This window comes from Miniopterus schreibersii (genome assembly GCF_964146895.1).
Source record: "Miniopterus schreibersii genome assembly, chromosome: 1".
In the NCBI taxonomy this organism is placed as follows: Eukaryota; Metazoa; Chordata; class Mammalia; order Chiroptera; family Miniopteridae; genus Miniopterus; species Miniopterus schreibersii.
This window is the reverse complement of record NC_138101.1, coordinates 5,939,728-6,009,878: the sequence shown is the minus strand read 5'-3', so window position 1 is coordinate 6,009,878 and position 70,151 is coordinate 5,939,728. Positions and strand designations below refer to the sequence as shown.

General features: G+C 49.8%; 1 protein-coding gene and 2 long non-coding RNA genes across 4 annotated transcripts in view; 1 reads left to right on the top strand and 2 right to left on the bottom strand.

Moving 5' to 3' along the window:
* LOC308555224 overlaps window positions 1-10,092 on the bottom strand; it is an 18,372-nt gene extending 8,280 nt beyond the window's left edge. Inside the window, exons 1-2 of the long non-coding RNA XR_013998524.1 lie at window positions 10,020-10,092; window positions 9,775-9,876 (exon numbers count right to left, since the gene is read on the bottom strand). This is a non-coding gene — a long non-coding RNA (uncharacterized lncRNA). The remainder of the gene's footprint in view (window positions 1-9,774; window positions 9,877-10,019) is intronic.
* An 11,118-nt stretch (window positions 10,093-21,210) lies between these two features.
* LOC308555216 lies at window positions 21,211-26,377 on the bottom strand. 2 transcript variants are annotated; one of them, XR_013998522.1, is made up of 5 exons: window positions 25,972-26,363; window positions 25,678-25,851; window positions 24,833-24,933; window positions 21,940-22,013; window positions 21,211-21,819 (listed from the first exon to the last, which is right to left on the bottom strand). It is a non-coding gene; the product is annotated as an uncharacterized lncRNA (long non-coding RNA). The 2 variants fall into 2 exon arrangements; XR_013998521.1 differs by lacking the exon at window positions 25,678-25,851 and having other exon boundaries at window positions 26,046-26,377.
* Window positions 26,378-26,577: 200 nt separating this feature from the next.
* On the top strand, window positions 26,578-69,159 carry BOD1L1 (biorientation of chromosomes in cell division 1 like 1). The gene is made up of 24 exons (XM_081139483.1): window positions 26,578-26,893; window positions 32,965-33,089; window positions 37,172-37,362; window positions 38,384-39,001; window positions 39,762-39,911; window positions 41,725-41,891; window positions 42,965-43,076; window positions 43,820-43,958; window positions 44,972-45,044; window positions 46,998-52,911; window positions 55,173-55,237; window positions 56,324-56,405; window positions 58,110-58,180; window positions 58,997-59,069; window positions 60,462-60,541; window positions 62,039-62,123; window positions 62,502-62,572; window positions 63,537-63,612; window positions 63,695-63,729; window positions 64,710-64,755; window positions 66,446-66,495; window positions 66,579-66,657; window positions 67,157-67,301; window positions 67,837-69,159. Exons 1-24 carry the CDS (start codon window positions 26,645-26,647, stop codon window positions 67,952-67,954), a joined length of 8,814 nt encoding a protein of 2,937 aa, XP_080995609.1. The 5' UTR covers window positions 26,578-26,644; the 3' UTR covers window positions 67,955-69,159.
* Window positions 69,160-70,151: the final 992 nt, after the last annotated feature.

Below are 70,151 nucleotides of genomic sequence, written 5' to 3'. Positions count from 1 at the left end.
AGAAATATCACCTCCGGCTGTTCCCAAGGTTGGTTCCTCCCACAGGCTCTGAAGGACAGCCTGTCCCCGGCCTCTCTCCGGCTCCTGGGGGTCGCCGGCAGTCCTCGGTGTCCCTTGGGCCGTGAAGGCAGCTCGCCGGCCTCTGCCTCCCACTTCACGTGGCCACCACTTCCCTCTGTGTCTTCTTGTCGCCTTCTTATAAGGACACCAGTCATTGGATTTAGGGCTACCCCAAATCAGTATGGCCTCATCTTCACTAATACATCCACAAAGATCCAGTTTCCAAATAAAGTCACATTCACAGGCACCGGAGTTGACGGCAACATACGTCTCTGAGGAGGCTCAACTCAACCCACAGTCCCGTTCGCATTCAGTTTGGATCCCTGCATTCCGGTCAGCGGGGCTGCGGGACAAATCGCCTGTTCTGTCTTCGGGATGGAGCCAGCCCAAGACGCCATCGTCATCTCCTCCCTAGCCCGGGACGCCAATCCCACCATCCAGCCCCGTCTGTACAGCCTGCCTTGCCCTTCTCATTGTGACACCCCATCCTAAGATCCACGTTTGTATCTGAGGAAATGATGAAACCCGCCTGTGCTCTCGTGTTCCCTTCTGGAGACCTTTCCCTGACTGTGCTTTTCTTCTACACCTGAGTATAACAGGTGCAGCAGGCCCTTGGTCACATCCCAAGTACAACCATCAGGAGGACAGACATGTTCCACGGGGCCAGGTAGACAGGCCTGGCTAGAGACGAATCCTGGCTCTGCCATTCACCACTGTGAGACCGTAAACAAGATACTGAACAAAAGGTTATGAATAGCACTAGTCATAGGATTATCATAAGCATTAAAATAATTACATAAGATGTTTAGCTTGATATCTGTTATGGACTGAATTGTCTCCCTCCAAAATTCATGTTTTGAAGTCCTAACCCCCAATACCTCAGAATGTGACTGTATTTGAAGATGGGGCCTTTAAAGGGGTGATTAAGTTAAAACAAGGCTGTTAGGGTGGGTCCCAATCCAATCTGACGGGTGTTCTTCCTTATACAGGGAATTTGGAGGCACAGAGGGACCCCAAGGACACATGAACACACTGAACAGGACACATGGGGACACAGCGAGAAGACGGGCATCTGCAAACCAGGACCAAACCTGTCTGCACCAGGCTCCAGAACAGTAAGAAAATAAATGTCTGTTGTTTAAACCACTAAGACTATGATATTTTAGATTTTTTTCCTTCCAGCTTTATTGAGGTAAGACTAGCAAATAAAAATCATGTGTATATGAAGTGTGCAATGCAATATTTTGATGTATGTATACATTGTGAAAGGATCCTCACAATCAAGTTAATTAACATATGCATCACCCCACAGAGTTACCATTTTTTGTGGGTGTGGTGAGAATATTCAAGATCCACTCTCTTAGCAAGTTTCATGTATACAATACAGTATTATTAACTATAGTCCCTGGACTATACATTAAACGTCTCTAGAATCCTCTCATTCTGCGTAACTGAAACTTTGCATCCTTTGATCAGCACCTCCCGTCTCCCCTGCCTCCCAGCCCCTGGCTGCCACCATTCCACTCCCCACTTCTATAATTTGACTTATTTAGATTCCACAAGTCAGTGAGATCATGCAGGATTTGTCTTTCTGTGTCTGGCTTATTTCGCTCGGCATAATGTCCTCCAGGTTCATCCGTACTGTCACTAGTGGTGAGATTGTCTTCTTTTTCAGGGCTGAATAATATTCCATTTCTCTTTGCCCATTCATCCTTCAACAGACTGATTGTTTCCATGTCTTGGCTATTGCAAATAATGCTGCGATGAATATGGAGCTGCAGATATCTCCTCAGTATGCTGATTTCATTTCCTTTGGATATGCACAATTAGAAGGGACATTATATGGTTTTTAATTTCTTGACAAACCCCCATACTGTCCTGCATAGTGGTGGCACCAATTTTCATTCCCACCAGCAGTGTACAAGGATCCAGTTTCTCCACATCTTCGCCAGCATTTATTATCTTCTCTTTGATAATGGCCATTGGAACGAGTGTGAGGTGAGATCTCATGGTGGTTGTCATTTGCATTTCCTTGATGAGTAGTGATGTTGGCCACCTTTTCATATACATGGTGGCCATTCCTATGTTTTCTTTGGAGAAACAGCTATTCAGATCCTTCTTCCATTATGTGTTTATTTTTTTCTTCTTGCATTTTTTAATCAGATTATGAGGGGTGGTGTATTTTTTGCTATTGAGGTTTTTTTTAAATTAAGCCCTTATCAGATGTGCTTGCCTTCCTCCCCCATTATCAAAATCCAGATGTATTTCAAAGCTTGGCTGAAATTCTACCTTGTGGGCGACAGCTTCCACTGGGAGTCATCTGCCCCTTCTCCACCGCATCCCAGAGACCTGAGACAGAGTCTGGATCCCCCTCAATTTGCCTTCTCCGTGTTGCTGAGCACAGGGCCCCCCGAGACCCATACTTCCCAGAATGAAGCCAAGTAAACTTAAGCTGCAGCCTGGAGTAGAGCTGAGGAAATGCTAAGACACTGTCCACTTATTTGAAACTTTGGCAAAACGCAAAGCAAGAAGCCCTTCCAACTTGCATTCCAAATCCCACTGCGTTGATAGGAATAGAACTCCCCCAAGAAACGCGCATCCCTCAGGCACAGTGAGGAAAAACCCTCCGCCGGCAGCACCTCGGATCCTCAGCCTCTCCTGAGTGAAGAGAAACGAAGGGGTTCCAGAAGGGAACAGAGAGGGGGCCGCAGCCCCAATCATCTCTGTAGGGCTGAAGACGCAAGGTTGAAATGGCTTTGAGCAGTAATTCAAAGGAAAAACTGAAGAAACTCTAAGTGCCCAGCCAGCGTGGCTCAGCGGCTGAGCGTCACCCTATGAACCTGGAGGTCACAGTTCAAATCCCGGTCAGGGCACATGCCCGAGTTGCAGGCTCCATCCCCAGCAGGGGCCGTGCAGGAAGCAGCCGATCAGTGACTTTCTCACTGATGTTTCTCTCTCTCTCCCTTCCTCTCTCTGAAATCAATAAAAACATATTTTTAAAAGAATGAAACTCTAAGTGTTCCCAGAGACAAGCTGCAAAAGTCTAAAGTTCAGTGTGCCCTGCCCACCACAAACAGAGGCACCGGGGACCCAACCGTGAGGCAGGGGCATGTGTCACGGACAAGAGACAAACCCCATAACCACGTGGCCTGCACTCAGCCCCATTGTGACTTCACCTTTCTGGGCCTCAATTTCCCCTTATCTAAAAGCAGAGTCATATAAATGAGCATTAACCGAGTTCTCACCGCGGGCTGGGCACTGTGCCCTGCACCATGCACCAGGATTCCACGGGTTAACATGCACAAAGCTCTCAGTTCAGATTCCAGCATTTACAGGGGAAGCATTTACAGCACTGAATGGCCGTGGTGGTTAAGAAAGACGTCATCCCTGTAGCCTATGGTCAGATGGATTAACAGATTTGCTCTTTATTGGAAAGTTCAAGCTCCAGCTTTCTTCCCCACCAGCTGCGTGACCTTGGCTCAGCTTCTGAAGCATCCCGGCCTTCGCCGCTCTGATCTTCCAAACATGCGTAACAATCTCTATCCCCCAAGGTCACTGGGAGCCCCAAGTGGCATCTTGGAGGTGAAAGGCCGTGAGTCTCGTGGCACTACGTGCGTGGATGAGATTATTCTGATTGCTGCCCCCACCGCTGGGTTATTTTCTGCCTCCCCCCTTCCCACAGTCATGTGTAAGGGGAGGGAAGACATACACCCAGCCTCCCCAGGGTAAGCCGTTGTTCCACGCTTTGTAATCCCAGGGCTCTAAGTCTTGTAAACTGCAAATTCAGAGGACACCAATACGTCACACACTAGAAAGCTCAACAGAGCAGTAGGTGGGCCCAGTTCCTTGTCTGTCTGCCCCTTCCAGTCATTGTCACACCATTTTGGCTGCAAGGAGGGCCAGCCTAGTTAGAAGGCAGTTGCAGTGACAATGAGTGACATGGTAGGCTTTTCCAAACAATGGTGGGGCAGGGGTGGGGTGAGTAGAGAGAGAACTGTTGGTTTTGGAGACACACAGAAATGCACACTCTGGCCCCTGCATCACTGTCACCTCCCATGAAAACATTCTTGACCATGCTGTTTAAAATATCCCATGTCTTGCCCATCAGGCATGGCTCCGCGGTTGAGCCTTGAACTATGATCCAGGAGATTACGGGTTCGATTCCCCGTCAGAGCACATGCCCAGGTTTCGGGCTCGATCCCCAGTGGGGGGTGTGCAGGAGGCAGCCGATCAATGACTCTCTCATCATTGATGTTTCTATCTCTCCTTCTCCCTTCTTCCCTCTAAAATAAAAACACATTTTTTAAATGTTTTTTTTAGTTAAAAATAAAAAATATCCCATCTTTTCCCATTACTCTCTGTCTCTTTATTAAATGAAATATAATGATTGTGCCTCTTTTAGGATGACCATGAGAATTCAATGCATCCTACACGTAATTGTTTATACAAGTGCGGCTCACAGGAGGTACCTAATAAATGCTGGCTTTCATCGATTTCATTACTATTACTATTTTTATCTAATCGCTATTTCATTGTAGGGTGTGCGATATTCTGAAGGCATTATCTTGGTGAGCTGCTTATTTACAAAACTGACAATGCTGGTATCAGCGTCGTCAAGGAGAGGCCTGCGCCGTCCCCCACTGAGGGCTCAGCAAACATCCGCTGGTCGGCCGAATGAATGCCTTCAGCATGGATGAGTGGAAAGGCATCCGCCACACTCAGACTCATCTCATATCCCAGCCCCACCTCAGGACCGAGTTTCTTATGTAAATACGAGGCAGGAAGAAATAGCGACACAGGAAGGTGGGTGATGTGTCCACACGGGAACGTGGGTGAGCAGTGGGCTGGCTCTATGCCAAGCCCACCGATGGGCTGGTTCCCTCCCGGCTCATCCCACAAACGTCTGCTCAGCTCCTGCTCTGGACCGTGCACTGGGCCCCCCAGCCCCACCCATAGGGGGGCTGCCTTCAATCCTGGACTGCATCCCACTTCATAACATCAGCATGCCCATAAAAGAGCAAGGCTCACAGCGAGGGGCAGGCGGGGGACCAGCATCCCCCCACCCCACCCCCAGAGCAGATCTGGAGCACGGACGCGTCCTGTGACACCTGATTTCCTCACAGATGACCGTCAGAGCCAGAATGAAGTCGCCCCCAGGACAAGGCCATCTGGGTTCAGTCTCGCCGGCCTGCAAGCCCAGCCTTGGCTTTGTTCCGGCAGCGGGGGGGGGGGGGGGGGCCCTGAGAAGCATCCCCGCGACCAGGACTCGCCGTCCAGGACTTACGGGCGTTTCCTGATCAGTCATCGCGCTTCGCCCAAGCCTCACGCTGCCCCGGCGTGTTTCACGCTGCATTCCCCGCAGGCAGCCGCTGTGGTGTGTAGCGGGGGGACCCAGTGGGCTCCTGTCCCCACTGCGGCAGCGAGCAAAACAAACTTAGATTTGAAGGATTTTTTCCCTTTGCTATCCAAGAGTTTTCATTTTGTTCAAAAACTGTCTCCCCCGCTTTTCTCTCTTTCCCTGCATGGCTCCAAGACAACCGAGGCACCTAAAGCAACTCTATCCAGCTCTGTCTCTAGGTTACTACCCTGCTCAGCCCGCCCCACCCAGCAGCAGACACACACACACACACACAATTAGCCAAGAGAACACTGTGACCTTGGGCCGGTCTCACCCCTCTCAGCCCCCTCTCATCACCTATGAATGAGCGGGATGGACGAGCGCACCCCTTTCTGTAGTGAAATTCCACAGCTCTCATTTCCCATGACTCTGGGGTAAACATCATAAATTGAGACGGAAGAAGACATGTCTAGAAATGATTCACTACAACATTCACGCATTTCAGTGCCCCTGCACTTTTGCCACAGCTCCAGAGCACGTATCCCGTTATCGACTCGACTCTCTTTCTCTAAGTTGACTTTTTTACTTAAATGCCTGCATGTCAAAGGGGCACCTCATCACAACCATAGACAGAAAACCATCATCATTTGCCACAAATAGAATTATAACAAAAGGAAAGTAAAATCAGCTAAGAAAATTCCAGCTTGCAACCAAGGAGGCTCTCTCCTTGCCCTACTCAGCCTCGAAAGGGCCACAACTCTCTCCCAAGGAGTGTTGATGTTATTTAATACAGAGGGTGGCCTGGCCGGTGTGGCTCAGTGGTTGGGAGTTGACCCTTGAATCTGGAGGTCAAGGTTTGATTGCCGGTCAGGGCACATGCCCCGGCTGCAGGATCAATCCCCAGTAGGGGGCGTGCAGGAGGCGGCCGATCTGTGATTCTCTCTCACTGTTGATGTTTCTCTCTCTCCCTCTCCCTTCCTCTCTCTGAAATCAATAAAACCCTATTTAAAATAATAATAGTAATACAGAGGTTAGATGCCACCCAAGACCACTGCCCAGAACTTCACTTTGGTAAAGAGTCTTCACTGCTGTGCCCTGTGCACTATCGCAGCTAGTCATCCGGAGCTCCGAAGTGTTCGTTTCTGCATCTCCCCGTCACCTCCACCCGCAGGCACTGCCAGAAAGCTGGGGAGAGGAAAGCAGACACACACGTCCATGGGCCGCGCCCAGAGGCTCCAAAGGAGCTCTGCACACGGCGCAGGGCCTTCCGGGCGCTTACCCAAGGCCACGGCTCCAGGAACCTTCGGCCTCGGGCATGTTCAGTATCGCTGCCTCCTCTAAAGGGATCGCTGCCCGCGAGCAGCAAAGACCAGCTTCCACTGAGCACTTAGGGGGTTCCTAAGGTGGCTTCCCTTTCTCTCTCTCCTGTCTTCACGGGCACCGGGGCTGGGGCAGGTGGTGTACACGTGAGCCACAGCAGGCCCTGGGGGATGGGGGGGGGGGGGCACGGACATGCCTTCCATGTATTTACCATGCTGTAGAGAGAATATTGAAAGGTTTCAGCTTTGGATGCAGCCTGGCTTCCGATTCCAGTTCTGTCCTTTTGCAGCAACATAAACTTGGCCGAGCCGCTCATCCCTATGACCTTTCCTCTCCTTGGCCCAAGGGCTCAAATGTGTTGTGAAGATGTAAAAGTGACGGCAGGTACAGCGCCAGCCAGGCTCACAGGATAGCCCCCAACACCCATTCTAGTCCCCATTTAGCTTCTTTTTTTTTTACTTTGGCACCATTCGTAGAGTTCCAGAGTCCGCCCTCTTTTTATTTGTTTGTCCGATTGTTTGCTTTGCCTTACCAAACCCGAGTCTCCTCTGCAAAGCGAGAGAGGGAGAGAGGGCTGTGAATTTTCATCATTTAAGGGCTTTTTCTATGACTCGATTATGGAAAGTGGTTCGTGGGAGTGAGTGGAATGACAAGAAGGGGGCAGAGAGGAGACGGGAAAAAGACTTCACAACATCAAGCCCAATGACCAGCCCTTTTGGAATAATCATTAAGCAGCCTGCTGGAAGCTTCGAGTCCCCCCCCCCCGAAATTTGGGGGATGAAAGAGGAACGGCATGAATCTAGAAAATGCGGTGCGTTTTGTGCATAGACTCGAATTAGAGAATTCTCGGACGGTTTTGCAGATTCGGTTGGGGAGGTGGGGGGAAGACACAAAGAAAAGCGGGGAAACACTGCCCCCTGCTGCCTGGATGACAAGTAGCAGCGAAGATGTGAAAAATATCCATGGTCAAAACACACCCGCTCAAACCCCGAAGGACTCACTATGTGTATAAGCTTTAATTTGGTGAAATGCATTTTCCACCTGAAGTTACTGTCGCAGGTTGTAAAAACGATCAGAGAACAGAGGCTTGCTCTCCAGTGATTATTTTTCACTGGGCAATGTGTTATCTATTTGAGCAGGAAATACATGAACATAAGCTTAAAATCAAAATGATGTAAAAGATGTAAATTGAAAAATATATCATCCCTTCTTTCTGCCTTTCTTACCCAGACACTGTTATCAGATTTTTATGGAAATACAGCGAATATGACTATGTAACACCCCCCCCCCCCTTCTTTTTCATACGATAGTTAGCTACTCAACCCTGCTAGGCACACTGCGTCACTTAGCACCATGTCCCAGAGATCTTTCCAGTTCGGGACACAGTAAGCTTTCTTGGTCTTTCTTCACGAAATATTTTAGTTGCGGAGAGAGTGCATCACCAGTTGGGGAACCATATACGCTGATTAAATCATTTCAAGATGTGAACGACTTAAAATGTTTAATGTAGACATAACCTTCTTTGGCCCGCATTGCCCACAAACACTGTCCCTGTCTGCTTGCAGTAAGCGTGTCTCCTGCCTGCATTTCCATCCTGGTGCTCTCGCTGATGAAAATCTCTCGTCTAGACAGCCGCTGTGTTCCCGGCCAGAACAGAGCTCTGTCGTCACTGAACTTTAGAAGCCGGTGCTCAGAATTAAAAGGGCTTAATGCCACCCAGATTTCCATTAAAACAGCCAGGGCGATGGAAAAAGCCTTTTGCCGCAGCTGAAATGTTCTTGTAAAGGGCAGATTGGGAAATACAAACTCCGCTGCCTTTTGTTTTTCTGGTTGGATACCCCAGCCACTGGCACTGCCTGAAAATGGCAGGGCTGCCAGCTCTCGATGGAAGTCAGGTTTGGCTTATGTTATTTAAAAGAGTTTGAAAAAAGGCATCTTCCAGTGTGGACAGCAAGCCAGCCAGTGAGACTGCCAAGGTCAAAGAAAAATCCAATTATCCATACTGAACGCTGACTGTACAATTAAATTATGCCATTTAGGAAAACATTTGATCTGCAACTGACTTTTCCAGAAAATTCGCCCTCGAGTTCAGCCATTCGTTAGCATCCAGCTGACTGATGTCCTTCTGTCATTCAGCACCTGCAATATGTCTGTAATGAACACATCAGTGCCCGCCCACATCCCCTTGGCTCACCCTAGAGTGACCCACAGTTTCATAGGAGTTCCCACGCATGCAGATACCTTACCATCAGGAACCTGCTTCTCCCCACCTGAGGACTTTTTCTGGCTCCAAAAGTATGCCCTGGACAGCTCAGGCGCTCAGAGCAGGACAGAAGTGTCAAAAAGTTAAGGTCCCCAAGAGCAACCCTTAACCAATGAGAGAAGGGAATTGGTAGATCAATATCCATCCCTGTTGCCTCTTGCTGGGGCAACGCTGAAGTGTGTGGCACCCAGACTCTCAGAAGGACACCAGTGCGACTGAGCCCCAGGTGCTTCCAGTAGCAGCCCACTCGTTCCCCCATTCCTGGTTGGCTTTTTTCCATTCTCTCCTCTCTTGGCTTCTCCCAGGATCACCGTCTCTGACAGTCTGGGCCCATTTCAGGGACAGAAATCACACAGTAATTTAAACAAAAGAAATCGGATGCAGAGAATCATTAACTATGATAAAGATAACTGTGAGATACAAGGAGACTCTGTAAGGCACCCTGTGACTCGGGGTGAGTACCCAAGCAAGGACACACTTGGGAGGGATCCGGATCTCTGGAGGAGACGTGGCTCTACCCACTGAATATCAGAGAAGTCTGCTGCTCTGGCCAGGCTGGAGCTGGCCTGCAGGTGCTGCAAATGCAAGACCACCCTCCTCCAGGGTGCTTGGGAGACAGCAACCCGCAACTTGTCCCCCCAGCGCCCTCTCCTGGGAAAGCTGAGCACTGCGCTCCCATTGAAGGGGAAAGGCTTTGAGGAATCCCTTCATCACAGAGCCCAGAATGAAGGGAGCGTCAGAGCAGAGAGGCAGTAAATCGAAAAGAAATACTCCTCCCATGTAAAGTACGTACCCCCAAATCCTGGTCTCGGGGTCCACTTCTGAAGAACCCAAATCAAGCGAGTGTCTCTCAGACCTGATTTCCATCTTGGCTCTGGGTGACTGTATCTCTCATCTATAAAATAGAGGTAATAATAAACAGTACCCGCCGCCTCTCAGGGTGTTGAGAGAAAGGAAAAATAGACCATTTGCAAAGCGTCTGGTATAAAATAAGTACTCAAATATGTCATTATCTGTCTTCTTCCCTTTCAAACCAACCTGCAGCCTCAAGGTTCTTTTTCAGTGTCAGCGTGCTCTGAGCTGCTCAGCCCGACACAGTCTGTTCTTGAACGTGGCTTAGGGCAGCGTTGGTGGGGAAAGGGGTGTGGAGAGTTAGAAAGATAAAGCTGAAGAAGTGTCTCTCTGCAGAGAAATGTTCAAGTGGAGGGTTTCTCCGGCAACATGATACGCCAAATTTTGTTGGCACTTAAATAAATGAGCTTTAAAGGGCTGTAATAATAGCTACCGTGTATTGAGATCCCACCATATGCCAGGAGTTTAGAGTCAAAATCTTGCTTAACTCTCACAAGTCTTTAACAAAAATGCCATTTTTAATCTCAGTTTTGGAAATAATAAAACAGAGATTCAGAAAGATGAAGTAATTCACCTAAAGTTAGAGCCAGGCTTTGGTTATTTTTATTTTTATTTTTTTCTTATTTTAAAGAGAGAAGAAGAGAGACGGATAGAGAGATAGAAACATCAATCAGATGTCTCCTACATACCCCCTACTGGGGATCAAGCCCATGACCTGGGCATGTGCCCTGACAGGGAATTGAACAGGTGGCCTCTTGGTTCATGAGTCACACTGGCCGGGCTAGCGTCAGGATTTGAACCTGAGTCTATTTGACTATTACGGTGGATGGAACCCTGATTCAGAGCAAGGAGTCAGGAGATTGTGGTCTGTGCTTAATCCCTAAATCCCTGTGTAATCTAGGAGGTAGTTCTTCCTTTCCCAAGGGAATGATTCCTTCCCCTGTAAAATGAGAGAACTGAGTTAGAACCGTAGTTCTCATGGGGATAGAACCACCCCCAAGGATATTTTGGAAATTTGTGGGAATAATTGGCACTGTGATAGAAGGACACTCCCTGGTCATTCATGGTTGAGGTCCAAGAACAACTGACAACCTTTGGGATGCTTAGGGCAGCCTTGTCCAATGAGGAGTGTGATTCAGGCCACATATATCCCACAGAACATTCTGTAGTTGAAACATCTGTCTGAACCTAGACCCCAACTCCATTCTACACATAAAAATAGATCATTCTGCCCAGCTGGGCATGGCTCAGCAGTTGAGCATTGACCTAGGATCCAGAGATCATGGTTCGATTCCCAGGCAGGGCACATGCTTGGGTTGCGGCTCCATCCCCAGTTGGGGGTGTGCAGGAGGCAGCCAATCAATAATGACTCTCTCATCATTGATGTTTCTCTCTCTCTCTCTCCCTTTGTCTCTCTCTGAAATCAATAAAGATATATTTTTTAAAAAAAATAGATCATTCTTGCACAGTTTTAATATACAATGAGTTTTCCAAAGCCAATTCAGGGAAGATTGTACTTTTATTAGAAATGTTATCAAGAGTTGGTCATCTTTTGGAAAATCATATCCCAACAACTATGCAACTCATGATAGGAGTTAGCAGATCATCAAACCTCCTCTCCACTATGCATTTGTACTGATCAAATGTATAGTTACAAGTATGTGTATTTCATTGAGCCTTCTAATGGAGTAGTCCCCAAACACTTGAAGAACTCATTTTCTTACTATGAATTACTTTCTTTTTATTTTTCCTCTGTAGAATAGTTAGGGTACCATATTGATTAAAAAGAAAATAAATGGCGAGTCAGTGTGGCTCAGTGGTTGAGCGTCAACCTATGAACCAGGAAATCACAGTTCTATTCCAGGTCAGGGCACATGCCCGGGTTTCGGGCTCAATCCCCAGTAGGGGGCGTGCTGGAGGCAGCCAGCCCATCAATGACTCTCTCTCATCATTGATGTTTCTATCTATCTCTCCCTCCCTTCCTCTCTGTGACATCAATAAAAACATATTTTCAAAAAAGAAGAAGAAAATACATGTGTAGACAGGTTTATTATCTGTGAACTTCAAGATATTTAAAGAGGCATTGCAAAATACTTGTTTTCAAAGGGATGCTGGGCATAGGGAGAGAAGTACCATTCTTGCTGTTCACTGAAAGATGACAGCCCTATCCCAAGCCAAGAACCAAGATGTACAATATGCAAACATTTTCACCTACTCAAAAGTGACTTATTAGTTACTGATCCTAATTCAGGTACTGCTGTGGGCTCTGGGTACACCAGATATTGAGAAGGCCTGAGCCCCTGACTTCATGGAGCTTTCATTGGAAAAACAAAGGCCCTGGTCTACTGAAGTTAAATATTCATCTAACCTTGACCCAGTAATTCCACTACTGGGTGTGTTCATATGTCCACCCAAAGACATTACAAGAATGTTGATAGCAGCTTTCTTTATTTATAGTATACAAAAACCGCTAACAATCCAAAAGTCTGCAAAGAGGAGAGGGGATAAATAAATTGCAGTGTATTCAAAAAATGGCTTAAAAAAAGTACAAACAAATACAGCAACAGGGATGAATTTCACAGATACTATGTTGAACAAAGAAACAGGACACAAAAGTGAAATTACTATATGATGCCATTTACATGAAGCTAAAGAACAAAGTTAATCAGCAATGATATGTACCAGAACAGTAGTTGTCTCTTGGTGTGGAGGTTATTGACTATGAAAGCACACCAAGGAAGCTTCCAGAAAGGTGAGAAAATTCCGTATCTTAATCTCACTGATGGCTATACCGGTGTATTTAAATTACCCAAATGTAATTAAGAGTTCATCAAGAGGAACACAATATTAGGGCACTTTGGCAAACCTTAAAGTACTTAATTATACCTCGGTTGTTGGTATTTTTTTTTTTTTTAAAGAACTCTATTTGAACACCCCAGTTTAAAAAATTAGTAATTGCAAACCACAGACTTCTGGAATCAGACAAGTCTGGGTTCAAAACTCAATTCTACCACTTCCTACTTTGCAAGACCTTGAGAAATTTACTGAGCCTGTCTGAGCCTCCATTTCCTCATTTATAAAATGAGAATGATTGGAGAATTCTAAGATGGCAGTGGATTGAGTGGAAGCTACACTGATACTCTCCCAGGTCCAAACTGGAATTGCAACTAAAATATAGAAAAAACATCCTGAATAATACACTGAAGGCTGGCTGGAGAGCACCCTCAGAAACAAGGATGTAAAGTGGAGGCCCCATAGAGACAGGTAGGAAGTGCAGAGGCACGAGAGGGCTGGCTGGGCTCCCACAGGCAGCAGCTGAAGGTCTGGAGGGATATCCCAGCTGTGGGGGGTTCCCAGTGAGAACTGTGGGGCCTAAACCCCAAGCTGGCTCCCCAGCCCAGAGCACCAGAACTGAGAAAGGTGCCCACATAACATCTGGCTGTGAAAAGCAGGGGGATTTCTGTCTGCAAAGGAGAGTCGGCAGCTGGAAATGCAGGCATCCTCTTAAAAAGCCAACACACAAAGTTTTATGTGCAGCCACTCACCTTGGGCTCTGAAGGAGGAAGGGCAGAGTGGACTAAAGCTGTGTAGAGAGAATCCAAGGATGCTGGCTCTGGGGATAGAGCTCAGAGGGCAGCCATCCCGATCCCTGTGCTGAGTCATTTCCCCATAAGGCAGAGGACATCTTTCTCAGGCAGACGGTTACCATTCAAGCAGCTTTTGTGGAGGGTGGGGGGAGGAAGCAATTGAGCCTATGGCTCATTAAAAGACTGAATAACAATCAGCTGCCCCACTCAGTGGAGTTTCTACAGCCTGGGGCTCATTAAGAGACTGAATAACAATCAGCCTCTGGGTGGTTTGAGCATTTACTTGATTTGCCTCTGGACCCAGGGCTTGGAAAAGCAGACCTTGGTGCACTTCTTGGTCCTGTCCAAACACACCCAGCCCCAGCAGAGGGAACCAAAGCTGTAGAGTGTGAAAAACTTCAAACAAGGTACTCAAGGCCAGTCACAAACAGCTTCTGACCTTGGTCTGCACCAGAGACCATCCAAAAGACTGGGAGTCCTAGTCGATCTACCTAATATATAAAAACAAATCCAAACAGGCAACCAAAGTGGGAGGGGGAAAAAAGCCCCAAATGAAAGTACAAGAAAATTCTCCATAAGAAAGGCTAAATGAAATGGAGATAAGCAATCTATCAGACATAGAGTTCAGAATACTGATCATAAGGATGCTCAACAGCATGAGAAAAGAAATGGAAACTATTAAGGAAATTAAGAATGACATAGAAATAAAAAATACATTGGAAGGAATGAACAGCAGATTAGGGGAAGCTGAGGATCGGATCAGCAAATTAGAAGACAGGGTAGAAAAAAATCACTCAATCAGAGAATCAAAAAGAAAAAACAACTGAAAAACAGGAGGACAGTCTAAGGGAGCTGTGGGATGTGAAACATGACAATAATCACATCATAGGAGTGCCAGAAGGTGTAGATAGTAAGCAAGGGTTAGAGAACCTGTTTGAAGAAATAATGGCAGAAACCTTCCCTAACCTGGTCAAGAAAAAAGTCACACAAGTTCAGGAGGCACAGAGAGTCCCAAGCAAGAAGAATCCAAAGAGGCCCACCCCCAGACACATCATAATTAAAATGCCCAAAATTCAAGATAAAGAGAGAATTTTAAAGGCTTCAAGAGAAAAGCAATCTGTTGCCTACAAAGGAGCTTCCATAAGGCTGTCAGCTGATTTCTCATCAGAAACTACAGGCCAGAAGGGAATGGCATGAAGTATTCAAGGAAATGAAAAGCAAGGATCTGAAACCAAGACTACTCCATCCAACAGGGTTATCATTCAAAATCGGTGGTGAAATAAAGAGCTTCCCAGACCAAAAAAAAAAGGCTAAAGAAGTTTATCACCACCAAACCAGCACTGCAGGAAATGTTAAAGGGACTGCTGTAATTAGAAGTTTAAATAGAAAGAGGAACATAAGCATAAAGAGATAAAATGGCAATAGATAACTACCTATCAATAATAACCTTAAATATAAATGGAGTAAAAAGACATAGGGTAGCTGAATGGATAAGAAAACAAGACCCAAATATACGCTGTCTACAAGAGACCCACCTCAGGACAAAAGATTCCCACAGGCTGAAAAACCAAAAAAACTTCTGGAAGACTTTAAAGGAGAGATCGACACCAATACAGTCACAGTAGGGGACTTTAACACCCCACTGACTCCACTGGGCAGATCTTCCAGACAAAAAATCAACAAAGAAACAGTGACTCTAAATGACTCACTATATCAGATGGATTTAATTGACATTTACAGAACATTTCACCCCAAAACTGCAGAATATACATTCTCCTCAAGTGCACATGGGACATTCTCAAAGACAGACCACATCTGAGGACACAAAACAAGTGTGTACAAGTTCAAAAAGATTGAAATCACATCAAGCATCTTCTCAGACATTTACACACGTGGAATACTATGCAGCTGTGAAAAGGGGCCCCTTACCCTGTGAGACAGCATGGTGGGACCTGGAGAATATTATGCTAAGCGAAATAAGCCAGGCAGAGAAAGTCAAGTGTCACATGATCTCACTCAAATGTGCTATCTAATGAACAAAATAAACTGATGAACAAAATAGATCCAGAGACATAGAAGCATGGAATAGACTGAGGGATCACAGAGGGAAGGCAAGGGTGGTGGTGGGGGGGAAGATTAACCTAAGAGCTTATATGCATATGTGCACAACCCATGGACACAGATAAAAGTTTGGTAGTGTGGTAAAGGCCTGGGGGGAGGTGCAGGGTGGAGGGGATCGGTGTGGGGAAAAAGAAGGTCATTTGTAATACTTTCAATGATAAGAATAAATTAAAACATAAAAAAAAAATGAAAGTAATTCTTCAGTTTGTGAGAAGCAGAGACATACATATAAAAGTGCCCACACGGACCGTCCGCGTGCTCTCCCTTTCCTCTGCAAAAGTTTCACACTCCATTAGCTTTCACTCCCCCACAGCAGGGCTTGTGTCAGGAGAGACAACGTGGGACTGTCCCCCACCCCCCTCCTGAGCCTGAGGACTTGGCAAGTCCACTGTGACACTCTTCCCTGCTGACCCTTGAAACCCACTGGCACAGTTCTCCCCGACGCTCACTGCACAGTCCGTGAGCACCAGCACCTGAGGTAAAACCCGCGCCATCCTGACCTGTGTCATGTTCGTCTTTGCCTTGCCTGGAGCCTCTAGGACCAAGGTCTGCCCAGCTTGTGAAAAGTGACAAAAGAAGTGATTTTATTTAGCATCTGACACTCAACATACTCAGGCCTGGAAAAGACCCTGGCTTAGCTACCTGTGACCTGTGGGCGGGTGTTCCTAACTTAAATAAGCTTCAGGGTCATTTTCTGTGACCACTTGAAAAGAATTATGCTTCTCTACCAGGAATTTTCTAGGGACTTAAGAGGTCACACACACACACACACACACACACACACACACAGCCAGGCTGTGAAGTACAAGCCTAACTCGAGATAGATTAGATACATAGATAGATGCTAGATAGATGCCCCCATTTAATGGGTTAGGAGGCTGAGGGTTAGAAATTCAAGTGAGCAGTCCAAGGTCATTCAGCAGAGAAGCAGCAGAATCATGTGTCAAATCCAGCTCTGACTGCGGATCTCCTGTTAATTTTATCTTACCTGTCACCTAGAGGATTCTGGAGAATGATGAAAAAGGAACCGAGACAGAACAGAAAGATCCCTAAAGACATTAGCGCCCTACGTGTTAAAATATCCTTGCAGTGAATTTTTGTGGAGACACCAAGTATTCCTCCAGCGTGTTTGCGAAAACCCATCCAGGCCAAATCAACAGATTTCAAGAAAGGGTTTCTTTCCCCCACTTCCTTCTAACTCGTCAAGCTCCGGGCATTTGAGGTACCACCAGTGTGGCTGGGAGCACAAGGAATCACCCCGCCAGGGCTCCCAGCGAGGAGCTCAGGTAGAGAGCGCGCCATCTGGTGGCACCAGTGACGCGGGCCAGCTCGGTTCCTGGGTTGACATCACCAGAGGTGTGAGGCCTCGCAGAACCAGCGCCCGACAAGTGACTCCAGGGCAGGGGCCCTCTGAGTGCCTGTGAATGTCCAGCAAATAATATAATTTCAATTAAAGCTATCATTTATTACTAGTGTGAGACCTGGGACCTACGCCTTCCCTCGGGTTCAGGTGACCTTCGCTTCCTCCTAGGACACTGGGTTGGGTTGAGTCTGGTCTTCCTGGGGAGGTGTAGTGGGGAGCTGGGCGGAAACCTGTGGAACTGATCTGGTGACTGAACATTAGTAAGTTTCAGTTTCCTCATCTGTAGAATGGTGACATTAACGATGGTGTCAGAGCAGCTGCTGAGATGAACAGCGCATGAACATGTATCCACATTTTATTTATTTTTCAGTTGTATCCACACTTTAATTCAAGCATGTTGGCAAGGGAAAAAACTTCAGAAAAATAAACGAATTCAAAGATGCACTTTAGGGAGGAAAACAAATGTGACTTAATGCATATCGCTCAGCTAGAGTTCTAAACAAGGAACGCCGGGCTCGAGGTTATTAGGATAACATCAGGCGTGGAGGGCATTCGCCGCACCTTTGCTATCTGGTTAAAAATTATCAGGCACAGCCATGGACTAGAGTCTGAGGAGTCAATCCGCCTTCCCAGCAGGACTCCCAGTTGCATTGGATTCTCTCAGGAAAAAGCTCCAGTGCTTCGTCAGGGACGCGAGATCCTTCCCAAAAGGGCTGAGAATCCCATCGGCCCACAGCATTCTGCCCCGATCCAATTAGGAATAATTTCCTTTCACAGAAGCCCCCACACCCGGCTGCGGTGAGGGTCCAGGGAACCGGCAGCCGCCGTGAACAGGTACAGAGTGTTCATCCTGCACCAGAACCAGTGGTGAGCACTTCACGTCCACGATGAAACCAGGTCATCCACCTGTTTAAACTTCTCCAGGGGCTTGTCATTGCTCTCGAGACAAAACACATCCCCTGTCCTTGCTGCCAAAGCCCTATGTGCTCTGATCCTATCTGCTGCCACTCCACCCCTTGCCCAGCATTCATCTCAATGACCTGGTATCTGCTTCTCAAGCACATCAAGCCGATTTCCACCCCAGGACCTTAGCACTTGCTGTGCTCCCTGCCAGGGAGGCTCCTCTTCCCCATGGCCGGCTTCACCAGGACATTCAGATCTGAGAAAGGCTTCCCCTAACGTGCAAGTTGCTACCCAGTTGCCCTCCATCCCATCACCCTATGTAAGCTTCTGCAGAGCCCTTATCTCTGCCTCATACTTCATTTGTGCATTTGTTTGTTGACCAGCTAACTCCACGAGGATGAAGGCACTGGCCAGACAGGGTTTGCAGGCCTTGCTCACCTGCTTTCTCACCCACTTGTTGTGGGTGCATGTTAGGAGCCTAAAACATATTTGAGGAATGAATAAATGATCTCAGTCAATCCTCCTCAAAACCGTATGGTAGATCTTTTATTTTTTCTATCTCACAAATGCAGAGAGGTTGAGCAATGTGCCCGAGGTCATCAACCTGGAAGACGGCAAATCTGAAATGCAGACCCAGTTGTGGCTCCACCTCGCTGTCATTACAAAAATAAGAGTCATCACCCACTCTCCCCCTTCATGTATTATACACTTAGTCTAGGAAATGAAAATAAATCTGCCCTTGCTTTAGGCTTAAATTTAAATTAGTGCCTCTGACATTCATTAGTCAAAGGGCTGTCTACTGTTCTATGCAAATCAAAATTAAGAAAAATGCCCACTTGGGGAGTGAACATGCCTATAATTGCACGCATACATCTTGTCTACGACTGACCTTGAATATTAAGCTACTTAGTGACTTGCTCATGCCTTCCCTTCCTGCCGCCTGTCCAGCATCTGTCACTTCTTCCAAAGCTAGGTTCAAGGCCGCCTTCCAGCAGAGATGAACTCAGCCCATCCCGGCACCTTCCACACACGCACACTTCCACTTCCTCCCACTCTGCCCGCGTTGCTGTGTGATCCAACTACTCTTGTATTATCTTGTTGAAAAGTTCTGAGTTTGGGGAACAGCACAGATGCTCTCCTAATTGTTTAACCACCATTCTAAGTTGTTCAACATATTTACCACTTGTGAGTATGTATTTATAATGACCTCAAATAGCAGAAATTCAAATGTATATTTAATCAAAAAAAGCCTTGGCCATTCCTCAGTCTTTTATTATTTTGTTTTCATGCTGACCTGAATTTCACCTTGTGATTGTGGTCTCTCACTCTTGTCACAGAAAGCGCGGTGAGAACATTAAGTGCCCAACTTCTGTACTTAAATCCAGAAAAGTACAATCATTACTTCAGTGTTTGTTGTCTGAAATGATTACCGATGAGCATTTTTATTCAACATCATTTCAAGAAGTGAGCCTACCTTCTCTTTTTCCAACTGACTCTGATATCTCAGGGCACATAGGGTTCAACTCCATGGGCATCACTCTTGAATCTAATCTGTTTTAGCAAGAGAGCTCTTGCTCTGAAAGAGATGTCCCCACTCAATCCACGGCCTCGCTGAAGTGACAGAGGCACTAACAGGAAGAGTAACCCATCTGGTCCTGGCCAGTGTGGCTCAGTTGGTTGGGCACCATCCCATGTACCAAAAGGTTGCTAGTTCGATTCCCGGTCAGGGCACATGCCCGGGTCGTGGGCTCATCCCTGGTTAGAGGCATGCAGGAGGCAGCCGATCAATGCTTTACTCACACATTGATGTTTCTCTCTCTTACCCCTTCTCCCTTCCTCTCTCTCTAAAAGAAGCAATAAAAAATCAATAAAAAATCAATGAGAAAAGAGCAACCCACCTGACTGGGTGCGTATCAGGTTTGCATTGCCCTGTGCACGCCAGCATTGGCTGGTAGGAAGCATCAAGCCAAGGCTCCATTTGTTTACAGAGGGGCAAAAAGTGACGAATGACATTCACCAGGCTCCCTGGCACACATGTTCGCTACCCCTTCCCATGTCGGCACCCCCCCATCACCATCACCAGGCACATTCCATAGTGAACGAGAGGCTTTATTAGTTAGGATGCTTTTCTGGAGTTTGTCTGGCATCATCAAGTGATGGGTAAGGGGGTACAAGTGGGTCTCGGGACACGTGGAGGGCACAGGGCCTCTGCTCTCCATCTCTGTGCTTCACTCTGTGGGTTGGCAGATTTCTTTTCTTCCAAAGCCTGGCTCTGTCCTCATAGCGGAAGGTCTGGTGGTTGATTCCTTCCTCTAGACACCCGCTTACAGTGTTGTCACCACGTAGGGACATCAATTACCTTCAAAGCTCCCAAGGACGGCCCTAACTGGTGCAGTGTGGATTGGGTAGGGGCATTTCTCGAGACTATTCTCTGTTGCCAGTGGACCTGTGCATTTTCCTGGCTCTCTACAAGGATGTTAGTTGAGTTACCAGTGTAATAGTTGCCTTTTGAATTTAAAACAATAAAAATTTAAATGATGCCATTTAAGCCAATAAAATTAGACGTCGCCTGAGAGAGGCCAGCTGGCTGCCCAGGCTGGTCCCCACGGCTGTACTTCAATTGTTCACCACAGTGAACAGCCTTCAGTCCTTCCAGCCAGAAGGTGAGCATCCCTACAAGGAAGATGAACCTGAGCCCCAGGCAGTTTCCAGTTGACCACGCTCTTCGAGCCTCATGCGTACGAACCATTCCCAGGGAGAGCAACCACCAAGGGGGTGCTCCCTGTGTTTGCTGAATAGACTTTTTCTTCCTATGGACAAACGTAAACCTGACCCAGAGGTTGCCTAAGGACCGGAGTCTGAGGAGGAATGAACTAGATGATCTTAATTGCTGGCGCCTAGTAGCAAACGCGTGCTCTCCACATGGACAATGCCCATTCTAGGCCCTCTGGGTCCCTCCCTTCCCTACCTTCTGTGCCAGCCATCTCCCCTCCAAAGAGGTTCCTTTTTCCGAGGCACAATATTCTCATTACTTAGGCACACTCATCCTTCTCAGAAGTCTGCCCAGGCGACCTGGACTGGATTGGGGGTGCTCTGACAATCACACCATTTCCTCAGATCCTGCTTTCATCCCTACTTTGCCTGATTTCATTCTGGGAGGTATGACTTTTAGTTTCAGGGCACTGCGTACCATCTAGAATATTCAAGAAACACACACACATTAAGGCTATTTTTAAAATAAAAGCAATGTTCTCAAAGACTAACTCTTTCAAGGCAAAGCTCCTCTCCTTCTTTATAAGCATATAAAGGAATACCTTTTATCTCAAGCTGTTACCAGGCAGATGGAGAGGAGACCTCAGTTCTTGTCCTCTTGAGGGAAAGATTTCAATCAAGAGACAAAGTGTAAAAAAACAAGCAAGAATTTATTGGCTGTAGCAAAAACATACTTAAGACAATGAAACAAGGAAGGGGATAGGAGAAGCAATAGGAGAGCCGGGCTGGGCTGCTCTGGCTCCCTGGGAAGTCAGAGGAAAAGGGGAAAAGGGTCCCTGGAGACAGGTTCAGGGGGTTAGCCGGGGAGGAACTGCCGCTACCCATTGCTCCTCTGGTTGCAAGTCTTACTGGGTCCCTTAGAGGTTAGAGGATACATGCCTGTGGGGGAAGGAGAGGGGGGAGGGAATGGCACGGGCATGGTCCCTGGAAGACAGCCAAGTCGGGACCTTCATTTTCAGGGGTTTTAAAGGCTGGGCATTTGGGGGCAGTCTTAGGGGTGGATCAATAGACTCTTCATCAGTGTTAGGCTTTTACTATGGTATAACAAAGCCATCTGCCTCACTGCCATCCCAATGACCAAAAGAGCCAGCTACTCAGTAACATCGATAGCTACTGGCTACTTACCTTCATAACATCTTACTTTTGTTCATTCGATTGCTATCACTACCAGAAGACTAAATCTCAAAAGCAAAGAAATATGAAAAAAGTCATGCTATCTACATAAAAGAAGTATCTTCTTCTGAAAAAAAAAAAAAAAAAAAGTTCAAACTAGAAAGAATGCAATGAAAATACGACAAAAAGGCAATTGATCACTTAAGGGAACCACCAGAGCTCCCTAAACACTGGCAAGGAAACTCACAGTTTCGAATTCCATCTCAGCACACCCACTGCTTCTCCCAAAACCAGGAGCGGCTTCTTCACCAGGTGGCGAATCTGCAAGAGTGTTAACGGACAGTTTAATATGAATCGATGAGCTGCATCAACATTGCTAACAGAAATAAAATACGCATATGAGCCTTTGCTGAGATCATTGTTTACTGCACTAAATGAACATTTACGAAATGCATCAAGGGCCTCCAGGACCACACTAGACCTGGTTTTCTGCCTTGACTCTGTCCCCACTCAGGGCATGACCAGAGCCCAACACAAAAGCCAACTCTGACTTTGACTGTTTTCTTTAATCTGCTCTTTCCTCAACTTTCAGGGCTTCCCTTCTTTGTCTAAACTCCACTCATTCTTAATAATTCACTTCATCTGCACAGCATGACAAACCACTGTCATTTCTACAACCTGGCTCACTCCTTGCTACTCTGAGAATCAGGCTTTACCTCCACTGTTCCGAGAAGCAGTTGTCATCTACTGAAAGGTGGAGGTTCCCACTCCAGGCTCACAGCCACACCTCTGCTTCCCCCTTTGAGTCCAGGGCTGGCAAACTTTTTCTGTGAAGGGCCACGCAGTAAACAGTCTGTCTCAACTCTGGCCTTGCAGCACAAGCAGCCATCAGACTGCAAATGGCTATGGGACCAGGACCTCACACTGGATGCTGGCTCTGCTTGGGTAACCCTGCCCTCCCCCCTCTCCGTTTGTAACCTGCCTGTAACTCTGTTGGCCTACTGGGGAGTCTCCCCTAATACACCTCGCATTGTGGGAAGACACAAACGGGTGAGCGACTCCTTTCCTGCATGCTCCCTTGCTCACGACAAACTGCTGATTACCCACAGGACTCTCCCATTACATGAAGTATGAATAACTAAGGTGATGGATGTGTCCCACCTCACCAGAGAGCCCCCCAGTCCCCTCCCCACATCATGAGGTTTCTCCTGCTCTTGAGTTCCCGCTCCAATGTCCCAGGGGCTTAGGAAACCCAATCCTTGTTCTCTGATGCCATTGCTGCTCTCTTGCTGTCCCAAACCCATCTTCTATTTCCCACCAGGGAGGACTCATCTGCCCCCTTCAATTCTGCAGCACCTTCAGGGAACACCTGCTCACACAGCTACAGTTCCCAAGCACCACTACTCTTGGTCACTAGCAGGGAACCACTGCTCCCTCTCCACCCTGCCACTTCCCTGGGCCACCCTCCTATCCATGGCCTGACCCCACAACGGGTGACAACTCTTTCAAGTTCTTCCAGGGGAAAAAGCAATCCCCCTCCCACATTAACACTGCATAATGCCCTGCCCAGTTACCATCTTCCCCGCCCAGCCACGATCTCCACCTTCTACAGCTATTTCATTCTGCAGTAGACATAGAGAAAGAGCCGAGACCACAGAGTTTGCTTTGCAAAGGCAAATAATACATTCTCTCCTCTCCCTCCCCTCCCTTCCTCTTACAGAAACAGTTAATGGTTTGAACCCCTCCTAAGGATGTGTTCTGTTATTATGGAAAAAGTGAACTTTTAAAGTTTCAACTGGACTTTGGGTTGATGAGGCATTTAGGAAATAATCAGCCCTTTGATTATGCCAGCGTGGGCCGAGGGCGGTTTGGAGTAAGGAAAAGGGAACAAACCACAGCCTAAGAGGGGGATGGGCTCCCAGGGGTTAGGAGATCATCCTGTTGTAAGCCAGCGTTTGACTTTCACTGGAGTGGCCCCAGGGAATGGGCCTCAGGTTGGACTGTAGAAAGAAACCGCAGGAGTCAGATACTTGGCTGGAAGGAGTCTGGTGTCCAAGGATACCTAGGGCAACCACAGCGAGGGCCGTAATAATGAAGCTGCCATAGTTCCATCATTCCCAACGCGTTTGTAAAGTTTACTTAGCTGCCACCAGAGCATCAGACTTAGGAAATAAAATAAGAGCTACGCTGTGTTCAGGAAGAGCATATTGGATCCTCAAGATGTTCTGAATTCATCAGAGCAGGCAGGAGGGCAGGGAGCAATGACCATTATTTTTTAAGACCCCACCTCTTTCTTACCTTCTCTATTGTCAAATATTATATTACTCTTCTCAAAGAAACAGAGGAGAGAACAAAGCAAAGATGTCATTGGTAGGAAAAGATTACTGGACTACTTTTTAAAAAAAGGTTTAAATGTGTGCTATTTTCCCCCCAGGTATCCACAGTACTCATCCCTGGGACCTGCCTTCAGGTGGAAAGAAAAGGGTCTTTGAACAGTGGAAGCAGCACAAATCAGTGACCCTGATTCTTCTCACTGCAACTAGAATGTTTCCTAAGGCTACAAAATTGTTCATCTTGCCCTAAACCCAGTATGTGTGTGCCCAGTGTCACTTGAAGTCATGGATACAAATATTACCTTATTTATTCATATTCAGTGTGTATTACTCAATAAGGTCGTTAACGTACAGTTTATAAAATCAATTCGGAATTATCTATTTAATAATCAATTCTCACCTTACTTACAATTTCAAAAATACTTAAGATTTTCTATATGCTGTTCACAAACATAAAATTATTTTCTAGTCACTGAACCAATTCATTTTTAGCAGCAAATACCTTATTGTTTTATGATTTTTTTAAAAGTTTGATCGTTACGCCTAATCAAATTTGAGGAGATTGGCTAAATTTCTATGGTTGATTCTTACTTAGTTATTCCCAAATATCCAAATAAATCTGATACATCTATATACATGAGAGAAAATACCAAGCCTTTTATCATACTACACACTTAATAAATAACATAAACATTTAGCAACATGTTATATTGCATTGTTGGTAATTAGGTGAAGGGCAAAACATGTCACATTCCCATCTAGTTTTCATAACTAATTTTGAAAATGAGTAAAATAATTATATCTTACACCATTTTAATCTTGATTGCTTTTAGTAATAAATCTTTTAAGATTCATTCCATGGCTGTCTCTCTGCAGTCTTCATTATACTCCTCAAAATGCACGACACGCTGTTGGAATTGAAGCAATTATGTCAGACTCTTTCTGAGGGAAAGTAAATCCAATTTGGCTAGTTTGATGTTAATCAGGTTATACAACAAACATTTTTCATACTTGACAGTTTCACCTTGAATGAGCTATATCATTAGCTGCAAAGTTCTGGCAAAAAGAAAACCCAACCACCTACCCACAACAACAAAAAGCATTTTATCCAAAACTTCACCTTTAGATTTTCCCCAGGGTCTGAGTATATCAGGTTAAACAGGATACACCTCATGGAGGGTGGGGATGGGGGCAGAGGGGGGGAAAATGGTCTACTTCAAATTCTACTAAAAACCTATTTGGTATATTCCCCGGAAACCGAGGGGGGGAAACAAACACTAAAGAACAAAGACAAGTAAAATTCTTTGGCAGGGCAGGTGGTTTTCCATTCATTGCTTTCAACACAATTGGGCGGGCCTAAGCGAAGAGTCAGCTCACAGATCACCGAATCTAGTTGTCTGAGATGAAGAGCTGAGCGACGCTGCTGCAATAAACCCTTCCCCAGGCCAGGACTAGTTTGCTGAGCAGGGCCGTGGGGGCCGCACGGCTGCAAAACCCAGGACAGGGCTGAAAGGTGTGAGCTCCCTGCTGGCAAGGACGCGCCATCCGCAGGCGCGGGAACTCTAAAATGCAGTGCCACCCGCTTCACCAGCATGCACCTTCCAGCACATTTTACATCCCACTTCAGCGTTATGAAAATCGGCAGTATTTACTTTGCTTTGCTCGTGTGCTAATATTTTAAAGATAACAGTCCAGAAGCACGCGGTTTGCTCTCTCCGTGACTTTCAGCGATTTAGTTGCACCTCTGGGCCTCAGCTCCCTGCTTTGCAAATGGGGGGTAGCGGTGGGACCCCGCTGGTGTTGCTGCAAAGAGGGCGACAGCGCACCTCAGGGCCGCAAAGGGGGCGACAGCGCACCTCAGGGCCGCAAAGGGGGCGACAGCGCACCTCAGGGCCGCAAAGGGGGCGACAGCGCACCTCAGGGCCGCAAAGGGGGCGAAGGCGCACCTCAGGGCTCGGGCGCCGCGCAGGCTCGACCCGCCGTGCGCACCGCGAGCAGAAGCAAATCCCTTACAACTCACGGCCTGCGGTTCGTCTTCACCGGCGGGAACTCGGTGCTGGAGGGACAGCCGCAGCCGGCGGCGCCCCGGGAGTAACGGGGCGGGGGGCGGGGGGCGGGGACGGGCCGGGCGGCCCTGGGGCTCCCCGCCCGCAGAAGACTGGGCTGGGCCGTGAGCACGAGGGTTGGGGAAAGTTCACGGCGTGCGCTATAAATGCCCGTGCGTGTCGCCTGCTGCGTGAAACCGGAGCCAGAGCGCAAGGCCCGCACGCCCCCGACGGCGCCGGCAGCGCCTCCCGCGGGGGACCCGCTCGGAGCAGGAGCGCGGGCGGGACGCTGGCCCCCCGCGGCCTCGGCGCCCGCCCCCCGCGGCCGCCCCGCCTCCCCGCCGCCCCGCGAGCGCGCCTGCGCGGGCGGCGGCCGGAACTGGCCCCGCGCGGCTTCCGTCGCCGCCCCTCCGTTGCTATTGTCACCGCCTTTTCCTCCCTTTCCCCGGGTTCCCTTTCACTTCCGGGGCTGCTCTGGATCCGCTGGTTCCGTAACAACATCCCGTTGGCCTCCCCCGGGCGGCGGCACCGGTGCAGCCGCCACCTCCCGGAGCGCCGCCCGGCCCAGCCCGCCATGGCCACCAACCCGCAGCCGCAGCCGCCGCCGCCCGCGCCGCCGCCGCCCCCGCCGCAGCCGCAGCCGCCGCCGCCGCCGCCGGGCCCCGGGGCTGGCCCGGGCGCGGGCGGGACGGGCGGCGCGGGCGCGGGCGCCGGCGCGGGCGCGGGGGACCCGCAGCTCGTGGCCATGATCGTGAACCACCTCAAGAGCCAGGGGCTCTTCGACCAGTTCCGCCGGGACTGCCTGGCCGACGTGGACACCAAGGTTCGGGGCGCGCGGGTGTGCGGGGCAGGGGAGGGTCCCCGGGCGCCGTCTCGGGCGGGCTCCCGCGCCCCTGGGCCGGCCGCGCTTCTGCTTCCCCGACGGGGCCCCTCTCAGCGCCGCGCCCCGGGCCCGCGTGCAGCCGCTTCCTCTCCGAGTCCCGCTCTGCGCCGAGCACCGTGCACCACGCACCGTGCACCGCACACCATGCACCGCGCACCGCGCACCGTGCACCGCGCGGCGCGTTCATTCATTCGCCCGCCGGTGCCCGGGTCCAGTGTCGGGGACCGAGCACCTCCTGTGCTGCCCGGGCGCTGGGAACGCGCCCGCGAGCTGGGTGGGCTCTGCTGCTGTCCGCGTGGAGATGCGTTTGGAGACGCCAACCAGCGCTTTCATCCCTGGCTAATTTTTTTACTTTGTATCCGTGCTCGGCTCTTGGATTCTGGGCGGGAAGGGTCGTGTCTTTGTCCTTTGGAGAAGTTTAGTGATAATGGACTCGAATTACCTGTAGTGTGCATTGCTGGGTGGTGGCGGGGTGGGGGGGGGCGAAGGTAGGCGCTCGAGCTGGACGGGGAGAAGGGGGCTGGGGAGAGCGGGACTTGAGTGTCCACCAGTGACTGTCTGATTTAGGTTAACTTAGGCCACGTCGCTTCTCCAAAGTGAGAGGTGGGTTTGGGGCGGGGGGGGGGCATGCAGTGGGGAAAGGGTGGAGGGGAGGTGGGCGCTGTAACGCGGTGGAGGTAGGGCGGGAAAGAGGAGGGGAGGGGAGGGGTCTGCAAAGCGGTTCCCTGTGCAGAAGGTTGGGGCTCCAAAGGCGGAGGGACCTAGTACCCGACGTCAGAGTGAAAGGGGTGTTAGCCGGCCCCAGGTAATCTCACCTGGACGCCAAGGAGGAGCGATCTTGGTGAGATGGATGGAAAACCAGCAGAGTCTGGAACCCTGGAAGCAAGCGACTCAGGAAACCTCAGTTGGGAACAATTGGAAAATTTGTTGCTTTTTGGTTTTCTGGTTTGTTTGGATTGGAGGAAGGTTGGTTGGTTGGTTCTGGCTTAGATCTGGCTGGGTCCCTCGGATAGTTTCGATGGGGTGAGGGTGTTCTCACAGCATGTTCAGCCCCATTTTTTGAGAAAGGGGAGCTTGCTGTGTCCTCCAGTTAATTCTTCCTTGTGATTTCGGGTTCACCAGCCTTTGGGGGGAACGGCACACAGTTCTGCCATGTCCCCTGGGAAGACCTTGGTGAAAATCTAGGGACATCTTTCCTTATAAGGACCCTGGCCCACCATGTAGACCAGAATAAATGTGTCTTTTGGGGCATTGGAGTTTTTGCACTACAGAGAATTCAGTTTACTTGGGATGTTTATCTCTGCAGGAAGTATATCGTTTTCTCTTTGTTTTAAGGAATATGCACAGTGACCTTTTTGAAAATGTCTGTTGCTTTTTTTTTTTTAAACAGGAGAAGATTTGATAGACATGGTCAAATAAATGTTACCCAGATAAAGCTGGTTATTTGTATCCTGCAGTAGAGATTGCACTTTGCAGTTCCCAGAAACCTGCAGATCTGTGTTATTGTGTATGCAAGTTGAAAGTTTAAACGTACTGATGGGTACTGCACATAAGGCTCAGCTCTTTCTTCACCTCATCTCCACTAGATGTTACTGCTTTGGGTCTGTGATATTTCTGCCAAATCCTCTCAAAGTGAAGCCTTAAAACCTTTCTTGGGGGGAAGGAGGAAAGCACAGTTTCTTAGACAGTCTTACAAAGGCTAGGACCTTCTCCCAAGAAAAATGCCCATATACATGATAAAATGCTGTTTTTGCAGTCCAGAAATGGTTGACTAGTGGCAATTTCATGTGGCTCCCACTAATATGTAGTTTTGAGGAGTGTTCAGGGACCGCGGAATAAGTTCCCCTCTTGTAATGTTTAATGCTAGGTAAGAATAGAACTGATGTGATACCCCTTCTGACAGAGTAAGTAAGGTCTTGTGCTCTCCCTCTCTCTCAAAAAAAGTAAGTTTGAGCCTGGCCGGCGTGGCTCAGTGGTTGAGTGTGGACTCGTGAACCAGGAGATCACGGTTTGATTCCCGGTCAGGGCACATGCCCAGGTTGCGGCTGGATCCCCAGTGGGGAGCGTGCAGGAGGCAGCCAATCAGTGACTCTCTCATCACTGATGTTCCTCTCTCTCTCTCCCCCTCTCCTTTTCTCTCTCTGAAATCAATAAAAACATATATATTTTTTTTAAAGTAAGTTTGAAAGTCTCAAAAAAAAAAAAGCCAAAGTTTTATATCAACTTAACATTCCTGTCCATGTGGCGGTGGCCAAAGTGGAGGTGAGATCCCCTGTTCGTGCAGCGGGGCATCGCCTGAGTGGGATCCTTGGGTCTCACCTGCAAAGAACGCGTTAGAGTTGAGACCACTTGTACTTTTGATCACTGGACGCGAAGACTAACCTTGCCAAGCGCTGGCCTGTAGTATATGGTAGGTAGGGTTGTGGCAGGACCTGGATTGTCAGTTACACGCACAGTTAAGAATCAGGACATTTATTTGATACTCACCAGGCGCTCGCCAGGAGCAACACTATCATCCAGCCAGTGTGTTCAAAGCAAGATGAGAAGGTCCAAAGCCCACTGCCCCTCCAGAGAACCCTAGAACCCCTCAAACTGCCCTGGGGTCACGGAGGGTCCAGCTGGGAGAGGGACTGGAGGAGAGCAGACCATCAGCCCTCCCACCAAAGGACTTGGAACCTTGGGCAGCCCTGGGACCCTGCTAATGCTGAGGCTCCTGTGCTGCAGACCCCCAGCCCCAGGTCCCTGGAGTAAACAGGTTACAAAGCCACTGGGACCCCTTTGCGCTGATTGGCACCTGGAGAGTGGGAGGAGGGGAGGCCGAGGGTCCATCCTTCTGCCCCAGGCAGGGGGCTCCCAGAGCGGGTAGACATGGCTCCTCTCTCCCCGGGTAATGAGGGCCAGTTTTTGGATATTTTCTCAGGTGTGCAGGTGTAAATGACTCCCGGTCACTGTGATGATTGTCTTTTGTTGTTGTTAATCCTCACAAGAGGGTATTTTTTCCATCTTTTTTTTTTAAGAGAGAGAGTGGAAAGAGGGAGGGGCGAGGAGAGAGCATCGTTTGGTAGCCTCCGGAACACGCCCCAGCTGGGGCCAGGGATTGATCCTGCGACCCGTGTACATGCCCTTTGCCCTTGATGGGGAAGCGAACCCGCACCCCTTCCCTGCACAGGCCAGCACTCTAGCCACTGGGCCACGGTGGCCAGGGCCGTTACCTGTTTTTCCTTAGATTTGAAAGGAATATCAAAGACAAAAGTATAGATATGTATTCACCCAACAAGTATTTATGGTGTACCAGGTGCTGTGTAGATGCCAGGGATACAGCAGTGAACAAAAAGCCCCTGCAGTTACGGAGCTTAAGCCCAAAGGAGGAAAACAGACAGTAAACCATGTGTGATGGGCCCGTGAGAAGAAACAAACCAGGGTGAGGCTGCCAACGACTGATTTGAGTAAGATCAGGGGAGATTTCAAATAAGATGCCATTTGGAAGGAGCAGAAGGAGACTTGCAGCTATCTGGGCTGAGTATTCCAGGTAGAGGCCCCAGCAAGGGCAGAGCCTCAGGTGGAGAAAGTGTGTGGGGTGAGGTAGGAGCGCCCCCTCCCTCCCCTCCCCCAGCTCTGGAGGTCATCGTCAGAGCTTGCCCTTTTTTTTTTCCTGAGCTGAGAAACGGTTGGCACATGTTATGCATAAGGACACACTCTCGCTTCCATTTTAGATCGGTGGGCCATGTGTAATTATTAATAGTGTCCCCTTCATGCTCAGCCGTGATCTGGTTTGGACAATAAATTATGTGGTTGCCCTAGTTTTAAAAGATTTGCCGTAGCGGCTCTGTGGAAAAGAGACTTCAGGTGAGCAAGGGTAGGCACAGGGAGATGAGCTACTGTGACCTAGACAGGAGAGTGCATCGGACCACGCCAGCAGGGAAGGTAGTGGGAAGTGCTCGGGTTCTGGAGGTTTTGTGCTGGTGCTGACAGTTTGCTAATGGTTTGGCTCTGCGGTGGAAGAGAAGGGGAGGAGTCAGGAATGACTCCCCAGCTTTTGACCAGCCAGAGCACTCGGAAAGGAAAGGGAAGGAGAGGCAGAGAGAGCCCCGGAGGAATAATGGACCCTTGTGACTCCAGTCACCAGGCTTTGTACTGAAAGGAGAACTGGAACAAGGAAAATTACCTGATGTAGTTCAAAGTCGAGCTTGTTGTGGGGCAACTAGACTGCTAAATGCATTGTGTTTTTAGCCTAATATTCCTGAGGTTTGGGAATATTGACAAGAGGAATTATGTTTTACAGTTTTGCTGAAAATCATTGAAAGAAAGGATTAGCTTTTCAGTTTATGTTGATTTTTGATAGAGAGGGGCGTGAGAAATGACCATGAGACTGTTTCTTGTAGGGTTGAAATGGGAATTAGCAAAAGTCTGGGAACTGGAAGGGATACAGGAGCATCACCAAGAGATGAAACTGGGATCATCCCCATTGAGTGGTGACCCAGTCATCTCGTCTAATTGCTTACCTGCCAGGCAGTGTGATGAGCTTCCTGAACACAGAGATGGAGGGAGCGGAAGGAGCAGGCTTACACTTCAGCGGGGAGCTGAATACCTCCCCCTTCCCAAAATACAGTGCAGTGCAAGAACTGTTGAGATGATGGTGTGCAGAGAAGAAGGAGGAGCGTGGAGAAGGCCCTGGGAGCCTCCCGCGGGTGTCAGGATGGCTGCACAGGGTAGGGTGAGCTCTGGAGGTGAGAAGTTCACCAAATGGACACATGGAGGGAACCGTAGGCGCAGACAGTCAAAGGCATGAGAACTTACTGCTGGAGCATAAGGTTTGAAGGGTAAGGGAAGAAGCGGCAGAAGATGAGGCTGTACAGCTTTGTTTAAAATCATTTGGAGGCACTCAAATCTATCTGCGGGAAAGCCACTTAATAGAAAGATTTGAAGAATATGAGTGGTGGGGAACGAAGAACAGAGTGTGCAGTCCTGCTTGGCCAAGCATTCCTTCGAGGCCGCAGCCCTTTAAGTGGAGGTGACGTCACGTGTGTCCTCTCTCCTGCTCCCTCACACCAAGGCTGTTCGCCTCGGCAGTGCTGACATTTTGAGCTGGGTGGTTCTTGGCCGTGGGGGTTCCCCTGTGCACTGTAGGATGTGCAGCAGCATCCCTGCCCTCTGCCCGCTAGACGCCAGTACCGGCTCCCCATTTCCCTCCAGGCATTGCCAAATGTCCCTGGGGGTGGGGGTGATCACCCCCAGTTCACGGCCCCTGCCTAACATCAAATGTCGTGCCTAGTGCCAGGGGTTGCCCCTCCATAACTGCTCTTGGATGTGGGCCTTTCATTCCGCTCTGCCACCCCGGGACGGACCATCATTCTGCTTACTTTCCTAGGCATACGCATTTTGGGTCTGGTTCCTCTTTCCTGTTGGCAGATTGATCGTCTGAAAGCTCGGCCGTCATGCGTCCCGCGCTCACGTGCAGCGGCTTACCATTCTCCCCCATCGTTCCAAACCGTGTACAGGCCCAGGTCCTTCCAGCCTGGCCCCAAGCTGGCCCAACCTCACTGCTCTTTCCTGTTCTCTTCTCCCACCAAATTGGACTTAACAATTGGGGGGGAGGGGCAAATGCGCCCAACGCCGTGTTTCCTCACCCACTGGCTCTTTGCTTGTGTTGTTGGCTGAGCCGGCCAGGCGGCCCTCGAATCCCAGCTGCATGTGGAACCCTGAAGGCTCGGCTCAGATGCCTCATTCTCACAGAAGGCTTCCTGCTCTTCTCTCCCTTTCTTTGCTCCAAATTATCACAGCAACATTGATGGGTGCCTTATCTTCTTGCCCCTTGCCTATAAATGAGAGGTATGTCTGTCTTCTTTGTACTCCTATCTCCAAATGTAAGCTGTAAAAGTTTGTTGCCGTGTTGATACTCTAATCTAAGAAAGGTGGATACTGTGAAAGATACTCAAATCCCGAGACTGTCAGTATTGTTATTGTATAACATTGGAGATTTTCAACATTTGTGTCTTTCTTTTTCTCTCTAGCCTGCTTATCAGAATCTGAGACAACGTGTTGACAACTTTGTTGCGAACCACTTAGCAACTCATACATGGAGTCCCCACCTCAATAAGAACCAGCTAAGGAACAATATTAGACAACAAGTGCTCAAGTAAGTCTCAGAATTACAGTTCCTAGGCGAGCTCGAAAATGCCACGACCCACTTTGCCTGGGAGCAGAGACATTTTGCAGAAGTTTGTTCACCTCACGCTAATTTCCTGCAGTTTGGTGCCTTCATGCTGTGATGCAGCGTGATTTACAAAAGGCTCTAATCACTTCACATTTCCCCCATCAATTTTAACAGTCTCATTTCTCTAGAGCGCTTTGGAAATACTGAAGGAAAGGAATGGCAATGTGACTTTTAAAAAGAAGGTCCTAGGTATAATATTAATAGGTGGTAAATGCTGGAATATTCTGTACGGTTTACATTCACGACCATTTTCTTGGCCCTAAAAAGGGTAGGCTTTGCTATTATTTTACAAATAAATACATTAAAGGTCACTGACATTAAAATATTTTTCCCCGATTTTTGAGGCCGTGTCTTCTGTCTTCTGATACAGCCTGCCCTGTTTTCTGTCTTACATTTTATTATAGGGTCATTTTTGGTTGAACATAAGATAAAGAGAATGAGAAGAGTTGAAATGTTTAGAGGGACCAAAAAAATCATATTTATTCCCCAGAAAAGTATTCTCTTGTTCTTAAATATAAATATTTGTCAAGACAAGAAGACTCAGACCTTCTGTCCCCCCTTCAGCGCCCCCAAAAGGTGACTAAGTTATCTAAGGAGTATCTACTCTTCCTGCCGTGACAAATATTTACATTCAGACACATCTTTTGGAACAAAATGTGGCTTTAAAACAGTTAAACAAATCAGTTTTGTGCCTTCCTCCTAATTCCCCCTTGTCTCATGAGAACCTGGCAAGCCTACCCAGTGTCCTGCTCCCCCCAAGGGCTCTGACCCACTCACACTCTGACTCAGGCCCACTGAGTGCAGGGCAGGTAAAGCCAGGAGCCAGAGCCCCTCAGGTGAAGAAGGGAAGAGGGAAACTTAACAATAACTTTGTTGTCTACCCTTTTAAAGGATGTTTGACTAACCTGTAAAGAGCCCAGGTGAGATCAAAAGATGCCCTTAGAGGCTGCATAATAATACCTGCAGGGGAATGCTGGAGCCTTTCCTGAGAGAAGAGACTGGAGGTCTCCTGGGTTGAGAGCAGACTCATTTCCAGGATTTTGACTCATTTCCAGGCACTTAGGAGGGCAGGGTGGGCTGGAGGAGGCAGAGGCGATCTTGCCTGATGTCACCCACACTCACACAGAGCCTTGCCGATTACCCAGTGCTTTCACTCAGCAACCTGCAGAGCGGCCTCCCTTTCACAGACCCTTGAGTTGCTTTAAAGGCTTGCTTTTTTTTTTTTTCTTTGGGCTGAAGCTAAATGAAGACCAGTTTCTGGGAATTGCGTCTACTCCTTAGCATAGAAAACCTGTCAAGTAGGGGAGCAGCCATTTATTCTGTTCTTTTATGGGAGCTAAGCTCAGTCTTGCCCGTGAAAGACTAGGCACTTAAAATTCTTGTTTACCCACAAGAGACACTGCTCTCACAGGATGAGTGTTTGGTGAGGGTGCAGTCCATGTCAGTAAGGGGTTCTGACTTCTGAGATTAATGCTGGAGCTCTGCTTGTGGGTGGTGAGGGGAAGCCCCTGCCTCTCAGATAAGTTGGTCAGCATTCTTCCTGGAACGTGTCAGTTTTCTTGTAGCTGCGTTATTTTTAATAAACTATTCTCTTATTTAAGTTCTATTAGTAAAGGTTTATGTTACTGATGATAACATCTTTAAGCGTCCTTAAAGAGACTATTTAGTTGTGTCTAATTGTAGAGGGATGCACTTGTCCCATAAACACAATTTCAAACAGTTTTTCATACATATACTTCAAGAAGCACTCAGTTGACTGTTATGTTGAACCATCCACAGTAGCCGTTTTTTGTAGGACAACAGTCTAATATGAGCGATTTTGGATGGTTCAACTTGATAGCTAATCTGCAGACTCAGTACAAGGAAAATCTTAGTTTATATGTGTATTCATTTGTACAATAGAGTCTAAAAATGCTGGATAGCTCAGAAATAATTCTCTTAATGGAACAGGGTCTAAAAGGAAGTCAAGGACAGCGCCAGCTGCTAACCCTTCAGCTTTGTCCTCGAACCTGGAGTGTGGCTTCTCTCTAGTGAGGCAGCTCCTATGGCGGTGCCTCGCTGGAGGGAGCTCCCTGAGAGCAGGGGGCCATCAGCGCTGGCCTCCAGATTTATTTACCTTCAGAGCTGACCACTGGGAGAATGGACTAAAGTAGACAGGCCAGAATGTAGGCAAACAGACTGAAGCAGTAATTTGGGGTGGGTGGGGTTTTTTATGTTATGTCTTTATACGTGTGCCTTAAATCAAAACATTTTTTAAAGATTTTTCATTGACTTATAGAGAGGGGAGGAGAGAGGGAGAGGGACAGAGACACACTGATGTGAGAGTGAAACACGGGGATTGAGCCTGCAACCTGGGCATGTGCTGTGACCTGAATGGAACCAGCAGCCTTTTGGTGCACAGGACGACACTCAGCCACCTGAGCCACACCGACCAGGGCTCAAAACATCTTTAAGATGCTTGTCCTTGTTTCTTTCCCACCTGCTACATTTTAAAGACTCCTCTAAGATGTAGCAATGTTTGTGGGATTTGCATTTTTTTATCTTAGAACTTTAAAAGTGGGTTACCTACTTTGTGCAGGGCTGACTCCGTTTTCTCCATGGCCCACATAAGTAGCGTTGTAGTATCACCAGGCTGCAGGGTGCCTCGGGAAACAATTCACATTCACCCGCCACCCCAGACAGAGCTGCGCTAAGAATAGCCCTTGGATATGAGGAGAGACTCCTTACCAACCTGCAGAGAGCCTGAGGTCTGGAAGCTGGAACGGACCAGCACCTGCTCTTCTAACACTATCCAGGGAGCTTCGCAGGCTCTTTTTTAGGAAGAAACAGGGTTTAAGTGTGTTTCCTAAAATAAATTCACATCCTTTTATTTTGCTCACACGCCCTTGTGATTTTCTGCACATTTGGGACTTGATTGCCCTGTTTGCTCCTGTCTCTCATCTGTAATGTTTCTTTTTTTTTTAATATATCTTTATTGATCTCAGAGAGAGGAAGGGAGAGGTAGAGAGAGAGAGAAACATCAATGATGAGAGTCATTGATGGGCTGCCTCCTGCACGCCCCCGACTGGGGATCGAGCCCGCAACCCGGGCATGTGCCCTGACCAGGAATCAAACCCCGATCCCGTGGATCCTAGGTCGATGTTCAGCTGCTGAGCCACACCCGGCCGGGCTGTGATGTTTCTTTAAGTTCTTCTCTTCTATGGAAATGAAGACTCAGCACAAATGTCTTCTCCCCTGTGAGGCCTTCCCCAGGTGCCTCAGGTATATCTAGTACTTCCGAGTCCCTCCCCTTCCCTGCGGTAGAGCTGTGTCCCGTGCCTGTCGGCGTGCATTGTCCTTGTGTCTGTCTCCTCACCAGAACGGGGCCCAGGTGTGGTTGCAGCAGCCCACTGGCCAGCACGGTGCCTGTTCGTGTAGAAGACGCTCATCACATTCTTATTGAATGACTAAATCATCCAGGTTTTACAGCAAGAAGACAATAAAAAGAAAGCCAGAAATCTTACGTTTTGGGGGCTTCTTTTGTAAGTTTGCTAAAATTACACTGTATGTGTATCCTCCGGTTTTCCCGGAGACTCTAATACTTATAAAAGGCTTACATTTTCCTGCTTGAAGGTGCAGAGCCTCTTGATTTACTTTATACCCAGAACTTTAGTGACTTTATTCCTCTGTGGCCGGGCAGGGCTGGGCTGGGCTCAGACGAGCATCGCCTGTAAGCCTGGGCTCCGGACAGTGCACTGTGTGTAGTTCTCTGGGTGTTGGTTTGGTTTGGTTTGGTTTATAGTTCCAGTGACACAGTGGTGAAGAGGCTAGAGATTTTTGCAGTATGGTACATCCAAATGCCACGACCGGGAGAGACTAGTCATTGCCTGTCCTTTCTCTGCCCAGGTGAATGGATTGGGAAAATTCAGGGTTGGAGACAGACAGCTTTACCTAAAAGTAATTAATGCAAATAGCATGAAATTATATATATTTTTAACCTCTCTGTAAATTATCCTTTGTTTCAGATCAGGAATGTTGGAGTCTGGTATCGACCGAATTATTTCTCAGGTTGTGGATCCAAAGATCAACCACACATTCAGACCTCAGGTGGAGAAGGCCGTGCACGAGTTCTTGGCGACGCTGAGCCACAAGGAGGAAGCAGGTGGCAGCGCAGCCCCTGAGGAGGAGAAGCCGGACTCCGCCCTCAGTACACAAGGTGCTTGCTTTCCCCCTGGTCAGTCCCCCTGCTTCCTCCTGGTCAGTCCCCCTGCTTTCCCTCTGGTCAGTCCCCCTGCTTTCCCTCTGGTCAGTCCCCCTGCTTTCCCCCTGGTCAGTCCCCCTGCTTTCCCCCTGGTCAGTCCCCCTGCTTTCCCTCTGGTCAGTCCCCCTGCTTTCCCTCTGGTCAGTCCCCTTGCTTTCCCCCTGGTCAGTCCCCCTGCTTTCCCCCTGGTCAGTCCCCCTGCTTTCCCTCTGGTCAGTCCCCCTGCTTTCCTCCTGGTCAGTCTCCTTGCTTTCCCCTTGGTCAGTCTCCCTGCTTTCCCCCTGGTCAGTCTCCCTGCTTTCCCCCCTGGTCAGTCTCCTTGTTTTCCCACTGGTCAGTCTCCTTGCTTTCCCCACTGGTCAGTCCCCCTGCTTTCCTCCTGGTCAGTCTCCTTGCTTTCCCCTTGGTCAGTCTCCTTGCTTTCCTCGTGGTCAGCAGGCTTGCTTTCCTCCTGGTCAGTCCCCTTGCTTTCCTCCTGGTCAGCAGCCTTGTTCTTTCACTGTTGATGTTGCATTGCTTCTCCTCTTGACCTGAGAATCAACATTGGGGGTTAGGGATATTTAGGTTTTTAAACCATTTCTTTACCTGGCCACAGTAGCAAAATTGTATTATTTCAAATGCCACCCAAAGTCCTCAACTGGCCTAACATTTTTTTACCTTAATACAAAATAATAGGCATTTTAATGATGTATTGGGGGTAGAGGTGTGTTTTAACAGAGAATAATTAAAATAATTAGAGAAGATACTATTTTTGTGGGACTAGAGTGTGCTCAGCTTGCATGGTGCCATCCTCAGATACTCTGGTAGAGAAGTAGACGTGTGCTGAGTACCTGACTGGCACCTGAAAGTCTAAAGGCGTGTGAACAGCCTACACAGCGTGTGCCTCGTATGAAGGTGACGGTGGCATGTAGCGTTGATTCAGCCAGAGGGTTGATCTTCTGCACAAATTGATCCTAAAACTTCTCTCCCCCTCCAGGTGCCCCTGCTCCCGGGCCCAGTGCCAGTGTAGCCAACGATGCCATGTCTATCCTGGAAACCATAACTTCTCTTAACCAAGAAGCTACTGCTGCCAGGGCCTCCACAGAAACGCCCAACGCCAAGACCAGCGAGCGGGCATCCAAAAAGCCCCCGTCCCAGCCAGGCACCGAGGCCAGTGGCGAGAAGGAGAGGACTCCAGAGGACGTGGGCGATAAAGACAGGGCTGCGCCTGACTCCGCGGGGGACGGGCAGGAAGCGGCCCCCGGGTCTGAGGAGAGCAGCGACCTGCCCTGTGCGGGTGAAGAGGGGAAGAGTCACGCGAAAGAGAAAGAGAGCAGTGGCTCCGCTCCGCCGAGTAAGGACGTTCAGCAGGAAAGCAGCGACCAGAAAGCTAAGGCGGCAGACAAGGGGGAAAAGAAACCAGACAGCGGCGAGAAGGGAGAGAGGAAGAAAGAAAAGAAGGAGAAGCCCGAAAAGAAACCCGACCCCTCGAAAAGGACCGAGGACACGCCAAAGGCCAAGGACGACAGACCCGCGAAGGACAAGGAGTCCGAGTGCGCGAGGGGCCCTGCGGAGAGGAGCGGCCGGGCCCGGGCCCTGGAGGGGGCCGAGGAAGGTACAGACCTGCCCGCCTGCCGCGGGGCACTGAAGGCAAAGGCGTCCCCTGCGGGACGTGTGCCGGCAGGTTTTAATAAGTTTGGTTGTCTGTTTTGTTTCTTAGAGAGGAAGGGAGAGGGAGAGAGAAACATCGATTGGCTGCCTCCTGCCGCCCCCTCGGGTGGAGCCTGTGACCCAGGCATGTGTCCCGACCAGGAATTGAACCAGCGACCTCCTGGCGCATGGACGATGCTCAGCCACTGGGCCACACTGGCCAGCGCAGTAAATTTGATTCTTATAGTTCAGAAGCCTGGGAACATATAACCTCTGCTGAAAAATGAGTGATAAACATTTGTGTATTTCTTTTCTATTGTGCTCTTTGAATTGACAAAGTAAATGAACAGGGGCTATAAGCCTTATAATTTAACTCTTATAATTTATTGCCATATTTTATTCCAATCAACTTAACCCACAGTTATATATCCTAATCTTTAAAATATTATAGTAAACATATTAGTTAAAGTTTGCTTTTGTTTCTGTGCCTTACCTCATAAATTAATACATTCATTAGTTTTACTGGATGATAGTTTACCTTTGTAGTTTCTGGAAACAGCTCTACCTATTTTACATTGGTTGCTATTGGGAGACTTTTATTTCTAAAGCTGAAGTTCTTTGAAATGTACTTCAAGTAGGAAATATTTGATGTGATTTGGGAATTGGGTGCTGAGTATGTTCCTGTAACGAGATGATTTACCTTCTGTTTTACTGTCTTTTTGAAGATTGCTCTGCGATCGACTCTGATGTGGATGGACTTACAGACATTACAGTGAGCTCCGTCCACACCAGTGACCTCTCATCTTTTGAAGAGGACAGTGAGGAGGAGGAGGTGGCGTCTGAGAGCGTGGAAGAGGGCGAGATCACGCCAGATGGTAAAGCACTCTCCTTGGTACTGCCTCTGAGCTTCCGCCGAGCATTTGTGTGTATTCAGATGACTACCTCATGAAAGGCAGTGCAGTGTAGTGGCCAGAGCATGGGGCTTTGTAGTTGGAAGATTGGTTTCTGAGTCCCAACTCCAGGGTTTTCTGTCTGAGCAAGCTTGGTAAGTTCCTAGACCGCAGTAAGCCCTGATTCTCCACCTCTTGTCTCCATTCCCTAGGAGGGTTACATGATTTGGAAGGGGTAATGTTTGTGAACATAGTGTGTGCCTGCGCATGGCTGTGTGTGTGTGTGTGTGTGTGTGTGTGACATTTGAGGGAGTACTGTCCACAAGATTCCCCTCACTTCTGACATCAGTTGCAAGTTTGGGGTTTCCAAGACCACCCTTAGGTTTGATAATTTGTTAAAAGGACTCCAGTGCTTACTGAAATCTGTTAAACGCATGGTTATGGTTCATTACAGCTCAGGGACACAAAATCAGCCAAGGAAAGAGGCACACAGGCAGAGTCCAGGAAAGTCCCAAATGTGGAGCTTCCCCTTCCTGTGGAGAGTGGGCAGCATGGCTTTCCCAGCGCTGATGTCTACAGCGCACTCGGGTTGTGGCCAGTTGGGGAAGAGCACCTGAGTCTTGATGTCCAGCGTTTTATTGGGGCTCCATCGTGGAGTCACAGTTGACCACCCATGTGTCTGGTCTCAGTCTCCAGCCCCCCTGGAGGTCAAGCTGATAACTCCATGACCCAAAGCCTGCACCCTAAATCATGCTCTTAGATGATTTGGCTTGTCACAGGACCCCTCAGCGAACAAACACTGCTGTGGGGCCTGGTGTCCCAGAGGGTTGGAGATGACCTCCCGGAAGCCAAGGGCAAAGCCTGGGCCTCTCTTTACTGTATAGCTGGTTTCAGTTAGCCCCATTAAGTGCTCACCGTGGTCTAGGCCCTGTGCTAAGGTCTTACTCTATTCTGTGAAGTAACACCTGTAATCCTCATAACAGCCCTGGGAAGGAGAATTAAAGTCACCGAGGGGAGGTATTTTGTCCAGGGTCATGTAGCTCTTGAGCACCAGCGCCTGTTTCAGAGCCGAGTCGGCTTCTAACCAGCACCGTATGCTGCTTTCTACCACACGCTTTAATTCTGTTTGTGACTTTTAAAAATCAAAAATATTGAATGTTGTTTGCAACTGCTTATAGATAGCATCTTGTAAGTTTGATGCAAGTTTTTTCCTGGACAGTCCTAGATTTTACATTGTGGAATCCAAAAGGTAAAAAAAGAGCTATTTTGAGAGTACCTAGTGGTAGAAAAGCAAAACCTTGTTTGAAGTTTGCTGCTTGCTGTGTCGTGGGGAAGCCGATCTTCCCCCCTAAGGTGGAGGGGTTTAGGGTCTGCTGGGTGGAGGGCCAGTTATTGATGGCTGCATCCTCCATAAATAGGGACTCACAGGCGGTCCTTAAAATCCCATTTACTTTTAAGGTGCAGCCTCAAGTGCATTTGTTCAGTTTGACGGGGCAAAGCATTCATGCCAAGGCCACTGACACACAAATGAGGATTCACTATTGACCCAGAAAACATAAATAACTATAAGGCTTAATTTATGCATCAGAAGCTGACTGTTAAGAAATAGATTAAGATGTGGATTCTAGCCTTTAAAAATGCCTACATTTCTGAATTTCCCCACTGATGTTTCCCGTTAGACGTGCAGATACCCTGGGGCTGCAGTGATGCCGCTCTAGCTGCTTGGTGTTGATCACGCATAATGCTGGCTTCATTGCTGATCCACAGGGCGTTCCTCTCTCTGTTGACTTTCTTCCAGATGAAGAGAAGACGACACAGAACAAAACAAAAACTCAAACCTCTGACCCCGGTGAAGGAAAAGCTAAAAGTGTGCGGCAGGCCTACGTTCACAAACCATACCTCTACTCGAAGTATTACAGTGACTCCGACGACGAGCTCACGGTGGAACAGCGGCGGCAGTCGATTGTAAGTCGCCTCATCTGTCATTACTGTCACATGTTAAACAGGTTGACAAACTAGACCAGTTGGAACGCAGGGCACTGGTGAGCATACGAAACAGCAGCGTACAGCTTCTGCCTTCAGGAACCTTGTCATTTAACCAGGCAGAATAGACAGAAACGTGATGGGTCATGTCATCGTGATTAATAGTGGGAAACTGGTAGCATTCTGGAGGCTTCATGGTATGGAAACGTCGGGCTCACGTGCAGTTGAGCTTACGGTGAAAAGCCATGCACGTGACACTGAGGGAAGCACCTTCCACGTGCTTACTGGATATGAGAGTGCTTCTAATTATAAGACGCGTCATTGAATTAATAATAGCTTTTTAAAGAAAAACACTGATACTTATTGTACTTATTGTACGTGTACATCATTTTTAAGATGACTTAAAATCTCAGAAACATTAAAATATGAAAGGTGCATCTTAGAGTGAGGAAATATTATTACATAGAAAAATGACTTGAAGGATGTACACCCACTGTGACTGGTGGCTTAACTCTTTAAAAGTTTGTCTGATCAGAGGTTACAGCTGTGACACTTTGAGACGGTGATTTCTGGCCGGAAAGGGGCAGTGGGAGTAACCCAGCAACTGGATTCTCTCTGGCTTTAAAATTAAGTGGCAGAAAGCCCCACGTCCAAAACCTGGGCCCTGAGAGTATAACCAACAAGTCGCCTTTGCTGTAGGACCAGCCTGTCACTGGAGTCTGCATGTTCACTTTGTCTTTTAAGAATAATCCGAACATTACAGAGACTTTCCGTGTCCATCGCTTGCTCATAGGTGTTTTGTTTTCACAGCTCCCTTTCAGCTGAGGAACCAGTTTATCAAACCGCCTCTTCTCAAAATGATACCTTTCCCATACTTTGCTAGTGGCATTCTGAACAAGTAAAGGACAATTCTCATCTGCCTCTTCCAAATTGCATAGTGTTTGTGCACTTTGCAGAGCTCATGAATTTCAAAGAACATTTGAAGGGAAAACATTTTTTTTCAGAGTGTTTTGCTTTTGCATGATAACCAGAATAATTGTATTTTGTGGTTTTAGGCTAAAGAAAAAGAAGAAAGGCTTTTAAGAAGGCGAATTAATAGAGAAAAACTTGAAGAAAAACGAAAACAGAAAGCAGAAAAGACCAAGTCTTCTAAAGCCAGGAGTCAAGGTACAGGAGATGCTCACTCTAATATTTTAAACCATCTTATATACTCTATTTGTTCCTGAAAATGTATATTACTTGTGAGATATGATTATAAAATAAAATGGTCTATGTTATACCTCAGTAAAGCTGTTATGTTTCCAGGTGTGGGGGATTTCCTTTTTAATCTGATGTGTTCAGTCACTTCTTTAAAACTATGTTGCTATGTCTAAAATAAAGACTATCAGGTACCAGCTTACACAGCTCACATGTCAGCAATTTATTTTCCAGTGGCTATGGAATGAATTATCACTGGGAAATGGATTGTTAACAAGTGAGTGATCAAACTGTGCTGGTGATATTAATGGAATTAATCTGTACTTCATGTTAACTGAAATGTCAAACATTTGTCTGCGGTATTTCATTGAACAAAACTGAACTTCCTGTGGGCACTGATCCTCTGTGATATACAAATACATACATGTATGCAGAGGTCGCAAAAGTAGGTTTACAGTGCGAGTACATGAAACACAGTTTATTCTCATATTATTATTTATTATTATTGTTGTTGTTAACCTACTTTTGCCTACCCCTTGTAAGCATTTGAAATAAAAGACAAGTCTTCTCCATCTAAAATATTATTTTTACTGCAGTACAACTTGTTATTAAACCCGGTTTGCATTTTTACGGTGATTAGAAAATCTGATGAAAAATAATTATTACAGTTTTGAACAGTTGTGAAATTGTTTATTGATTTCTTTCTTTCCCAGGCAAAAATAGTATGGAATTAGAAGAATCATCAACAAAGAGTTTAGAACCTAAAGCCCCCAGAATTAAAGAAGTCCTTAAAGAACGGAAAGTTTTAGAGAAAAAAGTGGCCTTAAGCAAAAAAAGAAAAAAAGATTCAAGGTACTTATTTCACCTGGCCAGGTTCCCACTGTCGCATTCTCCCCGCATGGTCTCAGAGTCGAGGCTCTGGATGGGACAGTGAGGAGCCAGGCCTGAGTGTGTGCTGTCGCATGCTTATTAGACCTTCAGGTTCTGTTTTTAGTGTCGTAATTCGTTGTGCTAGTATCTGTAGTAATTCAGAGTGTTAATCTTATAGTTAATCTCTGGGAGGGAGGGTTCGTGTCCTAGACCTTTCTGATAATCTGATGGAAGCTTTGGACTTTCTCCCCAGAAAAATACACATGAGTAAACAAATAGTTGTCCCTGGAGTTTCAGGGGGATTGTGGACCCTTCAGTGGACTCAGGTAGTGTCTCCATTCTGAACATTCAGGAACCACGTACTTTCACTGGGTGGGGTTCATTTTCCAGCCTCTGCAGGCAGTTCTCTTCATGGGTATCCCACATGTCTCCCAAAAACCAGGTGTCTGACCCAAACTGTTTCATAATACTGCATTATCATAGTTAATTCTATGAGAACTAGAAAGCTGAAGAGACAGAGTGGCTGTGAAGTCATGTGAGCCATGGGCTACAATTTGCTATTCCATTAAGGTGCAATTACGTAAACCTACTACGACTTCAGGACACCTGAATCAATAATTTGCAAAATTCTGTGAGAAGAGTCAGCTCTCGATCGTCTCATCCCTCATTCCTGGTGATCCGAGTAAATAAGACTGCCCTGCTTATTCAACAGATAGTGAGACTTGCAAAATGTAATTGTAATTCATAAAATACTCCATTTCAAGCAACAATTCAGGAATTTCTGTTTCAGTTACACTTTCCTGTAGCACCGAGAGTGGTCCATGTGACGTCTGGGCTGTGTTCTTGTTGACTAAGAATAGGCTTTCCATTGAAATGTAACAAGTCTCCATGTAGGGGTCAAGTGTTCATACAGAAGGGAAGCCGGGCTTTGTTTACCCTTCCAAAAACGTCTTACATTCCACTCAAAGTTCATGTTTGACTTTTCCCCCACCTAGGACTGTTGAAGAGAATTCTAAAAAGAAACAGCCAGCTGAAGAAGATCCCAAAGAAGCCCTCAAAACAAGCGAGGTGTGTCTTCACTAATAAGCCCACTTCAGTGCCCTTCTGTTAGATGCACGCCATTCGGTCCTTCGGAGTAACACGGAGAAATGCAGTTGATCTTGTCCAAGTTAAATTTTAAAATCCCTCACGTTCTCTTATGGTCTGAATTCCCCATTTTGGCAAGTTGATTTATGTGACCATTTATCTAGATAGTAGCTACTTTTATGGTGCCCCTCCGCCACCCACACGGTTCTTACATTGGCAATAACAGGAATGTAAAGAAAAGGGGGACGGCTGAGCCCCTCCCCCACGAGTCACTGGTTTCATTCTCTTTCACTCCTCATATGCATGTAATCTAGTAGCGGGATGTATTCTTGCAAATGTTTTTAACATTCGCTCTTACCTCACGTTACCTTATAAGCCTCCTCGTTGTTGTCCTCAGTGATTGCGCAGTGTTAGGTACTGAACTGGCAGACCGTAGTGGAAGCGTTTCCTTACAGTGCCGCACTTATATTGTTTCCCAGATTTGGTCATTAAGAAGTAAAAATATGGGCAATGAATACATTTCATCCCCGTTTTGAATTTTCTTGGGATAAACTTTTGCTTTTATTTTTTTAAAATCCTTACTTATAATGCCAGTTTATAATTCTTTAGCTGAACTATCTTAACACTTCCGGGGAGAAAACTAATAACTTAGTGATTACTTATTCATAGCCAGTAAATATTCTTGATGTCTTTATTCAGAGATGTGAGGCATATTTAAGTATATCCTCATATTTTAATGTCTTTTTTTTTTTTTTTTTTTGGTTAATCCTCACCTGAGGGTATTTTTTCCACTGCTTTTCGGGGGGGTGGGAAACATCAGTGTGAGAGAGACACGACCGATTGATTGCCCTTAGCCTGCAGGCCAGCGCTGTAACCACTGAGCCAAACCGGCTAGGGCTTAATGTCATTTTTTAAAATATTTAATTTATTTGGGGATAAATTTCTTTGAGAAATGATCCCAAAATTTTATTCACATTAATTTGTTAGAATTACAGTAAAATTAGGTTGATGAAATAAATCTTTTAGATTTTTTTTTTTTTTTTTTTGAGGAATTTAATTGTAAAGTATTTTTTTTAAGATCTTGTTATAGCCTAGTCCCTATAGCGTAGAAGTACATTGATCTGTGTGTTAAATTGTACGGAGATGCCATAATAAGCTGACCCAGAGGCATAGAGGTCGTGTGAGAACTTCAGCCCAGTGTTGGATTAAGAACAGTTACAGCCAGTAGCCAGTGAGTCTTTATTCAAGTGTGTGGTCAGCTTCCACTTATTAACATTAGTAATCTGTTCTGCGCCACACTATTGGGTAGAGAGGAAGGTTTAGATGCTGTGATCTCTGCGTATCTCCCCTTGGCTATATAAACATACGTGTAAGTTTTATGTGATGTAGTTGCAGTTAATTGTGAGTTATTATGTGCGTTTGAAACTTCCTAAGTAGAATATCCAGCAAGTAGCCTAACTCATGAGATTTCCCTAAAACTTGTGGTGTCAACTAAAAAATTAGGAACCTTTATTTTAGTATAAATTTTTTAAATTGTCTTTATCAGGCTTTTGGACTGAAAAGAACATTGGATTCTCATTCATTCATTTTATATTTATTAATGACCACTGGGCATGTATGGACTGTAGCGACTGAGAGTTAAAGAAAGCCTGAATGCATGGAAAACTCCAGAGAAACAACTAGTCTCTATAAAGATGCCAGCAGTGTGTGGGGAGAGCACTGGACTTAGACCAAGACACCTGAACTCGTTGCCTGGGGCCAGCTCACTGAGTCATGCTGGGCAGCAGTTTCCTGGTACACAAAGTGAAGTTAGTAATTCCAGCCCGGGGTATAAATATGTAACAGCTCTCAACATATCCAGTGCACCCAGGTGTTAAATTTGATATAAAAATGGACTTCAGTGTTTCTCATGCTTTAACTTTCGCTTTCCTGCAGCATAGTGAAAGGGAGAAGGTGACCTCTTCCAAGGATCTGAAGCATGTTCATGCAAAGAGCGAAGCGAGTAAACCGACCCGGAGGCTCTCGGAGTGTTTGCATTCGGCCGATGAAAACCGAAGTGAACCCAGAATGGAAAGAGAGCACAAAAGGCGGACGTCTGCCCCTGTGATGGCGGAAGGGGCGCAGGAAGAGGCTGACGCACGGGATGGGAAAAGGCAAGCGGAACGCTCAGAGACGGGCACCGAAGAGCCCCCGAGACAGAAGGGTGCACTGAGGAATGAAAAGCATGTAAAGAAGGAGGATTCTGAAACACCGCACGTGAAAACCCTCCCGAAGAAAGAGACGAAGCCCTCCAAGGAGAAGCCCGAGAAAGAGAGAACTCTGTCCGAAGACAAGTCATCTGTGAAGCATAAGCACAGAGGGGACAGTGCGCACAAAACCGGGGACGAGGCCGAGCCTCACTCCTCCGAGAAGGGGTTAAAAGCAGACGAGAGTGCTCAGAAGCAGAGTCAACAGACCAGGCTCCCAGCCGACGATAAAGCCGAACGGAAAAGCAAACATAGGAGTGAAAGGAAATTATCGATTTTAGGCAAAGATGGAAAGCCAGTCTCGGAATATATCATAAAAACCGATGAGAATGCTCGTAAAGAAAACAACAAGAAAGAGAGACACCTGTCGACCGAAAAAAACAAGACAGAGCACAGATCAAGAAGATCAGGTGATTCTAAAATTCATAAAGGCCCTCCGAGCTCCAGGCAGCATGGAAACCCCTTACAGAGGGGCAGTGAAAGCTCCTCGGAGGGTAAGGGGGACGCGGACGCGGCCGCTGTGGATGGCAGCGCAAAGCCCGAAGAGGCGGCTCCCAAGGACAAGCGAAGAACGAAGAGCTTGACAGACGAGAGGCTTGTGTTCAAGTGTAAATCAAAAAGCCAAAGCAAGCAGCTAAAAGTCGTTGAAATAGACTTACAAGAAGGTGTCACAAAACAGACAACCGCTTCCAAACCTGATAAGGAGAGGAACACGGAAGAAAGCGACCCAGAGAGGCAGCGAAAGCCTAAGGCCGAGGACAGGTCTGAGGAAGCTGGTGGCGAGCCTGCGGCAGACAGCGCAGCTCCTTCAGCCCCCAGCGCACAGAAGGACGCCAGTCACAGGGCTAAGCTGCTGGGGGCAAAGGACAAGCACAGGGGGGAGAAAGAGCCGAGCTCCTCCAGGCTGGAGAGGAAGCCGTCAGACGGGCACAAGAGCAGAAGCCTAAAGCACAGCAGCAAGGACGTGAAAAAGAAGGAAGAAAGCAAGTCGGACGACAGGGATGCTAAGGAGGCTGACGGTAACCACGAGAAGGCCAGAGTCGTGGAAAAGAAGCTGAGCAGAAGGTTGTGTGAAAACCGAAGAAGCAGCTCTTCCCAAGAAATGACCAAAGGAGAAGAGAGATTAGCAGCAAACGCCTTGGGCAGTCCCAGCAGTTCCTCCGTCCAGAGACCAAAGAGAGGTGGCGATACCGCCTCGGTCCCAGAGCAGGAGCCCATGGAGACGGACCCCGAGCCTGCCGTTGGAAACGCACCTGAAGCGTCGAGAGCCCAGGAGAGCAGCAGCAGTCCTCAGCACGACGTCGACCCCGAGAATGCGACGAAACAGAAAGCGACAGCCCCGGCCCTGAAGGATGAGTTTAGAACGTCCACGGTAGATGCGAAATCAGCCGCTGCGGCCTATAAATTGGGACGAGGAGCGGGGGGTGCTGGTAATTCTGAGAAGCACGCCGACCATAAAAGCAGCGTGACCAAGAAGGCGCATGTCCAAGGCGCTGCGTCCAAGCCGAGTCCCAGGGAGAAGGAGCCCCCTCAGCAGGGCGGCCGTGGAGCGAATGCAGAGCCCGACGCGGGTCACAGGGTGCTGCCTCGGGCCCCTGCCGAGCATGACAGGGCACCAAAGAGCGTGAAGCACGCGAGACCCGCTGAGGAGGGAACTGCTCAAGGAGGCGCCCTTCCTGAACATTCCACGAGCCCACACCCCTCACCATCCTTAAGTTCCGTGACTGTCCTGCCTCAGAAACTGTCTCGTGAAGCAGGTGTAGTTCCCGCGGGCGACAGAAGGGCTGTCCCGGAAGGTGGCTCCGGCAGCGCCTGCTTGGGGGCCCACTCTGAGCTCCCTAACCAGGGCGTGACTGTTCGGGAATCAGAAGTCCCAAGGACAAGTCTCAGCAAAGACGGAGGCGCCCTTTCCACCGCGGATACGCCAGCAAAAGCAAGCCTGGACAGCAAAACACACATTCCAGAAGGTTCCCAGGCCGCCCCACTGCACAGTAAACAAGGAAAGGCGGAGGTGCGGCCTGGTAGCAAGGTCACCGGCTCGCTGGTGGGGCACGAGAACCTTAACAGAGAAGGTGGCTTGATGGACCTGCCCGGGAGAGAGAGCGACCGGGGCACGGGGCCCGCCTCCAAGCTGACAGCTCCACCTGCTGGGGAAGGTGGCAGGCAGGACGGCCTCGCAGTCGTCCGCGGTGTCGGCGTCGGCGTGAGCGCCAGAAAAGACGCTGCACCCGCGGAACGGAAGCAGAGCGGAGGCCCCGGGGAGGTGGAGCGCCCGTCCTCCGCTGGCGGGAGAGGGAAGGAGGAGAGCGAGGCCGACACCAGTGCGCGAGGTGGCGCAGGCCTCTCCGTGTCACACCAGAGGCCTGGGGGAGCTGAGGGCGTGACAGCCGGGCCCGGCCGAGCAGAGGCGGCTTCTCCGGCCACCAGCACCGAGGGGCAGGACAGAGGCACCTCGAACCCCGTGAAAGCCGGGGCCGCCACGACCACTTCCTCGGAAGCGGGAGACGGGGAGGTGGCGCTGCCCTGCACGAGCATCGAGGCGGACGAGGGCCTCACCGTGGGCTCCGGAGGCGGCCCAGTGCTCGCCGCTGCAGAAGAAGGCGGGGCCGTGGTCACGGAGGGCTTGGCAGAAAGTGAGACTTTCCTCACGAGCACCAAGGAGGGCGAGAGTGGCGAGTGCGCCCTGGCCGGCTCTGAAGGGCGGGCCACAGGCCCGGCGGCGGCTCAGGGGGCCACAGCGGACGGCGGTGTCAACAGCGCTGCGGCCGAGGAGAAAGACGATGCCGTGACCAGCGCCGGCTCCGAGGGGAAATGCGCGGGCTCCTCCCGCCGCGACTCGGGAAGTGTCGGGCGACCTGTGGCTTTCACCGCGGAAGGCGAAAGCGACGGCGCTGTGACAAGCGCTGGGACGGAAATGCGGGAGGGGCCGCTGAACAGGGCCGAGTACGGGCCCCAGGGGAGTGTGATGAGAGCGGGGCCCCGGAGGGAGACGGAGGGGACGGTGACCTGTACGGGCGCGGCGAGGGGAGGCGAGAGCCTGGCCATGAGCTCGGCCGCCGGAGCGGCGCCCCCGGAGGGGCGCGTGGTCGCGGGCGCAGCCCTGGTCCCGGGGGACGGTGGCCCGCCGCCAGCTACGAGTGCCGCCCGGGAGGGGGACGGCTCTGTGAGTGACGGGGCCGAGGGGGAGAGTGCTGTCACCAGCACGGGGATAACGGAAGACGCCGAGGGGCCCGCCGGTTGCCTGGGCTCGGAAGAGAGCGGCGAAGGCTTCGCCATCAGCTCTGAGTCGGCAGAAAACGGGCAGAGCGCCACGGACAGCGCTGCGGCCAAGGAAGCCGCCAACGTGCCGTTGGTCGCTGCCGGCCCCGGCGACGACGAGGACATCGTCACCAGCACGGGCGCCAAGGAGGAGGACGAGGAGGGCGAGGGCGTGGTGACCAGCACCGGCAGCGGGAACGGCCTGGGCCACGCCTCCGCCGGCCCGGGGATGGAGGAGGAGCGGGACGGGGGGCCCCCCTGCGAGAGCGCGGGCGGCGACGGTCCGGTCGGGACCGCGGCGGGCCACGCGGCCGCCGAGGCTGGAGCCGCCGTCCTCCACGCCCCCGAAAGTAACGTGGACAGCGTGAGCGGCGCAGACAAGGAGGGGAAGGACGCCGAGATCTGCTCCAGTGCGAAGGGCGTCGTGGGGAGCAGCGTGACCAGCGCCGCTCCCGGGACGGGGGCCGCGGCACCGGGGCCTGCGGGCCGCGAGGGCCCCACGGCTAGGGCAGCTTCAGGTCAGAGCGACGGCCAGCTCGCCAGGAAGGACCGAGTGGAGGACGCCATTTCCACTGGCCTGGTGGGGGGCAGTCACCAGGGACCGCTGTCGGGTGTCCCGGAGTATGAAGCTCATCCCCCGTCGCCCGGCGAGAGAGGAGATGAGGGCGCCATCACCTCTGTGGAAAGCGAGGAGTGCGATGGCCTCGGGGCCGCCGCAGCCGGGGACGTCCTGGCCAGCCAGGCTGGTTTCCCCGGCGGCCAGCGCCAGGGCGCAGGCTTGGTGATCTCCACCAGCACAGCGCGTGAGGGCCCCGCGCAGCTGAGCGCGCGGCGGGCCGTGGAAGGTCACCCGCGTGCCCTGAGCGCTGAAGAAGACGTGGAGGGCGCCAGGGCCCGCACGGGGGAGTGCGAGGCCCCCATGCCCAGTGCGGTCGCAGGAGACGGGAGCCAGCTCGGGGCTGCGAGGCACGAGGAGAAGGACGAGTGCTCCATGATCTCCACGAGCATCGGCGAGGAGCTGGAGGTGCCCGTCTCCAGCGCCACCACCCTCCTGTGCCAGCAGCCGGTGGCGGCCGTTGAAGGAAGCGCCAAAGGCCCCGTCTCGGTCAGCACTGAGGACTTCGAGGTGCCCATGCCCAGCGCGCCCGCGGAGGGCGGCAGCCCCCGTGCGTCGACCAGCAAGGAGGAGAGGGACGAGTGCGCCCTCATCTCCACCAGCGTGGCGGAGGGAGGCGAGGCCGCCATCTCTGGGGCGGTTGCGGGACGTGAGGGTGAGCAGCCTGCCGCGGTCGTGGAGGAAAGAGATGGGAGTGCCGTCATCTCGACGAGCTCGGGGGAAGACTTTGAGGGCCCGGTGTCCAGTGCCGCCCCTCAGGAGGAAGCCCGTCCCTCGGCCACAGCCGCCGAAGAGATAAGCGACACCACCCTGATTTCCACAAGCACCTCTGAGGGTCGGGAAGCGGTCATGAGGGGTGCTGTCCCCCAGAACGAAGCCCGGCCGGTTGTGGCAAGAACAGAGGACTTGAGCGAGGCTGCCGTCATCTCCACCAGCACGGCCGAGTGCGTGCTGGCCGTCCCCGGCCTGGACAGGCACGAGGAGACTCCGCCGGCCGCAGGCAACCCAGAAGGCACGGGTGACCTGTCAGCTGCGAAGGTGAGCAAGTGTGAGGTCCCTATGCCCAGCCTCATTGCTGAGAACTGCCCCTGTCCCGGGCCACTCCCAGGAGGAGGAGGGGTGAGCACCGAGGAAGGGTGCGCCGGCCGGCCGGCCAGCGTGCTGTCCGCAGGGGGGGGCCAGCTGGACGAGAAGAGCCTGCCCGGGAGCCCCGAGGCAGGGACTGCAGGGGACGGCACCACAGCCAGCCATTCGGCAGGGAGGGACTCAGAGAACAGTGCTGGCTCACCTGCCAGTCTGCAGAGACCAGAGCTGGCGCCTGGGCAGGTGGCTGAGGGCTCCTCCGCCAGCCCTCCTGCCCTGACAGCAGTGGACACTGGTGCTAAAGCAGCCAGCCACGTGCCAGGTGTCAGAGACACTGCAGCAGAGCAGGCCTCTCTTCCCCCTGCCCAGCGGGAGCCTGGGGGCAACTTGAAACCCACCACCGCTGAATGTATTCATGGCCAAGGGCCAGACATCGCCCCTTCCCACTCAGTCCTCCCAGCTGCTTGCGGTGTAGCTGGGCCAGCAACCATTTGTAAGCAGGACTTGACCATCAGGAGTGACCACAGTGGCAAATGGTCCGCTCAGGTGTCGGCTGAGAGAACAGGAGATGGTGTGGTGAAATCATCCCAGAAGGAAGGAGACCTCGCAGTCACTGTTTCTTCTGAAGAAAATTTGGGTGACACAGGTGAGAATCTCGCTAACGGTGAATTTCAGCATTTTATAGAGGTGACATCATGTACAGTACTTTTACAGCAGCGTTCCAAAGCATGGTCTTCACTCCGGGATGTTGCAAAATAACTTACCGAACTTGGAGGTCAGGCTTCTCCAAAAGAAACTTGTATTCAGAAGCTGAAAGCCTCCGACGCATTTCTCATGGGCGAGGGGGCCGGGAGGCAGCTAGCCGGTGCCCTCTGCCTGGCGGCTACAGGTGACCCAGCCTCTCTGACCTTTGGGATTCTTGTCCATCCAAGTGGATGCCTTACGTCAGCCCTGTGAATCAGTACTTATCACCCCCATTTTACAGATGAGCAAATAGGGTCACAGAATTTAAGTCACTTGCATGGTTCCTGGGTGCCCTTTATTTTTTGTTGTTTTTAATCTTCACCCGAGGATATTTTTTCCATTGCTTTTCAGAGAGAGCGGGAGAGAGGGAGGGAAACATCTATATGAGGGAGACACACCGATTGGTTGCCTCCTGCGCACCCGGACTGTGGCTGAGAATCGAGCCTGCAGCCCAGGCTCCTGTCCTTGGCCGGAATCGAACCCGAGACTCTTCAGTGTGCAGGCCAGCGCTCTAACCACTGAGCCACACCGGCCAGGGCTTGGGTGCCTTTTAGGAAACGTTGCCTCTGAACCTCAGTTTCCTGTTGCATAAAATGAGGGTCATCACACAGAAACAAGCACTTCTGCTCTCGTCTGGTTACAGGTTCACTGTGTGCTGGCGCAAGCCAACTGGCTCCTTCTATCGAGGGAGCGCTTTTTTTTTAAAACTTAGTTTATCGTTCAGGTGAAATGAGTTTCTGCTTTAGAGTTTGTTCAAGAGATAAATGAGATGTGTTCTCTCCTGACAGATTTCAGAGAGTGCCAGTCTTGTTAGAAAAGGTTGGTAACTTTCAGGGTGTCAGCTTTGAGCTCGGTCATTAAGTAAACCACCCAACTTTGGGCACTGCACCCACTCCTACTGTGCTAGGCTTGGGGGTGCAGAAGTGAACAGTCAGGATGGGAAGAGAGCTGTGGATCCAGCGTGTGTTGTAAGTGGGCAGTGACACTGTCCCGTGACAGGTGCTTAGAACTTAGTTAAGCACAGGATGCCCTGAGAACCCAGAGGGACGTGGCCTGGCCTTGAGAGAGGCTCGGGACGCTGACTCCTCTCCCACTCAGGCTGTAGACATTGCAGCATCCTGGACTTGCAAGCAGGAACCGACCTTCGGTATCACCTAACGCAACCTCAGGACACTGAGGCCAGTAGCTTTAGTCCTGTTCACTATAGGGACTTAAATGGGAGACATTAAGGAACTCCAAGGGTGAAATAAGCACCTTTGAAATTTTCCATTGAGTTTAGCCTGAGGTAAACGGAATGCTCTGTGAGTTTTATGACTTAATCATTGCCACAGTCTGTTCCTTCCTCTTCCCCCACCCCGTATTTTTTTCCTGAAGGAGCAAAAATAGAAGCACTTTAAGCAAGGAAAAGCCTGCAGCCTCCTGGAGGCTTATGTGTGGGCAGGTGAGAGAAAGGAAGCCACAAGTCGCAGGACGGGAGAGAAAGGAAGGTCCCAGACGGATAGACTTGAGTCTCCACCGGAGAAAATTTCACTTTCTTTCTCCTGCCTCAGGTTTTTAACGTCCTTCAATTTTGCTGTGTCAGCATAAAGTGAGTGAACTGCGGCTTACCTTTTTATATTTTTAATTGATTTTTAGATAGGAAGGGAGATAGAGAGAGAGAGAAACATCGATTAGCTGCCTCCTGCGTGCCCCCTCCTGGGGATCGAGCCCACAGCCCAGGCATGTGCCCTGACAGGGAATCGAACCAGTGACGTCTTGGTGCCTGGGTTGACACTAAACCACTGAGCCACACCAGCCAAGTAACTCACCTTTTTTATCAAGAATATTCCTCAGTGACTGGGAACATTTTCTTTTAGGGACAAACAATACAGATCACGGTCGGAAAAAACACTTAGAAATAGATGTCTCCACAAATAAATGTTCTGTACTTTCAGGGTGGCCATCTTAGAGCAAGAAACAGTCTCTGCTCCCCCGTGAGACATAAGTGACCCTGTGCTTCCTCGATAATTTTCATATGTACTCCTTTTTACCATTTTCTGCTGACTGCAGAATGAAACAGCAAAGGGGCAAGGCGAGCCACAGGAGGACACTGTTACCTTTAGGCTCAGGATGTACTTTACAAGCAAGTTCTTAAATTGGTTTAATGGTTCTGAATTTCATTAGGCAGCGAAGAGTTTCCATCGGATGCTTCGGGAGGATTGGACTTGGAAGCCGGCGTGGCACCTGAGGTATGTGCTGAGCTGCAGGTGAGGTGCCTGCCCTTTCACCCTGTGTCCACGTGGACGAGGAAGCAGTGGGTGCCTCTCGTTTTCACTGTACATAAGACACTTACGTGTTATCACCACACCCTGTCAGGGAGAAGCATAGAACCTCAGTGATCCCCGTAAGTGAGGCCGTCACCAGTTCCACTTGCTCCAGCAGAGTCACCCCACATTTAATCCACTGCCAGTTCTTGTAGGCTCCCTTTCCAAAGTGCAGCTTGAGTCCATCTGCTTCGTTTCTGTAGCTGCTGCCCTAGTCTCAGCCGGAACCTCAGAGAGTCCCTGTTGAACTTCCTTCCTCTCCAGCCAGCCCCTCCTCCAGTCTGTGATTAACGCGGCCCTGAGAGAGAGCTTGAAAAACATCAATTAGGCCATGTTGTTACTCTGCCTAAAATTCCTGGTGGCTTCCCAGCATGCTTAGAAGAAAATCTGTTTTGTTGTGGCCTATGTGGCTTACGTCCTTCAGTCTCCATATCCCCTTCCAGCCTGCGCTCGGTGCCCTCCCGTATGCGTGACGAGGTAGCCGCGAGCGGGGCTGAGCCCTGCGGAGGAGGCTCTGCTCGCCCAGCGGGACAGTGGGTAGCAGGCAGGAGAGCTCCCAAGGAGGACATCTGAGTTTGCATTTGGCTTTGCAAGTAGAGTAGAAGTTCACCAGAGGAGAAAGAACAGGAAGCCTTCTACTCAGAAGGGTGTTCTAGACACGGAAGGGCCGGGGGCGTCCCGGCTCTGCTGCGGTTTCAGGGTCGTGCAGCCTGCGCCAGGCGAGGGGGCGGCACCGGACCAGGAAGGGCCTCACGTGTTACACTGAACTGGAGTTTTCATTTAAACAGTAGGAGGGCCTTTGATGGGTGGAATGTGAAATTAGATTGATTTTTCTTTTTTTTTAAAACTGACATGTATTCATTTTGAAATTTTGCACAGACTTGAAAATAGACTTTTATATTGTTACAAGATGCTGGTTGGTTTATTTTTAATTCACTTGAGGTTAGTCTTGCCGCCTTGTTATAAAAACCACAGTTAACTCCGTTTTTTATGGTGCTTTGGACTTTTTAGACATTTGTACCAGCAGAGGAGAAAAATCCTGAAATCCCAGCACCGTCCGAAAGTCCAGGTGGAGGAAAGCTGACTGGAATGGGTAAGCTTCTCTTAGCATGTGGTTGTACTTTTCAGCACAGCTTAAAGTCAATAGCTGATTCATAATGATGCGCTAACAGGGTATGTGAATTTGCCTCTCACTTTTTAAAACAGGTAAGAGAGAACTCTCTGATTTCATTTTTTAATATATCTTTATTAATTTCAGAGAGAGAAAGAGAGAAATATCAATGAAGAGAGAGTCGTCATTGATCTGCCTGCCTCCTGCACGCCCCCTGACCCAGGCATGTGCCCTGACCAGGAATCGAACCCCTATCTCTAGGTCATTGCTCAACCTCTGAGTCACGGTTGGCCGGGCTGACTTTATTTTTAACATACACCTTTTCTTATGGAGTGTCAATCAGCTGCTTAGGAGGTAATTGTTTAAATGTGATAGCTCCAAATCATTGTGGCAAAAAGAAAGTTGCTCTGAGCAAACTCTTGCTCTATCCCCAAAATGCGTCTGCGCCTTCCTGCCCTTTAGATGCTGTTAATGCAGCTCATTTCAAAAGGCAGGTCTGCAGCCTGCGCCCTTGGACTCTGGCCGTAGCCCTGGTGACTGTGGGAAGCTGCTCCCAGCTTGCAGGGCCTCTTCTGGTCTCTGCACCACGGTCCTGCAGACTTTTCAGGGGAGTGAGTGCCCGGTGTCAGGAAGGATGGGGGTGGCAACTCAGACCCCTTGGGCCCGGACCCTCTACACTTAAAATTCATTGAGATCCCCAAAGAGGTTTTATTGTGTGGATTATGCCTGTTGACATATACCAAATGATAGATTAAAACTGAGCCTGGGCTGGTGTGGCTCAGTTGGCTGAGCATTGTCCCATGCGCCGAAAGTTCGCAGGTTTGGTTCCTGATCAAGGAGTAGGCCTGGGTCTCAGACTCGGTTCCCAGGAGGGGACTGTAGGAGGCAGCCAATGAGTGTTTCTCTCATTGATGTTTCTCTCTCTCCTCTCTCTAAAAATCAATAAAAATAGTAAAACATAAAAAAGGTAACACTTTGAAGGTTCTAAAGTCCTTTGTTCCCACAGTTGCATTTCAGGTTGCTGTGTCTGGGTGTGGTTCAACAAGAGGTCCACTTGCGTAAAAGGAAGTTGTTTAAAAGAAAAGTGTGTGTTCTGTCACTGCTGAGTAGAAACAGTAGACCTTGTACTTCAAGTTTTCAGAGAATATAAATAGGCCTTTGCTGTTCGAGGGGATGGGATCTGACTCTTCATTTGATGGCATTACTTCTAGATGAAGCAGAGTTACACTATGGCCTAACCGTCAGTAAGGTCTCCCACCTTCCTGCTGAGCTTCAGGTCACCATGGAGACCCTTAACTACAGAGTGATTTAGGGGCCCCGCCATTACAGCAACGAGGCAGGTGGCTCTCATTTCTGTGGTGGTTCTGGTAGTGGGGCAGAACATGGATCGTGGAAAGTAATGGGTCAGAACTTTATAATTCACAGAGGCAGCCAGACCATTTAGCAGCATAGTCCTGCTCTCCTTGGGCACTTCCGCATGTAAAGTCAGGGGTCCTCTCCCCACCCCGAGTCCCCTTTACTAGAAATGGAAGCTGTGGGCCTTTCCTGACAGTGTTGTGAGGGTCCTGTCACAGTTGTCTGTAGTCTTCCCTCTTTCCTTCCCCTGCCACACACACCCCTACAACAGGTATTGGAATGAGTAAATACTTAAGGTTTATTTATTTTCTTTTTGTATTTATTACTCAGAGCTCTCCAGCGGTAGAGGAGACAACACAGAAGCCGCAAGAGGTCCCAGTGTTGAAGCAGATCCCAAAGAGGTGGGTTTCCTAAGAATCGCAAGGATTTCGTGTTTTATATGTAGTGTTCTCACCTGTGCACAAGGCTTCACCTCTTTGCACATATCAAACATAAAATGAGTGTTGAGAGTTCTCCCTATCACTCTAATCTGTGTCTGCTCAGGTGATGTTCAGATAATTGACAGATCCTGGGGTGATTTGGGGGTATCCCTGGCGTGCACTCGGGAATCTTTTCTCATGTACTGTATCTCACCAACCCTTCAGTGGGCCACCGAGAGAGGAGAGAAACACGACCAGTTAGTTCATGACATGCTGTCAGTCATAAGGCACAGCTTGACATCAGAGATGGTAACATTGGAAGTACTTTTTTTTTTTACCAATTTCAGGAAGGGAGGGAGCGTGAGGTAGAAACATGAATGATGAGAGTCATTCATCAGGTGCCTCCTGCATGCCCCCTGCTGGGGATCGAGCCCACAACCCGGGGCCGGTGCCTGACCTGGAATCGAACCTCTATCTCCTGGATCATTTTGGATCAAAGGTTGATGCCCAACCGCTGAGCCTCACCAGCTGGGCTGGAAGTACTTTTTAAATGTGTTCTAGAACTGTTGAAATTTATTATGTAACCAGAAGTAGATTTGAATATTTTGTATGGATTTACATTCGAATGAAAAAGAAAAGACTCGGCTTTAGTCTAATCCAAATCTAGGTTCCAAAAGTGTTATTCTAGACTTTTAAAACTCATGCAGAAATGTATTCCGAAGGTTGGAAGCTAACATGCCCCATTTCAGTGGGCAGGACGCATGTTCGGAGCTTTAACAGGGTCGTTCTCACTTCCAGGTGGAGGAGAAAGAGCGGCACGCGCCCCAGAGGAGAAGGAAGAAGCACTGCCCCTCCTCTGGCGACGAGCTGGGTACTGAGAACGTACATCTGCTTCTCTCCGGCGTCTGTGGAAATCATGTCATTCTCGCACGCAGAATAGTGGGCCCGTAGCAGGAAATTCTAGAGGGTAGTACAGTCCACCCTTGGTCAGCACGAGGGTTCAGGGCCCTGACTGCCTGCAGTTGAAAATCCGAGTGTAGCTTGGGTCAGCCCTCTGCACACACAGACCCCAACTGAGGACGGAAAACACGGCTGACCCTGAGGAACGTGGGTTTGAACCGCGGGTCCACGTACACAGATTTAAAATCAAGCCCGCGTTGTTCATGGGTGAACTGTAGTTGTTTGCTTCCTAGCTCTTGAGTCCAGCTTGTTTTCCAACTAGCTTGACCCCTGCAGGGTCTTTTCTGGACTTGTTCTAGACCCTAGATTATCTCCTGTGAAGATCCAAACCCTGGAACTCCACCGAGCCTAGGCTCCCTCTAACCTGGGCTTCAGCCAGGCACCACCAAGTCCCTTATTTCAGGTCATACACAAGTACCCACAGAGCTGGGGAGCATCGTAGTAAAGGCACCTCCCAGCCCTCCTGCGCCCCATGCTGTTGACCTCGTGGTCTGGAGCACGCCGTCCAGCAGGCCTTGCTGCAGTGGTGGAAATGTCCTGTATTTGTTTTGTCTAGTGCAGTGGCCACTAGCTGTGTGTGACTGTGGAGTACTTGAATGTGGTTGGTGTAAGTGAAAGACTGACTTTTTAATTGCGTCCCATTTTAGTTAATTTAAGTTTCAGCCGCACCATGTTGCTAGCAGCTGCCACACTGGACAGTGCAGAGACTTCTGAACTGTAATGCCCGACACAAAGTGCAAATTCAGTCAACACTTATTACGTGATATGTGAGAAAGGGGATGGTTAAGTGCTTCTCTTTTGGGGGGAGGAATGTAACTTTTGTAATTATTGTTCATACTATAGCTAGGTATTATCCATAATACTTTATACACATTCACAATAACTATGTGTTAGGTATTACCACCATTTAATAAATAAAGAAAATGAGATTCTGAGAGATTCCCAGCCAAGCCCATGGCCTTAGTCACTAAACTTTGCCTCTGAGGTAACTCGTTGAGGAAGGTAAAGTATCTCTGGGGACCCGGATGCCCTAAGCCTTTTCCATAGAACTGGTGTGTGTGTGGGGGGGGGTTGTGTCATTTGAGCACTTGTGGATTTTTATATTACTTATTTTTCTGGCTTTGCCAAGGTCAAGACCAGTATTCAGTGCTCAAATCGCATGATGTTATACATACATTTAGAATAACTGTTTCATTGTATCACAAACCTAGAAAGGAGTCCCAAACTGCCCTGAAATCCACTGTGCATTTCACTTTCCGTTTAGCTTTTGTCCCTTTGTGATTCTGTCCACACTGATTTGCAGATGATAATTCAGATGCTCCGGATTCCAAAATAGAAATGGCACAGAGGCAACGTCCTGAGACTGAGCTGCAGGACGCAAAGGTACTGTCTCAACATTAGCTTTAAATTTTGGAAGTAACCTAACTATATCACTGTGAATACTTATATATATTTTGCATTCTAGTATCCCTTTTACTTTATATATCTCTAATAATGATGTGTTATATATAAAATGTGTATACTTTTAAGGCTCAAAAAAATAAATGTTGCACTTTTTATTTTAATTTTTTTAAATTTATTGCAGTGACTGGTTAATAAGACTGTATAGGTTTCAGGTGTAGATTTCTATATGATTTTATCCTGTGTGATTGCATTTTATCATAGTTTTAGAGACAGTCCTTGCTTAGGCTTCGTGTGGTCATAGTGTTGGCTTCTATAGGTTCCCAGGTGCTTTCTTCCCAAGTGTAAAATGCCTTGTTACGGACACACCTGCACCAATTCAGAGAAACACAGGGACCATATTAATTTAAAATTTCAATATTCTTCTCCTTTCTACTTTATCTCCTGCCCCTAAAATATATGCCATGCAAGCATGGGCCTTACCCACTGCCTTTTTTCCCTATGGTTCATTTCCATCTTATGACCCAGGAAGTGGCTTACAAGTTTTCATTTCTGCCCCACCTTCTCTTGTTCTGGGCCCAGCTTTCCCCGTTTGCTAGTAGATCCCTCTTCTTGGGCGAGGTTCCATTTCTGAGACTCAGCACTTCTCAGTGTCTGTTCCAAGCTAGCTCCCATCTCTTCATTCTCTCCCTTTCCCTAATTTTCCCCACCTTGTTCCAAAAGTATTTAAGTCAGCTTAAAATATATATGCAGCTGAATTCCAGTCACTAAAACCAGTCCAAAGTCCCTTTTCCCTCAATAACCGATGAACTAAATAAAAAGTAGTAAGAGAGTTTAAACAGCTAACGAGAGAGTCACATACCGTAATGAATTTCAGTGAGTTGTAGCCAAGGCAGCAGCAGCCTTTAAGGCCATCACTCCCCTGCCTGCCCAGACAGGACTCCTGAGACAACATTTTCCGTAAAAAAACCACATATATGTAATATTTTCAATATTATAAAAAAGTACTTTAAGATTAAGCTTAACTTATGTAACATTTTGGTGTTTCATGCTCAAAACTTTTTTGCAACCAAAGTGGATAATTTAACCGTGGAGAGATCATTGCTGTCTGTCTGCCCTGCCGGGTACCCAGAAGTGTCCTCTGGCACCTTCCACTTATCCCTTCCCCTTGGGGAAGAAAAATGCTCTTGCAAGTTTCTGTCTTCCTCTGGAGTTTCTTTCGGAAACAAAGTCCAGGGTGAGGGAGGAGTGATTCCCACTTGGCAGGGGAAAAAGATAGTGGCCTTGGTGCTTCAAAACTTCTATCTTCTTTATAGTTTCAGTAGCAGCAACAACAGTTACTTTTTTAAAACACTTTGCAACAAACTATTCTAAAAGACCTCTGGGAACTTGTTTTTGGAAATAAAAAGGAAAGCTTTGGGAGGATAAGTAGAGGTAGTTTGGAAAAGACACTTCTTGTCTTGTTCAACTTCTCTGCAGGAAGAGAGCCCTGGGGACTTGGAAGAATCGTCTAAGTCCAGTCCCAGCACCAGCCGTGCTGCATCAGGGGCCATGGAAGACAGAGGTGAGAGCTGTGTCCGCCGAGACCGTCTAACCTGACGGCTGCCAGCGTCTGGCCGGGCTGCGCCGACCAGACCTGCGGTTGCTCCTTCCCTTCCCCTTGACGATCCGGCCACACGCCTGCTGGATATCGGCAGGGCGTGGCATCACTTCTGATCTGGATCCTGTTCTACCCAAAGCGTGCTGCTAACCAGTTAACCACAGGCTGGCTTCTTCACTCTGGTGGCCCAGGCCTGAGAGTGGAGCGTGCGTGTGTGTGTGTGCGCGTGTGCGTGTGCGTGCGTGCCTGCGCGTGCGGCGAGGACTGCGTGGGTCACCCAGGCGGTGTCGTGGTGGGGCTGACGTGGCCCCCAGCTGTGCCTGAGCTCTGCCCCTTCTGCAGATGAGTACAGCAGCGGGGAGGCTGCCGGCGAGAAGACGGAACCGAACGACGAGGACAGCAAGTCTCAGGAGGTGAGGCGTTTTCATTCTGTTCATTCAGATTTACTGAGGACTGAGAACAGTAAAATGCATAAAATGTGTTACCTCTGTTCTCTTCAGTACTTTCGAAGGAGTGGAAGGAGCTCTTTTTTTAGTACAGTGGGGCACCGTTTTATACAGTGAATTTATCAGTGTCACTTTGATTAATTTCATTTTCATCTTCGTTTCATCCCTACATTTGTCTGAGACCTGCTTCTGTCACAGCCACATAGGGTCAGCCCAGAGCTGTCCTCGTGGCCACATCAGGTCCCCGACCTGGCAGCTCAGCACCGCTCACCACCCAGCAGTTCAGGCCAGAGCACAGGGTGCTGCTGCACCCCAGATCTGGACAGGACAGAACGGGAGCAGCAGCAGGTGTGCAAGAGGCCTGCCTGAGGTCCCGTGTGGGACCCAGGTCCACGAGGCCACGCGGGGACTGCCGGGAGGCTGCTCGCCCCGGCGCATTCAGGTTTGCAGAGAGCCCAGTGGGGCGTAGAGTCGCTGTGGCCTGGGCCAGGCCCGCAGGTCAAGGGGACAGCCCGTACCCCATCCAGCCTCCTAGAAAATCATCACCGAGTTCGCCAGTATGTGCAGTAGCTCTTCATGTTTCTCATTCCTCTGAATGAGAAGTTCAGTGGCCTCCTGTATTCTTTATAAGGAGCAGCATGTGGTCGCAGGTGGCTGGACTGAGCACAAAGTTAGGCGGGCACACGGATTCGTTTCTGAACTGAAAGCTGGCACCCAGCGCCTGCTGGCTCTGCCTCATCTCAGACTCCCCACAACTGGGCTCACACTGGTTGTCAGTGTTTGAGGTGAGGGGACGCACTGAGCCCAAGGCCACATTGTTTTTAAGTGACAGAGCTGGGACCTCTTAGGAAGGAACTCTAAATCTTATTTTGAGGAAATGAGATAGGATTTGTGTAACACAGTATAAAATTATTTCCTTTTCTTTCCTCAGGAAGACCAGCCAGTAATTATTAAAAGGAAGAGAGGAAGACCTCGTAAGCACCCTGTGGAAACAGCGTCAAAAACAAGTGGGTATTTGGTGTGTTTTTAGTTCACACAAGAAATTTTCAAACTGATTTTCTAAGTAAGATTTATTTTTGCATTTTTTAGAAGAAGACTGCAAAGCAGAAACCAGCATTGTCTCTGTAAGTAATTAGACTTACATGTCACGTACTTGCTCTTGACCTAGAAAGGGTATACTCCAGGATCTGATATTTTCAACAACTTTTTGAAGTATTTGAAAAGCTTAAAAAGACTTTCTTAAAAAAACCCACAAAAACAAACATTGAATAATCATTCGAATGCTGCCTGATTCCTAGTATTTCCCCATAAGCATCATTAGGTCTTCAGTCTGCTTCCTTCCTCACATGGGAGTTTGGTTACATAAAAATTTGGGGGGACTAACCCTGTGTGGTCACCCTTAATTAAAATACAGAAATTCACTTTATTATGGTTTTAGATAGGGGCTCCTTTATAGAAGCTGCTAATGTGTCTCTCACCAGGATACTGCTTTCTACGGCATTTCTTTAGTAATAAATTGTATCCTGATTTCAGTGCAGGGATATCCTCAGTGACACTTGGATCTGTTTAAACATTCTGTATCTGTGACCCTGACCTATATGCCCAGCCAGATCATTGTACAAAGATGCCACCGCGTGAGTTTCAGTGACAGCGTCGTTAGGAGGACAGACCTGTCCGGTGATCTAACAGAAGCCAGTGGGGTTCAGACCCCGGCTCTGCGCTTTGCTCCCAGCCCTACGACACTGGGCCAGTCCCGTTACCCTTCAGACTCCACTACCTTGGATGTCATGGAATTATTTTAGGACAGCACAACCAAAGAGGCTCACAGGGATGCACCCTCCCAGCCTGTGAGCTGGTGGCCGGGGCTGGGGACTGTTAACAGTGGGCTGTGCGGCGTGTCCTCCAGAGCCGGGGGCAGGGTGGCCGGGAGGAGGCTGCGGCAGCCCCGGTGGGAGCACGGTGTCCGTGTTCTCTCGGTGGCCTTCATCCCCAGCAGAAAACAGGGCCCACATGTTCCGCCTACACAGTAATGGAGGTCCTGAGCCTTCTCGCTAAGTGAGGATGACAAACTGCTGACTTCCCTGTTCTCTTCTTTTCAATTCAGGTAGAACAGTCTCCCCCTGGCGGCAAACTGAAAGCAGTGCCAGCAGGTGTGTACTCCCTCCAGCCCTGTGGGATGTGGGGAGGGCGTGAGATGAGGGTGCTGCTGGCCTGGCCTTTAGTCTCACTGCTGCTCACCCAGGAGGGCGGCCCCCTTGGTAAAGCAGCTGCCCTTGTGGCCGTGAGAGACCCCGCCTACGGCTTTTCCTGTGATCCGAGCCATTCTTGGTTTTAGACGTCTGGGAAGCCTGCAGGGAGGAGGTGAAGGCAGGAAAAAGCAGATTAGGGGAGGCACCTTGCCACGTGCAACCCTGATTTCCTGGACACGTGTCATGGAACTGGGCACTCAGCTCAAGAGCCTGTTGTTCACAGAGGAAGAATTTTGAAAGCAGCCTTTGCAGTTTCAGAGCCAGGATGCAGGAGATAAAGATGTTTCAAGTGTTTGTGCTCTCATCCCAAGTGTTGATCCTGAGGAGGTGGTGGGATGAAGGGAACATTCCATGTTGTTTGTTACTGTTGCCCACAATTTTCAGAATTGTTTACACTGTGTATATGTTCATCTCATGGTTTAATAATTTTTACTTAAGAGCAAAAAGCGCTGTTAGTGGGTTTGAAGGGTTGGCACGGAAAAAGGTGAGTATGGTAGCTGTTCTGGGTCCGAAAAGTAGCGTGGTCAGGGCGGGGGGCGTGTGTGGATCACCAAGGTCAAGCAGATACGGAGTGTGACAGGTTCTCCACGGGTAGCATGTGTGGTCTGTCATGTTTGTTTTTCTTATCGCTTGGAAGATTAAGGTTTGTTTGTTTTAAAACGGAGATTCTGCTTATGTTTGGCTTTTAACCAAATTTTATTCACAGTATTATAATATTTTTAAATCCACATAAGAGTTTTTATCATTTGAATGCCCTTTAAGGACTCCAGTTTAAGCTGTGATTGTGTTTGAGGTGGTTGTTACACAGTAGTTTTCTGAACCTGGGTAATGATGACCAGTTTAAGGCAGATTCTTCTTTGGTGGGCTTTTTCTTGATTCAGCTCTTCCATACATGTTCCTATATTACTGAACTGCAGAAAAGGGCGACTGCTACAGTCTCATCACGAATAATTGTCTGGGTTGTTGAGTGTCTTACAAGGATCCCCTAATTTAGCTGTTTAAAGATGGTAATACCAAGACAGTCTCAGAAAATTCTAACACCTACAGAAAGCAAATACGTAAAGAATAGGCTTATACAACCCAACAGTCTTATAATGTCTTTTTTTTAGTTACCATAATGTAAGTATTTGGAGTCAAAGAATTCCAGCAACCACCCAACTTCTCAGTTATGTGACTCTGAACAAATTGCTTAAATCAAGTTACTGGAGCCTTGTTTTTCCCAGTCGTGAAATGGGGTTGTAATATTTACGGAGCGGCATTGGGGTTTCAGGGGAGCCTGCAGCCCTGACCACAGTTCCTGGTGCCTCTTGGATCCCTCAGTGTCCCCTTTCTGAGTTCAGAGCATCTGGGCTGAGAGGGACCAGGGGGTGCTCTAACCTGATCCTACAGAGGAAAACGCCGAGCCGGAACTGAGGTCCTCTGCCCGGTCACGTAGCTTATCGCTGACACCCCCCGGTCCTGGCGCGCGTTCCCCGCGCAGCTGTTCCCGCTCGGCCTCGCGGTGCGTGCGGGTGTCAGCCGGCCCTGCGCGTCCGTGGGCCGCTGCGTTTGCTCACGCCAAGCATTGACGCGGGGCTTTCCCTTTCCTTAGACGAGCCGAGCAGAGAAGCAGGTGCCCTGCAGGAAAGAAGCGGGAGCAACGTAAGTGTGGATTTCCCTACGGCGCGTGTCCTTTAGAAGTAACCTGGGCGCGGGGCGCCTTCACCCTGAGTCTGTGCCCCTAGGGCGACGGCGAGGAGAAGGCGGCCGGCGCGCGGCGGCGAGGACGGCGGCCCAAGCGCTCGCTCACGGCGGACGACGCAGGTACGGCGGGCGCTCGGCACGCCCCCCACGGCCCCTCCCCACGGGGCCCCCCACGGCCCCTCCCCACGGGGCCCCCCACGGCCCCTCCCCACGGGGCCCCCCACGGCCCCTCCCCACGGGGCCCCCCACGGCCGCCGGCCTGAGCGCTCGCCTCTGGGTGCGAGGCTGGGCGGCTGGGGCTGACACGCGAAAGGGCTCAATCCCGTGTCAGTGGGGCGCCCGGGCCTCCCGAGCGCGTGGGAAGGGGGCGCGTGGACAGCCCTAATCCCGTGTCAGTGGGGCGCGTGGACGGCCCTAATCCCGTGTCAGCGGGGCGCCCGGGCCTCCCGAGAGCGTGGGGGCGCGGGCGCGGGCGCTGGCCCTGAGCCGCCGGAGGAAACCCCCCGTGGGGGGGGCTCGTGAACAGCTGCGGCCTGCGAGGGCCGAACGGGCGGCCCGGGGCATGGCAGCCTCGCTCCGCGCCTCTGGCCCGGAGTCCAGGTGACTGTCCTGTCTGCAGACTCCTCGGAGCCCGAGAGGAGGCGCCGGCGGTCGGCGTCGGAAGCGGCGGAGGAGCGCAGGGAGGCGGCGTCCGAGGAGGACTCGGAGGAGGAGGAGCCCGCGGGCGCCACCACGCGCGCCGCCAGCAGGTCGGAGGCGCAGAGGTAACGCGGCCATCGCGGCCCCTCGCCTCCCTCGGGAGAGCGCGCTCGGCCCGCGGCTGGGCTCCTAGAGAACCTGTTTCCATCGGAAACCGCCTTTGAGGTCACGGCCCTTGCCAGGTTCCGATGCCGGTGTGGGGGGGCCGTTCAGCTCCTTCACGCATTTGTGGGACCTGAGCAGGTGCCTCTGGGGTGTGGGTCACCAGGGGTGGAAGCCGATCCGGGCGTCTCGGCCCCCGCAGGCAGCGGGCTCCCCTCCAGCGAGCCAGAGGGGCCTCCGCGGGGCGGGGGGGGAGGGTCACGTGGACGTGCCGCGTGTGACCGTTGCTGACTCACGCAGCCGGGGTGCCACGCTTCCCGAACCCCAGCGTAGCCCGCAGCCTCTGGGACGTGAGACCAGGGTCAAGCGAGTGCGCAGTACCCGCTCAGGTCACCGTGCACGCTGCCCCGGCTCTCCGTGCACAAGCTCAGGAACCTTTCGTTTTTTAAAGCTCTCCCAGCTCATCTCTCACCACCGCCTGACTTTTGTCCGCTGCAGGTCGAAGGCACAGCTGTCCCCTTCCACCAAGCGCAAGAGGGAGGCCAGCCCGCCCGGGGCGCGCACGCGAGGCCAGCAGAGAGTGGAGGAGGCCCCGCCGAAGAAGGCGAAGCGGTGATCGCCGCCCCGCGCATCCCGCGGCTCGGTGGGGAGGGGGGAAGACACGCGAGCTCGGCCTCAGGCTGTTTTTAACCAGGGGAAGGACATGCATGTGCTCTGAGTTCCCAGGTGCAGGCTTTTTCTCCTTATGTTTAAACAGCCGTATAAACTCCTGTTCATAGAAGATATTATGTACATTTATTTCAGGCAAAGGAAAGTAAGTTTACTTTGTATCTGAACTCAAAACAAAGTAGCTGTATATTTTGACCTTGGACATTGGGATTTCCCGATGGGCACCTCATGAACGCACACCCTTCCCCCCCAGACCCCAGCCGCCGGCTGGGCCTCTGTACAGTATAAACATGTAAAAATAGGTTGTATTTTACTCTGTGTATGATGCTAATCAATGGACACTTTATTTATTTTACAGAGAAAGCTTATCTGTGAACTTTACTATATATCTGTTTATTTTATTTTATTATTTTTTTAATTAAAAAGAGGGTTTTAAGTGCTATGCAGTCGTTAGAAGTGTCTTCGGACCTCCTGCCCTGGAACTCTCCGTGTGACCCGGCAGGAGCCACGGAACCTTCTCGCATGGACTCAAGTAAAGTAGTTTAGCTCACGGTCCCCTTTGCTTTCTGTCCGCAGTTGTGACTGTTTTTTAAGAATGTTGACTTGTTTTAGATGATACTCGCATCTGTGTCTTTACCACCAGCCCCACTGGCTGAGAGGCTGTGGTCCAGGTAGAGGCAGGTCCTGTCACTGCAGCAGAAACCCCGCCCGCGCCCCGCCTCCTGCTGTCCCAGGCTTAGCCCTGTCCTTCCACCTCACCTCCTCCTGAAGAGAAACGCTCCGAAGATCAGGTCACTGCTATCATGATTCAGGATTTGTGTTGTTTCCTGCACAATTATTTCAGGATAGAAACTGGCTTTACTGCCAGGTCGTTTTTTAAACACCTTTCAACTCCCATATGAGCAAACTGTCCAACTTATGTTTTTCATAAGATTAAACTTTTCTTAAGATCAAATTTGTCTCTAGCAATGATGTGATGAGTTGCCAAATAATTGAGATTATTTTTAAATGTTTTATTCATATTCTTGTTTTGTAATTAAAATTTACATTCAGTGTGTGAATTTTTTTTTTGACTCAATGTAAAGTGGATATTTCTGTCATTTTACATGGTTTCTTACTGAGATTTTATATATAAATTATAAAATGTTTCCCAAAACTTTAGTGTTAAGTGTTTTTTTTCCTGAACTTTACAGTTTCTCCCTGTGAAAACCGTTCCTTCTCTTTAATTTCTTCTCTCAAACGCGTTCCATTCCCACACTTAAACAGGAGTCGGGAGGGCGTCGCTCAGGGTTGCGCGTTCGTGCCGTCAGGTGGCGCTGTTCCTCCAGCAGGAGTTGCCAGGAACTGGCGGGGCGGAGACGGAGCTGCCCCCAGCCCCAGCCCGCTGCCTCCTAAGCCCGGGGCGGCCTCCGCTGCCTCCTGCAGGCCGCTGGCCTCGGACCGAGGCCTCGGCAGCTGATGACACGGATTCATTTGGGCGGCTGGGAGATAACGAACTCGAAGAGCTCCTGAGAAACGCTGCTTGTTTGTCTCACTGTGTGTTTGTCCCCTCCCCCGCGTCCCGCAGCACCTGGCCTCCCGCAGCGAGCGAGCGCGGCCCTGCGGTGCCGGAGGACGGGAGGTCCCGCAGCACCTGGCCTCCCGGAGCGAGCGCGGCCCTGCGGTGCCGGAGGACGGGAGGTCCCGCAGCACCTGGCCTCCCAGAGCGCAGCGCGGCCCTGCGGTGCCAGCGAGGACCGGAGTCTCCGCAGCACCCGGCCTCCCGGAGCGAGCGAGCGCGGCCCTGCGGTGCCGGAGGACGGGAGTTCCCGCAGCACCTGGCCTCCCGGAGCGAGCGCGGCCCTGCGGTGCCGGAGGACGGGAGGTCCCGCAGCACCTGGCCTCCCGGAGCGAGCGCGGCCCTGCGGTGCCGGCGAGGACGGGAGTCTCCGCAGCACCCGGCCTCCCGGAGCGAGCGCGGCCCTGCGGTGCCGGAGGACGGGAGGTCCCGCAGCACCTGGCCTCCCGGAGCGCAGCGCGGCCCTGCGGTGCCGGCGAGGACGGGAGTTCCCGCAGCACCCGGCCTCCCGGAGCGAGCGCGGCTGTGCGGTGCCGGCGAGGATGGGAGTCTCCGCAGCACCCGGCCTCCCGGAGCGAGCGCGGCC

What these genes read in the sequence shown, in the direction of transcription:
- BOD1L1 (XM_081139483.1), top strand. Translation starts at nt 26,645, where the DNA reads ATGGCCACCAACCCGCAGCCGCAGCCGCCGCCGCCCGCGCCGCCGCCG. An exon ending in CTCCGCCCTCAGTACACAAG is followed by an intron (nt 37,363 to 38,383) that starts GTGCTTGCTTTC and finishes CTCCCCCTCCAG; the next exon opens with GTGCCCCTGCTCCCGGGCCC. An exon ending in AGGAAAGCTGACTGGAATGG is followed by an intron (nt 56,406 to 58,109) that starts GTAAGCTTCTCT and finishes TTTATTACTCAG; the next exon opens with AGCTCTCCAGCGGTAGAGGA.